Raw genomic sequence first — 72,089 nt, 5'->3', positions numbered from 1 at the left:
TTGTTTGTTTTCAAAAGTGTCAGAACATAATGCCATGCTATGGCATCGTCGTCTTGGTCATGCAAATTCTAAAAACCTTAATCGTCTTACTAAAAATAACTTGGTAGGTGGACTACCCATTAAGGATTTTGTTACTATTGAAAAATGTGTGGCTTATGCTTTGGGTAAACATCATCGAAAATCTCACAAGCCAAAGTTGATCAATACTATTTCATCAGTTTTTCAATTACTTCATATGGACCTTTTTGGGCCTGTCCATGTTTTGAGTTTATCTCGTAGCTCTTATTGTCTTGTTATTACTAATGATTACTCACGTTTTACATGGGTATTTTTATTGTCAAATAAGAGTGAAACTGCAGATCTAATCAAGAAGTTTATTGTGCTCATGGAGAATCAACTGAACCTAAAGCTGAAGGGAATCCGTTGTGATAATGGAACGGAATTCAAGAATGAAAAATTGAATCACTTCTTTTCAGAAAAAGGGGTACTTCGTCAGTACAGCGTCCCACGGACGCCTCAACAAAATGGTGTAGCTGAAAGAAGAAACAAAACTCTTATCGAAGCAGCAAGAACAATGTTGTGTGACTCTAAACTACCACTGTTTTTCTGGGCAGAAGCTATTAATACGGCCTGTTATGTTCAGAATCGGGTAATAATCAACAAATCCAATATGAAGACCCCGTATGAGATTGTTTATGGTCATAAACCCACTGTTGCACATTTCAGAGCTTTTGGGTGTCCGTGCACTTTACTGAATCTTGAAACCACTCTAAAATTTGGGGCCGCAGCCGATGAGTGTTACTTTGTTGGGTATGCGGGAAATATGGATTATAGAGTCTACAACAAGTCAACCAAACAAATTCTAGAGTCCTATGAAGTTCGGTGGTTAGAAGAAAATGAGACTGACGCTCGTGTTGGTCCCGATTGGCTATTCAACTACAACGAACTTTTCAGACCCTTCAATGTGTTTCCAGTCATCAACACTGAACCCTTCTATGGTCCCTCAGTGGAAGCTGCAAAGAATAATTCACAGACAGTGTCTCACATCTCTCCACTAATTAATGATGATGTCGCTGAGTTAAGTAATGATTCACCTGCAACTAGCACTCAGCCCAAGGAAACCTCAGAAACCAATTGTTCACCAAACACGTCTGAATATGCTGTTAATGTTGAGGGGGGAGAGTTCTATTCGTCAGATCTTCGGGAGCACACTTTTTCCCGATGACATTCCAAATGAATATGTCGCCAGCACCTCGTAGTCTCACAGTATGGTGACATCTGGATGGAAGAACCCTCTTGTTGATGATATTGAGAACTTGTCAAATTTACAATCTACTAGTGATGTTTCTGATCAGTTAATTCCATCAAAAATCCAGAAAAATCATCCAATTGAGAATGTCATAGGTCCCATTGAAGCGGGAGTGTTCACCAGAAGTCAGACAAGACACATTAACAGCTGTATGTTCTCCTGTTTCATCTCTCAAATTGAACCAAAGTCAGTAGAAATGGCTCTTCAAGAACCTAGTTGGGTTGATGCTATGCACGAAGAATTAAATCAGTTTGATAAGTTGAAGGTTTGGAGATTGGTTAAGTTACCGGATGGAAAGAAAGCTCTTGACACAAGGTGGGTTTTCCGAAACAAGCAAGATGACACAAGGGTTATTGTTCAAAATAAGGCACGATTGGTAGTTCGTGGTTTTCGTCAAGTTGAGGGACTAGATTACACTGAGGTCTATGCTCCAGTGGCCAGACTTGAGGCCATTAGGATTTTTCTGGCCTACGCATAGTTCATGGGGTTCACAGTGTATCAGATGGATGTTAAGACCGCATTTCTGTATGGTGAAGTTAAGGAAGAGATTTGTGTTGATCAGCCACCGAGTTTTGTTGATCCTAAGAAAACAATTCATGTCTACAAGCTAGACAAAGCATTCTACGGGTTACATCAGGCTCCTCAAGCGTGGTATGCTACATTGACCGTGCATTTTCTTGATCATGGCTACAAACGTGGAACCATCGACCAAACCCTGTTCCAGAAAACTGTCGGAAAAGATTTGATTCTCGTTCAGATCTATGTCGATGATATCATTTTTGGATCCACCAGCGCTGAGTTGTGCACAGAATTTGAAGGTGTAATGAAGAAGAGATTTGAGATGAGTTCGTTGGGTGAAATGACAACATTTCTGGGGCTACAGGTTCGACAAAGCTCGGAAGGAATCTTACTACATCAAGAGAAGTACGTTGAGGATATGCTGGCAAAGTTTGAGCTTCAAGATTCCAAGAGTGCTAACACTCCCATGGCAGAAAGACCACTATTGTCATCTGATCCTGATGGGAGTCCCGTAGATCAAACATACTATCGATCGATGATCGGGTTTCTGATGTACCTCACAGCCAGTGGTCCTGACATCATGTTTGAAGTCTGCCAATGTGCTCGTTTCCAGGCTAATCCTAAACTCTCTCATTTAATTGCTATTAAACGTATTTTTAGATATCTGAAGGGACAACCAAAGTTAGGTCTTTGGTATCCCAAACAATCAGAATTTGATCTTTATGCTTTTGCTGATAGCAATTATGGTGGAGATGCCATTGATAGGAAATCCACGTCAGCTGGTTGCTAGTTCTTAGGAGACCGTCTCATTTCATAGCAGTGTAAGAAACAACAGACGATGTCTACCTCGACCGCCAAAGCGGAGTATGTTGCCGCATCTGCTTGCTGCTCTCAGGTTATCTGGATGCAAAACCAATTGCTGGATTACGGTTTGGAATTTCTTGACACTCCTATTTTTTGTGACAATGATGCGCGACCATTGCAATTGTGAAAAACCTTGTTCAACACTCTAAAACCAAGCACATCGATATTAAAACTCATTTTATTCGTGATTGTTTCGATCGTAAATTAATTCATCTTGAACAAGTCCACACTGACAACAATGTGGCAGACTTATTTACAAAACCGGTCGGAGCATCAAAATTTAATGTGCTTGTGGGTTTTCTTAAAATGCTTCGTTTCGAGGATTGAGTCTTTTTGGGTATAAAATTTGTACATATTTGTTTATCTTGAACAAATTTAGGGGGAGAAAAATCAAAAAGTCAAAAATAGTGAGTGTGCGTTGTTTTTATTATTAAAAAAATTCAAAAAATCAAAAATATTGTGTGTGCGTTGTCTTTTGTTGGGTCTCAAGATTCATTCTCGCTTAAAATTATGTCGGGTGCTCAATTTTGAAGGACATATACTCGTATATGGTTGGTTCGGTGTTCTACTAGTAGTTTCACAGGATAGCCATTTACCCAACGACTAAAAGCACCCGTGGCGATTATGATGTGTTTTGTGTTTTGTGTTCATTCACTTAAAACTATGTCGGTAACTCTGAGCTGGAAGGACATGTATATTCATACATGTTTGGTCTGGTTAACCACTTGTGGTCATACAAGATAGCCATTTACCCAAAAGCTTAACAGTGACCGGGGTGACTGAATTCTTAACACGTGTGTTTTATGTAACTCCCTGGGAAGTGATATTACCATTCAGTTAACAGCTTTTTAGAAGCTTCAAAATATTTTCAAATGAAAATTGATCCAACCTTTGAAAAATGATAGATAAATTGTTTCTGTGTGCCTAACGGGTGAAGTTATTAAGCTTAAAAGGCTCCAGAACAGTAATTGATTTGTATGGTAGCTTTCCATGATGCGTAAAAGTTGAAGTGATATAAACTAAATTTGCTAAACTTATTGTGGAGAGTCATTTTGAAGAAATGTGCATGTCTTCATATACATCTCACCGAAGAATAGGCAGAAAAGCAATTACCCAGTCATACACGAGCCCGTTAGTGTCTTGATCACCAAAAATATTGTATTGTTAAGTTATTATTATTATTATTATTATTATTATTATTATTATTAAGTTGCAAAAAAATATTTACAAAAGATTTATTTGAGTTTATTTTATTCTATTAAAACTATTTTAAAAAGCCTAAAGGGTCAAACTAGAACTATAGAGATGTGGGCACACAAGTAAGTCCTGTCATGTCTCGAATGAAAGGCTTGTCAGTTCACTGGCTTGTAAGTCCAACGTTTAACCTTAAAGCTTAAATTTTTGGCTTATATAAAAATCTTTTGATCAAGCACTAGGGGGTTGGAGTCAATTTGAGGTGATCTAGGGAAATCAAATACGCTTTGAGAAGAGATATAAGGCATCACAGGTCCATGAGTGATGTCCATCTAAGCTTTATGCCAAACTGAACCTAACTCATATCACCAATGCAATGAAAATCATGTTAAGTTTTTTATACCTGCAATCAACCTGTCTCTCTATCTCATAATAACGCTGAACATGAATCCTAGTGACATCCTCTTAAATGATATGATTCCATTTTCGGATTTTTTCATAAAAGGGCGGAGTTTTTACTGAAACTGAAATTTGATCCCGATCTTATAAAATTCAAGGGGGTTCTTTTAATGTTAATTTTCTTTTCCTTTATTCTATTTTTTCCTTTATTCATTTTTTATTTTTTATTCTATTTTATTTCTTTTATGTCGAATCTAATCTCCTCGGAACTTTTGAATTAACTGATCTTGCTTTTAATATGGGTTTTTAGAAGGGTGTTGGGCTGCCCAAATTTTTGTCTTCTTGAATCTGGGCTGATTGAATAATTTTGAGCCAATTGTGGGTTTTCGGCCCATGTGTGTTGGGGTATAAGTAGGTCTTAACCTTGATTATTGTTCATCTTTCATTCAAAACCTTTCATCTTTCTCAAACCCTCTGTCAGCCGAGAACTACACCCTGCATAATCTAATCCCATTAAGCTGCTATTATTATTCGTGTTTGTTGATTTACAGGTAATGAGAAAGCTTTATAAACTGTTTTTCCTTGTGAGATGTATGGATTCAAGCCGCCATTGATTTACGGATGATTGAATAGACGGATCTCTTAGGATTGTATGGGGTTATGGATTGATATGGTTATGGTTATGTTAGCATTAAAAAAAACTGAAGTGTGCTAGGGTTGGTTTTGTTACGAGTATGTTGCAGGTTTAATGGTGTTCTCGGCACTTTTGAGGAAGATGGCTCATGATTCGAGAAGGGAGTTCAAAGGGTTCTCTGTCAGCTGTTATCTAACTAAAAGGATCTCGGTTGACTTTCGTTAACCGAGATCTCTCAGTCTTGACCGAGAACTCTTGTTCTCGGTTGACTTTCGTTGACCGAAAACTGTGGACTTAACCGAAAACTCATGTTTTCGGTTTGATATTGACAGAGAACACATATTATTGACCAAGATCTCTCTTGCTGGGCCTAAAGCTCACTGATTTTGCTTAACCTATATTGTTATTATTCTTAATAGGCCATTTTTGATCTTTGGGATATATGTTAATTTTTGGGCTATATGTTGGCTCCTTTGGGCTAATATTCGTAAATCTTAAAGCCCAAATCAACCAATGATTTTATTTTACTAACTTGATTTGTTTGGTGCAGTAATGGCTAATCAAACTCCATTAAAGTTTGTTGATACGCACAATATAGCTGGACATCTATTTGACCCACCACTGGCTCACAAAGTATTCAAGTCTATGATTGTCGGTCTCAACACGTGCAGGATTTCTCACGCACTACGAGAAAATCCTGTTATATGCAAGAAGATGATCACAGAGTTTTGGAACAACGCTTCAATCAATCTACGAGGACAAGATGGATTCGTGTCGATAGACTCCAAAGTTCAAAAGAAGCCAGTTAGTATCACTGAGGCTATCGTTAGAGAGGTGTTGTTGTTGGTGATCAACCTGATTACCCGACCGAGTACTCCACGACTGATGTTACTGAGATCCTCACCAGAATGGGTTACGAGGGCACCTATCCTACGGCAATCAAGAAGCTATTTCACCCGTATTGGAGATTCTTGATTCACACGTTTTTCACTTGCGTGTCCAGTAGGAAAGGGGGCTCTGATGAGATAAGTCATATTCAAATGTCTGTTGTTATTGCTATGATCATGGATTGGAATTACAATTATTCCAAGTTCGTTTTCAATGAAATGATGAGCAATCTTAAAGGGAAGAAGAAAGAGATGTTCCTTATGTATCCTAGATTCTTGCAAATGATCTTCGATTCTCACTACACCGATCTTGTCAAGTCTATTGATACTTTGGATATGAAGTCAATGGGTCCCAATTCCTCTGGGCTAATGAAACAGTCCAGAAAGGGATCCAAGATTGTATATCAGGGCCTCCATGCTCTGGTAAAGTTTGGTCGATTTGCTGAAATAGAGATTGAACCTATTATAGCTCAGGTTGCTAATGAGCATGTGGCACCAGTTCAACCACGTGCTGCGACCTTTGAAATTTCTGACGATGAAAGTGAAGAAATAGAACATCGTAACTTGGAGACGGTTCCAAGTGCCAAACAGTTAAGAGACTTTGAAATATTTAAAGAAAAACTTCAGTCAACTGCTCTGAAGCCTCCTCATACAGCTACTGAAACCACTGAAGAATATATGATTGAAGATCCAGCCGCCGACCTCGGTCCTCGCAAACGAGGAAAGAAAGATATGAGGCCTGGCGTGCTGGTCAGTGAACATGAAACAACCACAACACCAACCACGGAGGCAACCAATAGTCCAATGCAACAAACTCAACAGCCCGAGACACATGCTTCAAGAACTCAAGATGAACCAAGTGCACCCACCGCTGAGAAATTGATTCAAGATCAGTTGTTTGATGAATTTGCTCGTGATTTTGACTTTGAGTCCGACATTCAACACACTGATGAGGTCAACATGCCATTTAATGCAGCTCCCTCCAGTTCATCAGGCCCAGAAACTCAAGGTCAGTCAAGTTCGAATGTTACTGATAAGATTGCTGAGATTATTGCCATGCAAGAAAAATATATGCAGAACAAGGGAAAGGGAATCGTGTTAGAAGATGCTCCGGTTGACGTGCAAGCTCTCCAATGTCGGGTTTTTGAACTCGAACAAGATTCGGTTGTTAAAGATGTCTGTATTCAAAAGCTAGAAGCAGGTAACTCTGATAAAGATGCCAAGATCAAAGAACTACAATCCAACATGGGAGAATTAACGGTTTTGTATCTTGCCAACAAAAGCTGTTTCAGAAGTTTGGAGATGAGTTTAAAGGAAGTGATAATGTGGCCTCTAAAATGGCCAACGTTGATCAAGGTGGTAGCTCTACTACTCGCCCTGTAGAGAACATTGATGAGTTTAAGACATTAAAACAATATATGGACGCACCACCAATCTCAAAAGAGAAGTCCGATAGAATTCAGAAAAGGTTGCTAGTAATGAAGAACTCAAATCAAAATGTCCAATCATCAGATCATCCAGATAGATTCATTGTCACTTTCCCTAAAGGCTTCTTAGACAAATATGGCGATCATTCGGGAGTTGTGTCATGGGGTTTCGATGCCGATAAGAATATATGGTGGGTGAAAAGGAAGTAGGGGCCACTGAGTATTATAAGAAGATGAAAGATTTTAGATCTTGGATGAAGGTGGATCTTAGTAACCGGATAACTCTCCTTTCACCAACCCAATGAATGATAAACGTGGTATAGACTTTTGGAACTTTCTAAGAAGTCAAGTCGATAGAGACTTCCCAAATATGAAGACTGCAGAGTCTTTTCTGAAGAAGGCTAAGGGAGTCCAGGATCCAAAGACAGGGAAAACGATGGTCAATGTTATATGGCCTGCTACGGACAAGGCCACTCATATTCCTGTACCTGAGGCAATTCCAGATGGCACCTTGGACAACATGCGATTTTGGATGTATGATAGCGTAACTGCCACAGTTGTTATCAAGATGGAGAAAGAAAAAGGTCAGTATAGTTTTGTTGATCCAAGAGACCTACTGAAGTTAGGAGAAAGGGACATCAAGACTCTACGTGCATTTCAGATAATTGTCGATCCGATTTTTGAAACGGCTGCTAAAGAATTCACTGGTATGGTCGCTTCTATTATCAGATGCAAGTTTTGGGCAGGCACGTTGAAAGATGCTGACATTGACTACATGGAGCATGATTGAAGACCAAGCTACAAACCAAGGGAAGATTGTTGGGCCTAGTTTTGGATGGTTTGTACTCAGTCTAAGTATATTTGGGTTTAGTATGTATGTGGGCTTGGGCTACGGTTTAATATGTAAGCCGAGCCAAGATCTCTTTAGAGATCTCGGTGGGCATTTGGTCAGTTTTGGGCTTTGTGCTTGGTTCCCTATATATAGTGTATGCATGGTATAGATTTTGGTTGTTAGTTCATTTTGTGTTTTGGCCGTCTAAGAATTACTAGACGTGCAAGTATTGTAAGTGCTTAAGCACCCGACGTATACTAATAATACGTGTGTTTTGTAGCAATTCCTGTGTTACATTCGTGTGTTTGCTCGTGTTCTTGATTCACCAAGTGTTGGTATTCCGCACCAATACTTGTTTATTGATATCATAATTGTAGTTATCCAGATTCGGGACTTACAAGAGAGGCCGGGAGGCAATTTAGTGTTGTGTCATCTTTGTCTTTTGTGGGTTTGGGTAATAATTGCATGGGGGTGAGTTATCCTAGGTCCCTTAGATTATTGTGATACAAGTGGTGTTTAAGTTAGTTAAAAATACCCTCTTTATATTAATATATATTATATTCGTAGAAACTGGGAGGTGATTTGGATTTTGGGGTACCATAGTATTATTAGGTAAGGTGAGACCGGGAGGTGATCCAAACCTTTAACAATTGAGCTTCACATGTCATTAGAGTTCTAGGGTGTCGTTGGTGAGGCTGAGAGGCGATCTAGCGTATTTTAGTGGTCTCTAGTGTCATAATTTTAAGATATTTTTTTTCAACCAAGTCAAGTTCGTTAACTATTAATTTAATTAGTATGATTCCATTACCTAGGTAGTCGTTTCTCATATTTGTTTTTAAACCCAATTTTTATAAAGTTTTATTTTTAGTTTAATTTTTAATTAGTTAAGTATTATTAGTTTATTAATATAATAAAAATCTAAAAATCAAAAGAAAGTCTAGGTTAGTAATCTTTTAGGTTTAATAATTAGAGTTTACCCATAGTGTCCTAGGTTCGATATCCATTCTTACTTGCTAACTACAATGCGACCGGTACACTTGCCGATTGTGTGTGGTTTTTTAGGTGAATTCGGTAAAACTTGGTTTTTAATATTATATACGTTTTTCACACATCAAGTTTTTGGCGCTTTTGCGGGGGACACTGTCAAATTCTTTGTTTAAACCGAGTTGATTATCTGATCTGTTTATTTGTCTTTTTTTTTTGTTTTTTAGTTGTAATATTTCCTTTAGGTTCCTTTACTTGCTAATTGTGCCTTTTGGTTTAGTTTTTCCTTAAAAAATTAAAAATAAAAATAAAAAAAATTAATTAAATATTTTTTTTGTTTTACTTTATGCATAGTACCCGTCTCAAGGCCCACCTTTATTTTCTACATGAAAAGAACCTGAGAGAGTTTCACGAGTGACTTAAAGAGCTTACAGATAAAGAGAGTGATTCACCCGACATCCAGGTACACGTCTCTACTCCTAGAATAGATATGGGCGACACCGTTCCACCGCCGAGACAAAACGTTCATGCTAGAGCCAACAATGGCATCGTAGGAGACCGATCTACAATTGCCCGACCTACTGCGACTAATAATCAAAACTGGCAAATTCCATCTCATGTCATGAATTCTATCACCAATTCTGCTCAATTCCAGTGCTTGGATGACGAAGATGCTCCAGGACACCTGTCCCGATTCGTGCGGATCTGCGAAACTTTTAATATTAATAATATCTCTTCTGACGTCATTCATCTTAAGTTATTCCCATTCTCACTTTCTGGTCGTGCTGCTACATGGTTTGACTCTCTTCCAAATGCCTCAATCTCCACATGGGCCGACTTGCAATCCAAGTTCCTTAGGAAGTATTTCCCTCCATCAAAGGTCGGGCGTCTACGCGAGCAAATCCGTTCTTTTCATATGGACCCCGATGAGTCCTATTATTCTGCGTGGGAGCGTTTCCAAACTCTTATAAGTCGTTGTACTCAGCATGGCCTAAACGATTGGGTTGTGGTTGAAAAATTCTGTAACGACCTTACTCCCGAAACCCAACAGCGGTTCAATATCACCGCCGGAGGAAACATACTCGATAAACTCACCGTAGAGGAGGCTGAAGAAATGTTCAAGAGCATTGCATTAGGGGATCAGCATACACCGAGTAGAAGGCCTGTCTCGGCTGCCAAGGCCGCAGCCATCTCAGCATCACGTGGAGTGAATCATGTTGATCAGAATACGAGTGTGTCGGCAGATGTGGAGGCACTGAAGAGGGAGATCAAAGAGCTTAAGTTGCAAGCTCATAGGTGCGAGATATGTCGTGGGAATCACGAGACAGCTGATTGTCCCGTTGATTCTTAGGAGGAGGTAGATTTTCTTGCTAATAAAAAATGTTCCTTCAATTCAGGGTGGCGAAACAATAATTCTAACTCTAATTGGAGTGCAGGTAACTCCGGTTATCAGCAACGCTAGAATCTGTTCCAAGAACCCGCCCCCGAACCTGCTCCTGTACCAAATAGTACTTCCTAGATCGAGGAGATGTTGGCTAACCAATCTCAATTGTTAAATCAACTCTTACAAAATGATGCCAACACCAAATCCACTCTATTGCAACATGAGACGTTTATGAAGGGACAACAGGTCGCATTTCAGAATCTCGAGGCTAAGTTTGGTGAGTTGTCCGCAAATATTGATCAACGATCCTCGGGGAGTCTTCCAAGTAACACCGCCCCTAATCCTGGTCCCACCAATTGTAAACCATTTCAAAATGCTCATGCCAAGGCAGTGACCACCCGAAGTGGGAGAGGTGTCGTTAGAGATACACCAAGTGAGGAGGAAGTTGACGATGAGTTGGAGTTAGAGACACCGCCTGACAAGGTGAACCAGAGGCGAGGCCCAACAAGTACCTCATGGTCAGGCGGTGCGTTAGTTGAGAAGGAGAAGCTGTTTGAGCGGGAACCGGTGCGCGTCTATAAGCCAAAACCGCCATATCCCGGTCGTCTGGTGAAGAAAAATGATTCGGAGCAGTACTCTAGGTTTCTTGATATGCTTAAGAATCTCCATGTGAACATTCCATTTATTGAAGCACTCACGAACATGCCAAAACACGCCAAGTTTCTTAAAGATTTGCTCACTAATAAAAAGAAACTTGAAGAGTTTTCGACTGTTACTCTTAGTGAGGAGTGTTCTGCCGCTGTACAGAACAAGCTTCCTAGGAAGATGACATATCCGGGCAGCTTTACCATTCCTTGTTTGATTGGTAATATTCATGTTAGCAATGCTTTGGCCGACCTCGGTGCAAGCATTAACCTCATGCCCTATTCTATGTTTGCCAAACTTAACGTGGGAGAGCTGCCTCCCACCTGAATGAGTATCCAGCTGGCAGTCTGATCAGTGAAGTTCTCAAGGGACATTGTGGAGAGCATGTTGGTGCATGTGGACAAATTCATCTTCCCGGTCGACTTTGTCATCCTTGATATGGATGAGGACTCGAATGTTCCGCTCATCCTCGGTCGTCCTTTCTTGGCCACCGCACATACTCTCATCAATGTTTCCGATGGAAAATTGACTCTTCGAGTTCATGATGACACGGTCACATTCGACGTGCAGGAATCCATGAGGCATACTCAGCATCATGATGACACTCTCTACTTCATCAACACTTTCATGATGCATGTAGGCTACTATCTTATGAAGGTCTGCGAAAGAGATACATCCGACACTCAGATCATCGATCTGGAAAATCAGTCATTCGAGATGACAGAATTTGATTTTGAGTTACAGGAGAAGGAGGAGCAGTAGTTACCTGAGGCAGGAGGACACGAGCCGATCATGAGTTCCCAAATATATTCTAATGTCCTTGCGGTTGAAGAGCGAGAGTTTCCAATCGAAAAACCATCTATTGAGAACCTGTAAGGCCCCGTTACCGGTGCCCCACTTTGGACGTTGGATTTACTCATAAACACACTTCATAATATCAGAGTTATTAAAATCATTCGCGGAATATTAAAACGTTCAAACCATTATATTACATAACCATCCATTCTTGTCTTAACGGGCATTCAAAACATTTAATCATAAAGTATTGTATTTAAAATAACATAACATTTCTTGAGATGCCAGCTTCTTCAAGTTCATGCCATGTGCTTCCCCTTATGCAAGCTGCCTCAATCTACTCACCTGCGTACATACTAAAAGTCAGCTACGCTGAGTGAGTTCTAGTTAATCATACGACATACAATCTGTTCACATACTTGCACACGTGCCCGAAGGTGTGTACATTATTCATACTTTATTTTACTTGCATTACTATCCATACTATATAAAGAGCCTTCCGCCCTATAACCTCACATATATTATAAGGGTCTGGTCCCCAACATCACAGATATTATTAAGGTCCGGTCCCAACCCTCACAAATATTATTAGGGTCTGGTCCCTATCTTCACAGATATTATTAGGGTCTGGTCCCTATCCTCACAGATATTATTAGGGTCTGGTCCCTATCCTCACAGTTATTATTAGGGCCTGGTCCTTATCCTCACAGATATTATTAGGGTCCGGTCCCTTTGTTTCGTGCCACCGTACCATACATGTCTTTACATACTATCCTTGACGATACGTGCAATATCCGAAGATTGTTCACGTACTGTCAACATATCTTACATACATCATTCGTACATCATATATATATATATATATATATATATATATCATACATACGTCATTCATAAATCATACATACATCATACATACGTCATTCATACATCATATATATCAATCATATCTTTAACTACTACCTGGCGGTATATGCAATATCTGAAGATCGTTCACGCACCGTCAAGCAATCATCATACATAAATTATACGAGGCGTAGACTTACCACTTAAGGTAAGTGTATTAACTATCACATCGAGTATGCACACAGCCCCGAAAACATAACAAGGAAGTGGGGATAGAAACTCACCTAAATTCGATTACGTTCACTAATTTTACCAAGTATATATAGCATTTATAAAGTTCAAGGTTCAAAGAGTAAGTATAATATAAATTCAGTTTTAATAAAGATTAAAAGTTTAGGGGCCATTTTGTAAATTATTCAAATTATTATAATAAAATAATAAAATAAATCACACCTTGCCCTTCCCCATCACCTTGCCACGTTTTTCCGGCAAGGCTCGCCGCCGGCGACCCAGAAACTTTTCCGGCGACCATTTTAACACCATAAAAACTCGTTCTTTGACCCATATATCTCATTTAAAGCGTTTCTTCACTAATTAGGACCCGTAATCAAGTTAAATAACGTGTCACAACAACCTTTAATGTCCGAATTAAATCCTATAACCGGCCGGAAATAATCAAGACACCATTAACTATCAATTAATCTCAATCGCTCTGATTAACACTATAAATAGAACCCTCACATTCGTATAAACTCGCACCAACCTTCATATTCATCTATAACACTCTCTAAAACCTCTAAAATTTCCTGCGAAAACCGAACTCTGGCGAGCTTATTCTTCGTCATTCTGGCACCAAAATTGGTAAGTAAAATATGTTTTTGAATTCTTAAAACCCGTCTAATAAAACCCCCAACCTAAATCAATCAAACAGGGAATGGATCTGGAGAATTGAAAACCTAGGATTTATGTGAAGAAGATGAAGTTGGGTTTGTTATTTATAATTATCAGTTTCCAACTTTTAACAACTATACTGAATTGGTCTAGTGGTTGTATATGTGTTGTGTGGTAATGGAGACCCGGGTTCGAACCTGGGTCACAGCAAACCCATATTATATATTTTTTTAAAACCATTTTTTATTAATTATAATAAATCATATATATTTATAAATCATTTCGAAATCAATAAAATTATTTTTATGGTTAAATAAAAGTTGTTTTAAATTTCGTTAGCAATTTTGTTCAAGAATCAACTTTTACAAACCCGACAATACTCGTTACAACTCGTAGAATAATTATATAAATAAAATATTTAATAACGATGTAATTTTATAAATCCTAAAATAAACCAACAAACATTCATACTAAAATAAAACAAAAACGACAACGCTAAAATTCCGTAAATATTATTATAATCAATATTCACCTTATAAATAACATTATAATATCCAACTCCATAATAAAATGTACATTCAACACCTCTAAATCCCGACAACCCGATTTATCTACTTTTATAAGACGTTAGTTAATATTAATTTTGTACTTTTAATTCTAGTTCGTGACGTTCAATTTCTTCGGTTTCATTTATGCACTTTCGGTTTTATTTCAAGTTTGTCTTCAACTTCAAGGTGAGTTTCTCACACCCCCTTTTTACTCTTTTACTATTTTTGGGTGTAGCATATATATCCTATCCAAATTACAATTTCATTTATTCATTATTTACAAACTACAATTCACTACATGGACTTGTGTGTTTATTTTCTTACTTGCTCAATGATTACGTGCTCATGGTTTCCTCATTAAGTATGATCATACGCTCCCCTATGCACTCAAGACCTCGATGTTATGAGTGGAATAGGAACCCCGATCCGAGTACATTGGTTGTTACAAACGGAAAGGACACTTACTTACGCTATTATCCGAGTACATTGGTGCACAATCCCAACTGGAAAGGACCTTACTTGCTCATTTACACTTGTTCATGGAATTGTAGATTTTTATGTATTTATGTCAAAACTTGTGTGAACTCACCAACTATTCATTTAGTTGACATTATTTTATATATATGCTACAGGTACCTTATTTAGAGGATGCTTCCGAGACAAAGTCATTAGTACTTAGGATATTCAACTTAAATGGACGAATTGCTTAAATGTGTATTTCCTTGTATTTTTCTTACTTCCAAACTTGTGTACTTTTTGTTTTAAATATATTAATGATAATATCGTCACTTAATAGTGTCACATGTATTTTGAGCAATCTGTACGCCACACTCGGGCATATTCCACTTTAGCCGGGGTGTTACAGATTGGTATTAGAGCCGTGACTATAAGATAGGACATTAGACGTAGTGTTCTAGTTGGTTATAGCTTATTTTTATTTGTTTAGGGTTGCATGATTAGAAATTATGTGGGCCTATTTGATTGTTCAATGCACATTATTTGATTATTATTGATTTATTTATGCCTCATGTATACAAATGTTGTTATACTTTTCCTTATATACACAAACACTACACACAAGTCCAAGGTTTATGCCTAACGTAAATATTTCAAGGATTTTCAATAATCAGATTTTCGATTTTCAGTTTTCTATGGTTTATGCGACGTGTGACGTCCGACCCCTCTGTTTTTACAATGTATTTAACTGAAAGTCTATCAAGTCGTGGTGATACACGAATACCCAGCTCTCGGTTTGATTTAATTATGCATTTTGATGCGAGAATAGTTAAGTTTAAAAATTTTCTGACTCGTTTTCCTTATTTATACATCCATTTACGGTTTAAAATTTTAAAAGGTCGAAAGTTAATAACCGAATTTCAATACGATTAATTTAATATTTTATTATTTCGTTTTAGAATTGAAAATCCAAAAAGTCATGGTGATACATGAATGGTCGAATTTCAATTTAATTACCTTATCGCTATATTCATTTACTCCTATGTTTTAGAATTGAAAGTTCGAAAGTCATGGTGGTACATGAACACTCGATTTTTAATTCGATTTCACTATTTATTGTTAAGTTTAATAATTTTTCCGAATGGTTATTCAAATATTTATGAGATTTTCGTTTATTGAAATGTGAAAACTTATGACGTCTCATGGGAATTCCAATTTTGATTTATGGAAATGTAATTCCCACCACTTTACTTCCCTGAAACGTTGATATACTTCAATTTGTGGTAGATTCAATTACCGCTTGTTGCTAAACCCTACCCAAATTCAACGCCATTCACCCATTTGCGAGACATGTACCTAACCATTTGTCTCAGTCACATACACGACCTCATGCTTCAAGCCTACTATCATTATGGTGACCCTAGCACACCCGACATACTTTGGAAGGCCTAACTTGTTTCCGCCATGCAATACCCCAACCCCGCGTCCTTTTTCGACCTTACATGATTTTCCGGTTTCAATACTTACATCTTTACAAAATTTATCAAACTCGCCCATATTTTCTTTTGCATATTTTCCTACATTTTATTTCTTTTACTAACACCTCGCGTCTAGTCCCAAATCCTCAGTTATTTTTAACTTTCAGTCAAATGGATTTTTCTTAAAAAAAATTTATTATCTCCATTGCTATTATTATTATTATTATTATTATTATTATTATTATTATTATTATTATTATTATTATCATCATCATCATCATCATCATCACTACTGATATTACTACTACTATTGTTATTAGTACCATCACGTCATCATCATTATTAATATTACGGTAATTATCAATATTATTATTATAGTTAATATTTTTATTATTGTTAATAGTAATATTATTATTATTATTATTATTATTTGTATCATCGTCACAACTATTAATATAATAACATTTAAAGTAAAATATTTGCTTCAAACAAGTTTTGAGCCCTTTTGAAACTATTTTTTATTCAATAAGTCAAGTAATTTGACAATTATTTTTTTTCTATGTCATTGGCCTAAAGAAACATTTGTTTTTACGTTTAAAGTTTCATAAAACATGCAAGTCTTAGCGATAGCTAAAAATATTTTATCCAAAATAAAATAGAATAAATTTTATTTCACCATGAAATTTAAAGGCATCACGATTTACAAACAATTTTCGTAAATTAAAATATATGTTGTATCCCTTCCTTTCCTTTCCTTTCCCTTCGTTAACGCCAATGAGTTTCGGCTATGAAATCATGGCACCATTTCTCACGTCAACTTTCATACCCAAATACACCCACATTCGAGGAGACAAGCGTCGCAAGCTACATTTTCTTTTCTTTAACTTCTTCTTCACGTATTTTTCGGACGTACCCAAAGTGATTTTTTTCCACTTCTTTAGAATATTGGATACGAAGTTTATTTTTATTGTTCATTGATCTTTGATCCATATTCTCTTGTATTTTTTCGAAACGTGAATTCGTACATCGTTCTTATTCGCTTTATTAAATCAGTTTACGTTTGTTATTTCAAATCTCGTGGTCTATCACCCATTTTTCTTAAACGTAACCGTTAAGTGGAAATTGAGACTATGAACATGTATGCATAGCTACCTAATAGAAACCGTATTTTCATTTTATTTCTACATTTTACTATCGGTGACCGGTTCTCTCCAAACGAATTCGTTTACTTAGAACCGGGATTGTGTCCCATGTACATGCCAAGTTTATGTTATGTTATATTTTTACATAAATTGTTTTGTTTACTCGTGTACTTATCTTTCACTCGATGTTTTATTTAAGGCATTATGTTGTTCTTGATTTCACCAATCTGAACTCAATGCTTTATTTTGATTTCGAAATTTCAGTTATTTACTTTGATAAACTCAAGGTTGTAATTGGAACTTTTATTTCACAAACTTAATGGATTTTAATATTGTGATAATAGAATTTCGTTTGTCCGTTTTATTTCAAATTATGAATCTATATGTTGTAATGTTCACTTTATCTCAATGTTACTGTTAATTGCGCTGCAATTCATTCGAAGATTTTCATTTTTTTTAAACATCATGATATTTTGATACTTGAAAGTTTCGTTTATCTAAGCGATTCTCCAACCCAATGCGTTATCAATTTACATGTTCATATTCGTTGGTTAAATGCTACGTTTACTTACCATGTTATTCTCGATCCCATTATTTCAATTACATGTTACGATGTTCATAATTATAACTGTTTTAATCTTTAACTTCATTAACTCGTTTAGTTCATTTTTTTAACATCATTTACTTGGTTTAGACACGATGATTTTATCTACTTGACTTAGTGTTTTTGCGTTGTTCTTGGCCTGAATGGTCTATCAATGTGTTTTGTAATGTTTTTATCCTTTTAATTCATTAATTTTTATTTTCAACGTTCTATATGAGAATTTTATTTATTTATCTAATGTCTATGTCTTAAAATCACACAATAAAGCAAGTTATATGGACCATCCGACGATAGAGGTAATTATGGGTCGACACTTAATTATCAAAGTCCTCGTATGGAAAATATAATAAGTTCGGTTGTGTGAAATAAATCGGAACTTAGAATGATTTTGGGGAACGGGAAAAATACAATATGATAAGGCCATGATGGATACACCGCTGGTACATCCTATATATAAGTGTCCTTGTCATATTCTTTTTATTTGTGGCGTTCTTTCGGGGCATTCAAAGATCGACGTTATTTTATTTGTATTATGTATGTTTAAAATTGTTAAAATTTATAACCACTCGGTATATTAGTTGTTATTTTTAAAAATTTCTATTTTTATTTTAATTTCGTGACGAAATCTCCAAAAGTTGTTCCGGTGAAGCCGTGGTTTTCTGGCGATGGCGCCGGAAAGGCGGCGGGTACGAGGAAGGTTATGTCATAGAATGTTTATGACATTCTCTGACCTAATCCTAATTCTTTAACGGAGAGTTAACGAACTAGAGGAAATTCGTCAGATAATTTGTTAAAAGAAGCTTAACGAACTAGCCTTAGTTCGTATCCAAATTCGTTAAGAAAAAGATAACGAATTAGCCCCAATTTTTTATTACCATTCGTTAAAAGGAGATAACGAACTAGAAGGCTCAATTCGTTACAGAAGGGTCCAATTTGTCAAGGACCAGTTCGTTATAAGACTCACTTCGTCAAGGACCAGTTCGTTATAAGGTTCACTTCGTTAATGAAAATAAATTTTTTCCAAGCTGACCTGGCAGCTTAACCCCAGCCAGCGGCTCTGCCCCTTAGACCCCGCTAGGGGCTGCCGCCCCTAAAACCCCGCTGCCACCGGACCCCCGTTCGTTGAGGGTTATAATTATACTAGAAACGCGATATGAGTAATGATAGTTAATTGATACGTCTAATTGTTATACAATTAGTCGTGCACAGCTCAAGAAAGGAATAACCATAAACGGTTAACGTAATCGTGTTTAGGTGAGTTTCTAGCCCCACTTCCTTGTTATGTTTTCAGGACTGTGTGCATACTCGATGTGATAGTTAATACACTTACCTTAAGTGGTAAGTGTATGCCTCGTATGATTTATGTATGATGATTGCTTGATGTGTAACATCCCAAAAATATCAAGTAATAACAATAATTTATATTATTTCTTATGATAAACGGGTCTCCTTGATTTGGCAAAGAAATAATAAAATATTAAAGGGAAGATAAGTAGGCTAATTAAGGGAATTAATCATGGAGTAAAAAGGAAAGATAAGCCTTAGGTCCATGGGATTAAGGGAGTATAAATACCCATTAAACCCTAAATCTTTCCATTTCCATCCATCTTATCGATCTTATTCTCTCTACACCTTAAAACACACACTTGAGCCAAGAATATCTCCCTAGCCGCCGGCCACCATCCAAAACCCCAAAAACCAAACATCATAACATAGGATATCGATCATACGTGTGTGCTAACAAGTCCAAGATCACATGTCAAGCTAGCCGTGACCTTACAAATGTCTAAAGGTATGTTCTTTACGTTAAAGGTTACGTTTTTGTGAACGGTTTGTCATGAAACTTCACCCTAGAGTAGATCAGGTCTAGATGTTTCATAAAAATGCAAACTTGATGACTAAAATGGACTCATGGTTGGATACGATTCCTAAAAGAAATCCTAGATTTAGCCTAGAACGTTTTAAACCTAAAGATGTAAGATTTATATCTAAAACAGACTTTAAGAGTGATAAAGATTCAAGATTTATGCTAGAAACGGGTTCGGAATTGATAAAGGTTTAAACTTTATATCTAAAATGGGGTTGAATCTCGTCAAGGAAATGCTAACGGGTATAGAATGGTTAGGAGGAGTAGAAAGGGGGTTAAAATTCATGGTATGAACCATAAAACAGTTAACTGAGCTAGGTAAAAGTAATAAAAATAGAAAGATGCGCTGAGCACACCTAACCTGAGGGTTCTCAGCCAGGACTGGGAGTTCTCGGCCAACCCATGTTCTCGGTCAAATATGGGATTTCGGTCAACATGAGATCCTCGGTCAACACGGGATCTCGGTCAAACAGGGATTTCGGTCAAGAATGAGTTCTCGGCTAATATGGTTCTCTACCAAGAGTTCTCGGCCACTTGGTCTTTGTATGGTTTGGGCCTGGGTTCAGTTGGGCCCAGACAGTGGACAGTTGGGCCTAAATTAATTAAGCCCCTATGGTGCTAAGCCCACATTCCAAGTTAAAACAAAGTTAGCCCCTGTATCAGGAACTAAACAAACAAGCCCAACTTAGAAAATACGTTGGTTAACTAAAATACCAACTTAATTGATTATACGGTTAATTAACAAATATATATTTAACAGTTTGCCGTGCTCAATTAAAGAGAGGGATTACGATTAATGGTGAACGCAACAGGATCCAGGTGAGTTTCTAGCCCAATTCCTTGTTATGTTTTCGGGGTTGTGTGCATACTCGATGTGATTAGTTAATGCACTTACCTTAAGTGATAAGTGTATGCCTATTATGATATATGTGTATGTTATAAAATAATGCTTGATGGTACATAAATGATCTTCGTATATTGCATGTACTGTCAGGAGATAGTTTGATGATGTGATTGTTTATATATATGTTGTATGTATGAAGTATGTATATTATAGAATATGAGAATGAAAGAAAGTATGTAAAATATATAAATGAAAAGGAAAGTATGATATGAAGGAATTAATGGTAAAGGGTGGCAGACCCTAATAATATCTGTGAAGAAGGGTGGCAGACCCTAATAATATATGTGAGGTTATAGGGCGAAAGGCTTTTTAAGGGTGGCAGACCCTAATAATATATGTAAGGTTATAGGGCGAAAGGCTCTTTAAAATGTATAAGTATGTATGTAAAGAAATATAAAATATAAAGTATGAAAGAAAGAGAGTATGAAAGTAAGAATGAAAGTATATACTTATGTATGTATGAAAGAAAGTAAAGAATGACAAGTATGTAATATCAGAACGTATTGTATGTTGATTGTATTAACTAGAACTCACTCAGCGTAGCTGACTTTTAGTATGCACGCAGGTGAGTAGAATGAGGCAGTTTGCTTGAGGGAGACACATGCCAGAGTTGGACGAAGCTGGCACCTGAGGATTTTGCTATGATGTTTATTTATATAATTTAAGTTATGTTTTAAAAGACAAAATATAGATGTTTGTAACGAATGGTTTAAGTTTTATTATTTCCGTGAAAGTTTTAACTAACTCTGATATTTAGAACTGCGTTTATGAGTAAATCCCACGTCCAAATATGAGGCGTTGATAACGGGGCCTTACAAGTTGGTATCAGAGCAAAGTTCGAGAGACTTAAGTATCCTACATGCTTAGACTCGAACGGAGAATGAGATTTAAGTAAGAAAAGGAAGAAGATGCCAGTTCAAGAATGCCATGTGTCACTTAAGCAAGCCCAATAAAGGTAAAGGTATGATTGGATAATTGTATAATATTAGAGATAGGATTAACTGATTTCCTTGATTGATTAACTGTTTAAAGTAGAACCAGCACAAATAGACTCAAAAAAGGAAGTGTATAGGACATGGAAAGTAACGTGATCATCTAATCACAACTGGCCACTGTTATTACCTGTTAGCCTTTCTATCCTTGTACTAAACAGTTCCTTGAGTGATGACGTTTGTGTTTTCCCCTTTTAGAATACGATGGCTGGAACGGAAGGAAATGCGGGAACTGGAGGAATTGTGAGAGCTGGAGGTCGCACTGGACGTCGTGGCAGGCCTCATCGTGTCCAACAACCTTCGGTTGAGACAGCTTCCAACACCGGAGATGAGGGAAGGGCAGCTGGAATAGACCCGAACAACAACGAAGGGGTTCAACTGGATCCCGCAATTCAAGCAGCTATTGTTCAAGCTGTAGCCACTGCTGTGAAGAATATGACTCCTTGAGGGTCTGCTGAAGCCGTGAAAGGACTGTTGAAGGATCAGGAGGTGATGGTAGGAGAGATGAGGAAGAAGAGAGGGAGGCCTCGAGTAGGGTTAAGTTTGTGAAAGCCGGTGATAGGAAAAGAGGCCGAGGTGGGTGAAACTATAAGTCCTTTAACGGACGTGACCCGCTGAAGCTGACTGGTCTGGTAGACGTAATCGCTACTCTTCAATGGATAACCGCTATGGATAAAATTATTCGAATCAGCGAGTGTCGTCCTGACCAAGCTGTCGGTTATGCCACTCAATCATTTGGTGATGAGTGTATTGGTGGGAATCCATTGAGCAGAGAAAGAGTCCAGAGGAGATCAAGGCGATGAAGTGGGAGGATCTGAAAGAACTGATTATGAAGAGGTTATGTGCTGACGCCGAGGTTGAAAGGGCGGAGATGAAGTTCCTAAACTTGAAGGCGGGAGCGATGACACATCGTGAGTACACCACCGAGTTCAACCGAAAGTCTAGGTTGGTACCTGAGATTGTTAACACCGAAGCTAAGAGAATCAAGTGCTATCTGAGGGGGTTTCCACAGAAAGTCCGCATATTAGTCAGGGCGAGTAAACCTGCTACTTTCGACTCTGTTGTCGAACTCGCAGAGATGGTTTATGCAGACCTGGCTACGGATGATGTAGTGGTGGAAGACGAGAAGAAGGAGAAGAAATGGGTTATTCCTGCTAAATGACCCGATACTCAGTTGTGGAAATCCAAGGATAAGAAACAGAAGGTGTGGGAAAGGAAGTCATGTAAGACTTGTGGTAAGATGGACGGTGGTGAGTGCAAGTGGGGTACTGGTTCTGATGTGTGCCATAAGTATGGTAAATCTCATGGTGGAGAGTGCAGGCTGGGGTCAAATGCCTGTTACAAATGTGGAAAGGTGGGGCATTACGCTCATGAATGCAACGCCAAACCCACATGTTACAAGTGCGGGAAGAAGGGTCATATGGCCAGGGAATGTACTGAAGCAGGTAGTGGTGGAAAGAAAGATGTTGAGCCGTTAAGGCCGAAGACCAGAGCCTATATGATGACTCAAGAACAAGTTAAGCATATTCTAGATGTCGTCACAGGTGCGTTTTTAGTAAATGGAATTTCTGCTTCGGTATTATTTGATTCGGGTGCTAATAGAAGTTTCGTAGCTACACCACTAGCGACACTTCAGTTAAAATAATGGTTAAGGGTTGTAAGATAGAGTCAGTGGGACATGGGTTCCCTGTTACCTTGTATGTCATGACCTTAGGGGGATTCGATGTGCTTTTGGGAATGGATTGGTTGTCTGTGTATGAAGCTCAGATATTGTGTAAGAGTAGGATAATAAGGTTAAAGTCCTTGGATGGTAGTGCGGTGACGGTTTATGGTGATGAGGAGAGTTCTGGGCTTAATGTCATTTCGATGATAAAAGCCGAAGGTTTGTTAAGACGAGGGTACGGTGCCTACCTGGCGTATGTTCTCAACCGCTACGCCCGAGACGAAAGAAATGAAAGATGTTCCTATCGTGCGCGACTACCCAGAAGTTTTCCCACGGGATCTTCCGGGGTTGCCACCGGAGCGAGAGATAGAATTCCAGATAGATTTAGTAGCAGGAGCCCAAACCGTCGTGAATGCGCCTTACCGTCTAGCGTCGTCTGAGTTGAAAGAATTGATATCCCAACTGCAAGAACTCCTCGACAAGGGTTTCATTAGACCAAGTGTTTCCCCGTGGGGCGCACCAGTGCTTTTGTGAAGAAGAAGGATGGATGTATGAGAATGTGCATAGACTATCGCGAGTTGAATAAGCTTACGGTAAAGAATAGATATCCTTTGCCAAGAATTGATGATCTGTTTGACCAACTGCAAGGTTCATGTAGGTTCCCAGCCGGATCTACACAGGAATATCTCGTAACACGAAGGTGCGGAATCCCCACGTATACCATACGAGTGTCGAGATGATTAATACGTTGAATATAAGCAAACACACAAGAACATAAGGTAATACTTGATATATTGCTAACACGTGATTCAGAGAATCACAAATAAACCAATCGTTCAAACACAAAACTTAACCAACTCAGCCGAAGTTATGAGTTTATAATACTAGAAAACTTCGCCTAACACACTAGGCGAAGTTGTCATAACTTCACTGTCCTTCAAGTTCGCCCAACACATGGCGAACATATAACAAACAATATTCAACACAAAACAAATAATCTAAATGATTACAGACACAAACAAACACAAGATACTGAACTACTGACATTATGCACCAACAGACTCCCCCTTGGCAGTAGCTTCGTATCTCTATCTTCTTTCTCGTGTCTGGTAATCCAAAAATCTCGTACCACCCGTCTTAAAGCATGAATGCCTTGTCTTACACAGACAGAGACCACCCTCTGGTACTTCTTAGCTTCATCTTTCCACGCAGGAATGTAGAAAATCTTCTTATCATTGAGTACCTGCAAATCAGCTTGAGACAAATTAACCAAGTGCATAGGATCATACACTCTCAGAATCTCCTATTCATCCTCATCTTCCATAACAGCTTTAGCAGTCTTGCAGTCAACATACCACCACTTAAGATCCTTCAGCATATCCTTGGGCATCATCTTCATCGGCACCTCTTTCAAACAACGAATCGGCTTATACTTCATCACCATCCAAGGTTAACCATCAGTCCTCATGCCTCTTTCCTTGTCTTCGACTAACTTCCCTTTCTGTGGCTTTAACATTTCAAACTTTTTCTCTTTCACACTTTCCTTCCAAACGATCTTTCCAACCCAATCCGCAAAGTTATCACCACTTCTATTTATCAATCTTATGATATTGCGAACCTGTTAACCAAGACGAAAGCAGATTATAATGAAGTTTGATTCAAGTGGATAAGTTCGCCGAGAGTTAAAAGAAAAGGGTATGAACAATGTTTTGACTATGTTTGACCACCCATTCACTTTATATATTATTTGAGAAAAAGAAAGCCAGAGGCGAAGTTAGTTTTAACTTCGCCCAAAAACAACTTCGCCGGTTTTGTTAAGTTCGCCTTAAACAACACCCAAAACTATTAAAGATAACGATCAAAGAACCAAATAACCCAAAGTTTAACAGCTTAAGCCAAAACGAAATACATAACGAAAATTTTAATACAAGAATAAACGGGATCAAATTTCAGTCTTGACGAGAACCTGCATGTTTTAGAAAAGATCCGAACAGGAATCATACTAATTAATTGGTTGTCCCACAGATCCATGTTCGGCGGTATTATGACATAGAGAAACAGGTTGTAGGCAGGTATAAAACTTAGTATGGTTTTCATCGCTTCTGTGATACAGATTAGGTTCAATTAAGCTAAAAATTTAGATGGACATCACATGAGAGATTGTGATGCCTCCTATCTATTCTCAAAGCATATTTGGCTTTCCCCAAGTCACCACGAGTTGACTTCGACCCGTAGTGTCTGATTAATCAATGAGCACACGTAGAACTTCTGAGTCGTCTTCCCGATCTTTCTTATACTTAGAAAATATTCTTTCTTGCCTTTTTCTTGATATTTGTAACGAGACTAGCTCCAAAGGCTCAACTTTAATAACTATAGATTTTTTTTTTGATAATAATATAACTTCAAGTCTAATATAACTGCAAGTCCCGAATCTGGATCACTACAGATTACATAACGCTATCTTCGCGGGAATTAGAACACTCAAGGGCTCGTGTATGACTGGGTAATCACTTTTCTGCCTATCATTCGGAAAGATGTATATGGAGACATGCACAACTCAGAATGATTCTCCACATTTAATCGAGAAGATTTAGTTTGTATCACTTCTACTTTTACGCACCATAGAAAGCTACCATATCACACAATGACTGTTCTAGAGTCTTTTAGGCCTAATTACTTCACCAGTTAAGCACACAAAATCAATTTATCTATCACTTTCCAAGGTTGGATCAATTTTCATTTAACACCATTAAAGAAACTTCTTGCGAAGTTAAAGACTGGAAAAGTTATATCATCTCCCTTAAAAATAATTTTAAATACAAACGCCCCGATCAAGTCAAAGTCTTTAGGTAAATGGCTATCCTGAAGATCCAGTGAATCAGCCGAACCAACCACATACAAGTATGTGTCCTTCTGACTAAGTATGAACGACTAATTTTCAGCAAAAGAATAAAACCATCATACACCGCCCCAGTCGCTTTCAGTCATCTGGCTAATGGCTATCCTTACAATCTACAAGTAGATGCAAGGACCAAACATATTCATGGAATATGTCCTTCAGACTTAAGCAACCGACATAGTTTTAAGCGATAGTGATTTTTTCTTTTTTTTTTCTTTTTTTTTTAAGATAAAACAAGGTTACTCGGGATTGATCATCCCATTAAGCTCAACAATATTTTGAAAACGGGATCGGTCAAACGCTTTAGTAAAAAGATCGGCAAAATTATCCAGTGAATCAACCTTTTCAAGCACAATTAATTTCTTCTCAACACAATCCCGTATAAAATGATGACGAATGTCAATATGTTTAGTTTTACTGTGTTTAACGGGATTGTTAGTTACTGAGATAGCAGCAGTGTTATCAATGCAAATAGGAGTTTGAGTGAAATTCAGACCATAATCGCGCATTTGTTGTTGTATCCATAAAACATGGGAGCAGCAGTTCGATGCTGACATGTATTATGCTTCACAGGTGGAAATGGCTACAGAGGTCTGCTTCTTGCACTACCACGACACCAATCTTCCTTCGATAAATTGACATCCACCGGTTGTTGACTTCATGTTCTGATTGCAACCTCCATAGTCAGAATCGGTGTAAGCAACCAAATCCAGTTCTCCCCCTTTCGAGTACCATAGTCCCAACTTAGGCTTTCCTTTAAGATACCGCAAGATTCTTTTCACTCCCTTCATGTGTGATTCCTTTGGGTTTGCCTGAAAACGAGCACAAAAACAAACTGCAAACATAATGTCAGGTCTAGATGCAGTTAGATACATTAAAGAACCTATGATTGCTCGATATTAAGTGGGATCCACATCTTCATCACTGTCGAAATCATCAGCACCCAGTTTGTGGTTGACGCATATTGGAGTGTCAAATGGGGTACTATCATCCATCTTGAAGCGTTTAAGCACATCATGAACATACTTCGTTTGATGAATAAACATGCCGTCTTTCTTCTGATCTACCTGCAATCCCAAAAAGAAAGTTAATTCGCCCATGGTGCTCATCTCAAACCTTTTCTTCATGACCGCTTCAAAATCCTGACACATTGTAACTCTTGAGGCAGCAAAGATGATATCGTCCACATAAACTTGAAAGAGTAGAAAATCACCCCCTTTCCGTTTGAAAAACAAGGTACTGTCGATCTTCCCTCTCTCAAACCCATTCTCTAACAAGTAATCTGACAAAGTTGCGTACCAGGCACGAGGAGCCTGATGTAGCCCATATAATGCTTTGCTCAGTTTATATACATGATCAGGAAAATCTGGGTCAGGAAAACCAGGAGGTTGTTCTACGTATACCACTTCATCGACATTTCTGTTAAGAAACGCACTCTTCACATCCGACTGGAAAACTTTCATCTCTTTGTGTGCGGCAAATGCCAAAAACAGTCGAATTGCCTCCAGTCTGGCCACAGGAGCAAACACTTCGTTGTAATCAATTCCTTCCTGTTGATTAAACCCTTTAACTACCAATCTTGCCTTGTTGCGAATGATTATCCCCTTCTCATCTCTCTTACATTTGAAAACCTACTTTGTACCGATAGCGTTCACTTCTTGCGGTTTTTCAACTAACTGTCATACTTCCATCTTCTCAAACTGTGCCAGTTCTTCCTGCATGGCCTCAACCCATGAGCTATCCTTCAGTGCTATTTGATAATTCTTTGGTTCAATCTGGCTGATGAAGCAAGTGTACAAGCACTCGTTTATAATACCCGTGTCTTTGATGCTTGCATACACACATGTGTGTTCATCCAAACTTCTTCTAGTACGTACACCATCAGAAGGATTACCAATCACATTTTCCAAATGATGGTTCTTGTGAATTTTGGTGGTCTGTACCGGACCGACTTCCAGATCATTCTCAAGATTTGGAGAGAGTTCATCAGGATGAGGCTGAGTGTGAAATGGATTGTAGAATTCATCTTCATTCGAGACAGCTGGAGTTTCAACTGCATTAGATGAGCTTGATTGATTTTCACTGTATTACGGCCTTTGCACAATGTCCTCCTCTTCATCATACAACATCTGTGAGGCTATTTTCTCATCAATGTCTGCAAAATCCAAGTAAGGCACATTAAAATATTTGAATAACTTATCATAGTCGAAAGCCTCTGCCGGTCCCATGCTAGGCCTTGGTGATTTGTATCTAGTAATGTCCGTGTTACAGACCACCTCAACCTTGCTGTTCGATAGATTAAAGATTCTTCTGTTGGGTGTCCCAACAACATAGCCAACTAAGATACCTTCGTCAGATTTCTCACCAAATTTAGAGTTAGTCTTTAATATCGAACATGGGGACCCGAAGGGTTCAAGACCCTTTAAATTTGGCTTTCTACCATGCATAAGTTCATAACAGGTTTTATTTAATCTTTTAACAGTTAAAACATGATTAAGGATATAACAGGCTGTAGCAACAGCTTCAGCCCAGAACACCACGGGAAGTTTAGCATCCGCCAGCATGGTCCTGGCGCCTTCAATCAGAGTTCTATTCTTTCTCTCAGCTACTCCATTTTGTTGCTGAGTATATGGGGCGCTGTACTGATGCTCTATCCCTTTCTGTAAGCAGAACATCTCCATCTGATAGTTCTTGAACTCTGTACCATTATCACTCCTGATGTACTTAACCTTCCTCCCAATAATATTTTCCACTTTGGTAATCAAGTTAATTACCAACTGAACTGTCTCATCTTTCTCCTTCAGAAAATAGACCCAAGAGTATCGTGAGTAATCATCGGTTATCACCAAACAGTATGAAGTTCCTCCTAGACTCTTTACATTCACAGGACCAAAGAGATCCATGTGAAGTAGGTCTAGGATACTGACAATTGAGTTAACCTTCTTGGAGTGACGAGGTTTTTTGTGTTGTTTTCCTTTCTTGCAAGACACACATTGATCTTCAAAATTGAAATTCTTCAAGGAAACCCCAAGTACCAGTCCATTCTTGACAATATAGTTCATCTTGTGAAGATGAATATGACCCATTCTTTGGTGCCACAACTCTGATTCAGATTCTGTTGCTATTGACAGAAGGCATGACTCTTCTGCTGCCGTCTCGGTCGATCTCATATCCATTACATACGTGTTCTTTTCTCTTGGAGCCTTCATCACAACCCAGGTTTCTGGTATCTTGAAACCGGGATAGAGTACGAGTGCCTCATCTTTAGTAAAATGAACAGTGTATTCTTTGTCACAAATCTGAGAGACACTCAACAGATTATGCTTCAACTCTTCAACAAAATTTGTTGGTACATGATGTCAGTAGTTCAGTGTCTAGTGTCTGTAATCGAGTTAGTTGGATTTGTATTTTGTATTAAGCAAAGTTAGCACACAAGTTCACTTATATAGGCGAACTTGTGGAACAAGCGAAGTTAGTGACAACTTCGCCTAAACATGTTAGGCGAAGTTGTCGTCTGTTATATACGGCTAGGATACGGCTGAATTAGATGAATCAGTTTATGAGTTGTTCAGAGTTTGTGTAATCGGTGATCAGTGAATCACGTGTTTCCAGTTGCAATACAATGTGTCTTTGTTTATTGTAACGTGTGTTTGATTGTGTTAACGTGTATCGTCTTCTACGCTCGTATCGTCTTACGTAGGGATTCCGCACCTACGTAGAACGAGATATTCCGTGTAGATCCGGCTGGGAACCTACAATTGGTATCAGAGCTTTTGCTCGTGATTGTGTGGTTCGGGATTATCACGCGGGTGTAGAAATCGTTCCGTTCGACTATTCGCGGGACGAGTTTACCGAATTTTTGTGTCCTACTCACCTCCCACCATCATAAACAACCCATTACACCTTCGCATACCTCGCAAAACGTCAAAATCAAACCTGCAAAATCATCGTGTTCATTAGGCGAAGTTGCCGCTACTGTTTGTAGGGTTTAGGCGAAGATATAAGATTAAGCGAAGTTATCCACAACTTCGCCTACCTCACAAGTTCACTTATCTCAAGCGAAGTTATCCACAACTTCGCCTACCTCACAAGTTCGCTTAACTTAATCAGGCGAAGTTGAGAAATCAAGCGAAGATAAGACTTAAGCGAAGTTAACTTTAACTTCGCCTACAGTACTGTTCAGAATAAAATTTTTATTTTTTCGGGTTTCTTTGTGTTTTCGTTTCGTGAAAGATGACTTCCATAAATATTACGGAACTGGTAAAAATGGAGGTGGAAGCGGGTTCAGCTACTAAGGCACCGAAAATGCTTAAGGGTACCGATTTCATGGCGTGGAAAGATCGGTTTGAGCAGTATGTTAAATATCAAGATGCTAAGATGTGGGTGTGCATTCAAGATGGATACATTCCACCAACTGCTTTGTATGAAGGTCGTGAACAAATTAAGAAATACAACAAGATGGAAGAGGAAGAAAAGAAGATTTATGAGGCTGAAAGCAAAGCTCATGCTGCGATAACAATGGCTCTTCCACAAGAGATTCTTCACACATTCAGGAAGTATAAAACCGCTAGAGAGTTATGGGAAGCACTTGAAAATCGATTTGAAGGTAATGTGGGGATACGTGCATCCAAGATTAAACTACTCAAAACCCAATTCTCGGTGTTCAAGTATTTGAAGAATGAATCACTTGATGATATCATCACGAGATATTATCACCTGATGACCGAACTCAGCAATTATTCCATTGCTTACAAAGAAGAGGAGATTGTAGAAAAACTTCTTGATGCTCTCCCACCGAAATGGGAGATGTACACTATCTTGATGAGAGAAGATAAAGAGTTTGCCGACTATGACTTGGAAACAGCAGTCAACAAACTACGAACTTTTGAACTTAACATGGTTCGAAAAGAGACACCAACTGATCAGGTTCAGGATCGGGGAATGTATGGTGCGAAAGTTAATTCAAGTTCAAGTTCGAAGTCAGAATCATCTGCTTACTACTCAAAGGGAGACTCGAGCTCTAACTCAACTCATGATTGTCATGTTTCTCTCAACATGGACGGTGATGTGTGTTTCGTAGCTGGTGGAACAAATTCTTCTAAACCTCAAACAACAAAGGGTAGTTTTTCTTCAAGTGTTCCGAACATCAACTACTCTCAGATGCCCATGAGTGTTAAATCTGCTGAACAGCAGTTTGCTCTCTATGCATCTTTCATTGCTTCTTACAAAAATTACATTAAAGGTAAAATCGTTGATCCTGCAACTTTAGACGAAGACTATGATCAGATCGATGCTGATGATCTGGAGGAGATGGATCTGCAGTGGCAGATGGCAATGATTGTAAGAAGAGTTAAAAGGTTTATGAAGAAAACTGGTAGAAAATTCGTTGGTGAAAGACCAGGTTTTGACAAGTCAAAGGTTCGGTGTTATAACTGTCAACAGAATGGCCACTTTGCTAAAGAATGCACAAATGACAGAGTAGAACGCAGTCAAAACAGGTCTACACAACAGAGTGGTGGTGGTAGTAAGAATAGGGCGATGATATCCAGACAGAACGGGGAATACAACTGGAATCTGCAAGTTGAGGAAGTGTTCGAACAGGCCAACTTGGTTAACATCGAAACTGAAGAAAAACCCAGAGAGGCAAAAGAAAATCAAGCCTACATGGCAGAAGTGAACGATCAGCTTTCTGAGGTAAGTCCTAAACTCCCTTGTACGAAATGTGAAAATCTGTCTGAACAGTTGAAAACAATAACTGATCAGTTTGTTAGTTTGGATGCTCAATTCAGAACATTAAAAGAAGATCATTATTACACTAAAACTAGAGAAAACAGTTACAAGGTAAAAATAAAAGCTAGTGAGAAAGATATCAGAAGTCTTAAAGCAAGTCTAGCTGAAAAAATACAAGTAATTGATCTTAGCTATGAAGTGTTAGAAGAGAAAACCAAACTAATTGCTGAAAGGGATAAACAGATAGCTGATCACCAGGTGAAAATGGTGGAACTAAACAGAAAGCTTGAGCAATTTAGAAATTCCTCCGCAATACTTGATCACCTCGTAAGTGATCAACGTTCCCCAATTAAAAGGGGAGGAATTGGATATAATGAAGTTCCACCACCTTATAATCATAACTATACTTTTGATCCTAGTAATCAGAAATCTGTTGATGTTGAAATTGGTCAGACAGTTCCTGTTAAGGTTACGATTAAAGATCCAGAAGTTAGTAAAGGCAAAACGAGTAAGCCTGTTTCGAATGTTAAGATTTCTGTTCCTAGTTCTGTCTCATCAAATTCGGACAAGACATCCGAGTCTAGTGAGACAGAAGAAGAGGAAGTGTTACTAAAACGTGGAGAGGAACATAAACCAACTGAAAAGAATTCTCCACTAAACCCGTATGTCCCACCATATGTTAGACAAACGGGCAGTAATTCAGCCTCATCATCTAATACAACTATTGAGACGAAAGTTGAACACAGGAGTTGTTTCAGATGCAATCAAATAGGACACCTGATTGCTGATTGCCCTCTGAAGCAGAGGTTCAGAGGTATGAGGCCTTCGAAAACTGAGAATAGAACTAACAGTAATTTCTATAATGGTAAAAATGAAAACTCATCAAAGTTCAGATGTTGGACTAATCCAGGTTTTCAAAGAAGTCGACCTCAGTTTTTCCCAGTTAACAACCAAACCATTAGTAATAATTCATTTAACTCATGAAGGTTTGGATGGCCTCATAGTCAATCTACTAGAAGGTATCCTTTTGGGACTTACAGAAATCAGTCTAATACTAACTTTGGACAGCCAAAGTACGGGATGCATTTTAACAGATTTAATCGACCCAAGACCAATAGGTCTTGGGTCCCCAGATTTTAATCCTTTGCTTTGATCGTGCAGGAACAGTTGAACAGGGCTGTAAACAATCTATGGGTTGTGGATAGCGGCTGTTCCCGGCACATGACGGGTAACAAGAATTTGTTACACGAGTGGAAACCTGTTCAGGGAGGAAGAGTTAGTTTTGCTGGAGAGAGCGGTGGAAGGATTACTGGAATTGGGACAGTGACTAATGGCAAAATGAAGTTAGAGAAGGTGAATTTCGTTGAAGAACTAAAGCATAATCTGCTGAGTGTATCTCAGATCTGTGACAAAGAGTACACTGTGCACTTTACCAAAGATGAAGCGATCGTACTATATCCTGGTTTCAAGATACCAGAGGAATGGATAGTAATGAAGGCTCCAAGGGAAAAGAATACATATATTATGGACATGAGGTCGACTGAGATGGAAACAGAAGAATCGTGTCTTCTGTCAAAAGCAACTGAATCGGAGTCCGAGTTATGGCATCGAAGAATGGGGCATATTCATCTTCGGAAAATGAACTACATTGTCAAGAATGGGCTGGTGCTGGGTGTTCCCTTGAAAAATTTCAACTTTGAAGACCAATGCTTATCGTGCAAAAAGGGAAAGCAACACAAGAAATCTCATCACACCAAGAAGGTTAATTCAATAGTCAGTACCCTAGACCTACTTCACATGGATCTCTTCGCTCCCGTGAATGTAAAAAGCCTAGGTGGAACATCATACTGCTTGGTGATAACTGATGATTTCTCTCGATATTCTTGGGTATATTTCCTGAAGACAAAGGATGAAACGGTGCAGTTGGTAATAAATTTGATTACCAAGGTTGAGAATATTATGGGGAAGAAGGTTAAATACATCAGGACTGACAATGGGACAGAGTTCAAAAACTATCAGATGGAGATATTCTGCTTACAGAAAGGGATAGACCACCAGTACAGCGCTCCGTATACTCCGCAACAAAATGGGGTGGCTGAGAGGAAGAACAGAACACTAATTGAAGGAGCCAGAACCATGCTGGCTGATTCTAAACTTCCTGTGGTTTTCTGGGCTGAAGCTGTTGCAATAACCTGTTATATCCTTAATAGAGTTTTAACTGTTAAAAGATTGAATAAAACATGTTATGAACTTATGCATGGGAGAAAGCCTAACTTGAGTGGTCTCGAACCATTCGGGTCCCCGTGTTCGATATTAAAGACGAACTCAAAATTTGGTGAAATAGCCGACGAAGGTATTCTAGTCGGATATGTTGTTGGGACTCCCAACATACGAGTCTTTAATCTATCGACCAGCAGGGTTTAGGTGGTGTGTAACACTGATATCACTAGTTACAAATCACCAATACCAAGCATGGGACCCGCTGGGGCTTTCGACTATGATAGGCTTTTTAAATCTTTTAATTTGCCTTACCTGGATTGTGCAGAAGTTGATGAGAGAATAGCTACGAAGATGCTTTATGATGAGGAAGAAACTCTTGTGCAACGACCGCAGTACGATGAATGTCAACCTTCCTCGTCAAATGCTATCGATACCCCTGCTGCCTCTACAGAAGAGGAATTCTTCAATCCGTTTCACTCTCAACAACAATCACCCATTGATGAGCTATCTTCGAACCTGGAAGACAATCTGCAAGTCAGTTCGGTTCCGACTACGAGTGTTCACAAAAATCACCCTTTGGAGAACGTGATAGGTGATCTGTCCGACGGTGTACAAACAAGACGAAGCTTGAATGAGCACACTTGTGTTTACACAAGCATTAAAGATACAGGCATCATTAACGAATGCTTGTACACCTGCTTCATAAGCCAGATTGAACCAAAGAACTATCAAATGGCTGTCAAGGACAGCTCGTGGGTTGAAGCCATGCAAGAAGAGTTAGCCCAGTTCAAAAAGATGGAGGTTTGGAATTTTGTTGCAAAACAGAAAATTGTGCATGCGATTGGCACAAAATGGGTTTTCAAATGCAAGAGAGATGAAAAAGGGATAATTATCAGGAACAAGGCAAGGCTGGTTGTAAAAGGTTTTAATCAGCAAGAGGGGATCAACTACAATGAAGTGTTTGCTCATGTGGCGAGATTGGAAGCGATTCGATTGTTTTTGGCATTTGCGGCACACAAGTAGATGAAGGTGTTCCAGTTAGACGTGAAAAGTGCGTTTCTTAACGGTAAAGTCGATGAGGTTGTGTACGTTGAGCAACCTCCGGGTTTTCCTGACCCAGACTTTCCTGATCACGTGTTCAAGCTAAGTAAAGCGCTATATGGGCTACATCAGGCCCCTCGAGCCTGGTACTCAACTCTATCCGATTACTTGCTTGAGAATGAATTTGAAAGGGGAAAGATCGATAGCACACTGTTCGTTAAGAGAAATGGAAGAGACTTTCTTCTGGTTCAAGTCTACGTGGACGACATCATCTTTGCTGCATCAAAAGTCGCCATGTGTCAGGAATTTGAAGCCGTCATGAAAAAGAGGTTTGAAATGAGTGCTATGGGTGAACTAACTTTCTTTTTAGGACTGCAGGTTGATCAGAAGAAAGATGGGATGTTCATTCATCAGACTAAATATGTCCAAGACGTTCTCAAACGCTTCAAGATGGAGGACAGCACACCATTTGATACTCCAGTTTGCGTCAACCATAAACTGGGTGCTGATTCAGACAGTGATACAGACATGGACCCCACCCAATATCGGGCAATCATAGGTTCTTTAATGTACTTAACTGCATCTAGACCTGATATTATGTTTGCAGTTTGTCTTTGTGCTCGCTTTCAGGCAAACCCAAAGGATTCTCACATGAAGGGTGTGAAGAGGATATTGCGATATCTCAAAGGCAAGCCTACGCTAGGGTTGTGGTACACGAAAGGAGGAGACTTGGAGTTAGTCGCCTACACAGATTCTGATTATGGAGGATGCAATCAGAATCGGAAGTCAACAACAGGTGGATGTCAGTTTCTTGGAGGCAGATTAGTGTCATGGCAGTGCAAGAAGCGGACCTCAGTCGCCATTTCTACCTGTGAAGCAGAATACATGGCAGCATCGAACAGCTGCTCCCAGGTTCTTTGGATACAACAGCAATTGCGCGATTATGGTCTGAATTTCACTCATACTCCTATTTGCATAGATAACACTGCTGCTATCTCAGTAACTAACAATCCCGTAAAGCATAGCAAAACTAAACACATTGACATCCGTCATCATTTTATACGGGATTGTGCTGAGAAGAAATTGATTGTGCTCGAAAAGGTTGATTCGTTAGATAATTTCGCTGATTTGTTTACTAAAGCGTTTGACAAAACTCGTTTTCAAAACCTTGTTGAGCTAAATGGGATGATCAATCCCGAGTAACCGTGTTTTTCGTTTTTGAGTATTTGTAAAAAAAAAAAACGTCACTATCGCTTAGAATTATGTCGGTTGCTTCAGTTTGAAGGACATATCTTCGGATATATTTGGTCCTCATTTATACCTGTAGAGTATGAGGATAGCCATTAACCAGATGACTGAAAGTGACCGAGGCGGTTTATGATGTGTTTTTATTCTTTCGCTGAAAATTAGTCGTTCATACTTAGTTAGAAGGACACATACTCGTATGTGGTCGGTCCAACTGCTCCATTGGATCTTCAGGATAGCCATTTACCTGAAGACTTCGAATTGATCGGGGCGATAGAAGTTAAATTTTTTTTAGGGAGATGAAATTATTTTTCAAGTCTACTACTTCGTAAGAAGTTTCTTTACTATGTTTAAAAGAAAATTGATCCAACCTTGGAAAGTGATAGACAAACTGATTCTGTGTGCTTAATTAGTGAAGTTATTAGGCCTAAAAGACTTTAGAACAGTCATTGTATGTCATGGTAGCTTTTTATGGTGCGTAAAAGTAGAAGTGATACAAACTAAATCTCCTCGATTTTACGTGGAAACTCCTTAAGAGTTGTGCATGTCTCCATATATATCTTTCCGAATGATAGGCAGAAAAGCGATTACCCAGTCATACACGAGCCCGTGAGTGTTCTGATTTCCGTGAAAATAGCGTGTCAAGAAACTGCAGTGATCCAGATTCGGGACTTGCAGTTGTTTACGTCTCTGAAACTGTCTAAATCTTGTTATTAAAAAAAAAAAAACTAAAAAAACTGAGACATTCTAGAGCTTATAATGTTAATACTTCTCAATCAAGATGCAAGAAAGAGAACGAGAAGAAGAGTCTAAAGATCGAAGAGAACTTACTATTTAATCAGACACTACGGGTCGAGGTCAACTCGGGGTGACTTGGGGAAAGCCAAATACGCTTTGAGAATAGATAGGAGACATCACAATCTCTGATGTGTTGCCCATTTAAATTTTGAGCTTAATTGAACCTAACCCGTATCACAGAAGCGATGAAAACCATTTTAAGTTATTTACCTGCTTACAACCTGTCTCTTTATGTCATAATACAGCTGAACATGGATCTATGTGACAGTCACGTAATTAGTATGATTCCTGTTCGGATCTTTTCTAAAACGTGGTAGTCCCTGTCGAGACTGAAATTTGATCTCGTGTACCTTATTTCTAAGTTTTATCCTACTTATGTAGTTGTATGATTTTATACCTGGTTACTTGGTCTTGATCGTATCATTTAACTCTTTAAAGGATGTTTTAAAACTTAATTGCAAATTGTTCAAATTATAGGGGTTTGTTTTGTAAATTTTAACATCGGCGAAGTTATCCCAACTTCGCCTGCAATAGGCGAAGTTATCCATAACTTCGCCTGTATAACCTTGACCCTATATAAAGAAGTTTTTGGTCAAATGCTCAGTATTGTTTTTCAAAATCCGGCGAACTTATTCCCAGTAACCCTAAGCGAAGTTATATCTCGATCAATCTGTGTTATTTTTTCTCGAGTTCATTCTGTGTTAAAGGTGTGTAGGGTTGTTGCATCTTTTAATCTATGTCATTGGCGTTAATCAAAGGTCGTTTCGACCCGTTTAGTGACCTCGTTCTTTCAAACATCCAACACCCGATTTTCAAACTTATTTTCACGTGGTCGTAATCATATTGATCGTCTAGATCTCCATAAAAACATGTGTTTAACAGTCCGCAATCTCCAAATTGACCAAATCAATTCGTTTGAACAACTAAACTGTTGCCGATTCATATTCAGGCGAACTTACAGTTTAGGCGAAGTTATCCTTAACTTCGCCTGAGGGTTAACTTCGCCTGATAATTAATTATGTAACAGTACATGAGGCGAAGTTGTGGTTAGGCGAAGTTATCATTAACTTCGCCTGGCCCTTTTTACTTAACATTGATCAGGCGAAGTTCAAGTTGAGGCGAAGTTGTTCCCAACTTCGCCCCACCTCTAACTTCGCCTATACAGAATGAATCATAACTTCGCTCATGGTAACAGGCGAACTTGTGATTTGCCACGACGATTCTCTAACTTAGTCTGTTTTTGTTGCAGAAATGGCAGCTGTAGCTGGAGCAGGTGGTGCAGGTGGTGACGAAGGAGGAGATAACCATCGACAGTTTTTCCCGGGGCATAACATGTACATCACATTGGACCCGGATGCGAGCGGTGTTGATGATTTCCGCGAGATCATCACATTTCTACTCCGCTCGCGTATCTTCCACGCTATTACTACAACACTGCCTATCTCATTGCCAAACATAGAAGATTTCTGGCAGACAGTGGAATATGACTGTCGAGTCGAGCCCCCGGTTATGCGTGCAACGGTTAACAATCAGATAGTACAGCTCTCGTCTGAACAGATCAGGGTGGCTTTACAGTTTAGGGATGAAACGAGAGACGATCCTACAGACTTCGTAGCTCCATTCAGAGATGGTGCTTTTCTGAGGATGGGATATTCTGGTCCATTGGGAGATACTCAAAGACGAAAGAGATTCTTGTTAGACCAATGGCGATTTCTTATGCACGTGATGATCATGTGTATGTCAGGGAGAAAGGCTGGTACGGATGGAATGGGTGCGACCATGCAGTCGGCGATGACTGCACTGACTTACAATAAGCGTTATAGCTTTAGTCAGATGGTATTCTACGATATAGACCGTCAAAGAAGAGCGGTGGCGCGTGAGAGATTTCTGATGTATCCAAGATTCCTTCAAATGATCTTGAATCATGTTGCTCCCACGTTACCTCAGCGCCGCCCGATTAGATATGTGGAGAGTATAAGCAAGAGGATCTTCGCTCAGTGTAGATCATCAAGTGCAAGAAGCAAGCCTGAGCTCCGTCCTCGACATACTCCATTATTTGGGTACTTGATCAACCCAGAGTATGTTCCAACTCGTGGGGACGAGTTTCGGGATCCGGCACCACAACAGGCTGGAGCACCTCAACCACCACCTGAGGTACAACAAGCTTTACCTGCTGCTCCTGTTGTGGCACCGGAGGAAAATGTAGACCTTGAAGCTGCGTTTGGCGGTCAAGGATTTTTTGATATGGATCGTGTTGACCCTGAGGAAGAGGTACAGGTCTCGGTAGCCCGGGTTACTAGTGTGGATGTTGCTAGGGCAGCTACGACTGAGGCTGATTCTGATTCTTCAGATGATGATGTGGCTGAAGCTAGATGGATTTTGGTTACACAATAAAGGATTCATGGGAAGAGGAAGAGAGACAATGATGACAGTGAGTCGGATTTTGAGGAAGATTTACATCAGTTGGTCCATAGATCAAGAAGGGAACGGTCAGGTGCAGGTTCGGGAGCTGGTGAGAGCTCAAGGGTGGTTCGTTTCACTCCACCCGCACTGTCTGGTATGACTATAGTCCCTACACCATTGCAAGTTACAGGGCCAATCGCCACGGATATTCCCGTGGTGACTACCTCATCTTCCTTCGGCATCCCACCCACTACATTCCAGCTCTCGGCTCCGGAGATTGTGTCCCTGCCACCTCCAACTCTTACTCCAACGGAGGTTGTAGCAAGGTTTGTTGAGTCGACAGTTGTTGCTACTGCAGGGTTGTCAGACCTGTGTCTGAGGTGCCGGTTACATTGGGAATCCCTCCTCCGTACGCTCAAGACATATCATATATGAGGTTTGATTTCGATGCAACCTTATCCGATTCGGAAAGAATAGCAGCGCTAGAAAGGGTCGTGGCAGAACAATCAATGGTAAATCGTATCCAGACTCATGCTATTCAGCGCCTCGTTGCGGAGAATCAGATTCAGTCGTCCCTCCTGATCGAGCATGGTAAAATACTTGATGCCTTGAAACAGTTCTTGGCATCTCAGGGGGAGACGGGATGTAAGGGTGATGAGCTGAGGACGAAGAAGCGTAATGATCGAGACGATGATCCCAATGCATCGAAAGGTGCAGGTGGAGAGTTGCCAAGAACTGAACAAGCTCTTGGGACTTCCACATCTCAGGGGGAGTCAACAAATGCAGCTGGCGGTTCAGGGGGTGATGATGTGGTGGTTGTGGATGCTGAGGAGGTGTTAGATGATGTTATAGGTGATGAGGATGTGTTACCGATGGAGGAGATAGAGAAGATAGGGGCTGAGATTGTCATTGATAGTGAGATTGAAGAAGGAGAGATTGTGGAGGAGAACGTTGAGCACAAGATTCCGGAAGTTGATAAGGCAGATATGGGTCAAGATATGGGAAGCGATGAAACGGAATGGGAGGAGCAGCCAAGATGGAAAGAAGGCTACGCTCAGTGGTTCGTAAAGACTAAGAAACCGGCGGTCCCTACTATGTTCAAGAAAAGTTACAACATCAGGGGTTATGCTGAATCGAAAAAGGGGATTATATGCTGGTTATATGATGAGCAGTTGAGGCTTTTTGTGATTAAAAGGTATGATGGGGTTCAGTATTTCAAGAGGCTGTTGAGATCGTTGAATACGTTGCCTGAGTGTGAAGTGAAGGACTTAGCCAGGTTGGGGTTGATAAACAGGAGTGATGATAACATGGCTAGGGTCATTGGGAAGATAGTCTGGAAGGAAAGCATAAAGGAGAAAAAGTTCGAGCTGTTGAAACCACAGAAAGGAAAGCTTGTTGAAGACAAAGACAGAGGAATGAGAGCAGATGGCAAGCCTTGGATGATCATGAAGTATAAGCCGATCCGGTGTTTAAAAGAAGTGCCGATGAAACAAATGCCCAAGGATGTGCTCAAAGATCTGAAGTGGTGGTATGTGGATTGTGAAACAGCTGAAGCAGTAATGGAGGATGAAGATGAACAAGAGCTGATGAGAGTTTATGATCATATGCATCTAGTGAATCTGTCTCAAGCTGATCTGCAGGTGCTGAACGAGAAAAAGATATTTTATATTCCTGCTTGGAAAGAAGAAGCAAAGAAGTATCAAAGAGTTGTTTCGGTTTGTGTACAAGAAGGCGTTCATGCTTGAAGATGAAAGATACAAGATCTTTGGGATTACAAGACACGTGTTTGAAGATAGAGATATGAAGCTACTGCCAAGGGGGAGTCTGTTGGTACATGATGTCAGTAGTTCAGTGTCTAGTGTCTGTAATCGAGTTAGTTGGATTTGTATTTTGTATTAAGCGAAGTTAGCTCACAAGTTCGCTTATATAGGCGAACTTGTGGAACAAGCGAAGTTAGTGACAACTTCGCCTAAACATGTTAGGCGAAGTTGTCGTCTGTTATATACGGCTAGGTTACGGCTGAATTAGATGAATCAGTTTATGATTTGTTCAGAGTTTGTGTAATCGGTGATCAGTGAAACACGTGTTTCCAGTTGCAAAACAACGTGTCTTTGTTTATTGTAACGTGTGTTTGATTGTGTTAACGTGTATCGTCTTCTACGCTCGTATCGTCTTACGTAGGGATTCCGCACCTACGTAGAACGAGATATTCTGTGTAGATCCGGAAGGGAACCTACAAAATTCACCTTTTCCAACTTTATTCTTTCATTCGTCACAGTCCCAATACCACTAATTCTTCCTCCACTTTGTTTTTAGTTATAGCAAGATTTTATAAAACAAACCATTAACAAACTAACTAAACATAAACAATAAAAATTATAAAATTTATATGTTAGGTTGGTTATTACAAATAAAATATTATAAATAAATATAAAACAATCTTTAACTAACGAACATAAACAAACAACGTAAACTGACATGAATAAACACATTACTGAGCATTTATGAACACAAATGAACGAACACTGGTTTCTATCCAACCATCAGCACCACCTTGGTACATCTTAGCAATAATCGGGTTGCAAACCCCTTCCAACTCCTTCATCTTGTCCTCAAACTCTTCAGCCTCCGCCAACTGGTTTCCATCCAACCACTTAATCGCCTCCTCCACAGCGTCCTCAACCTTCTTCTTGTCATCAGCCGACAACTTCGACCCGATCTTCTCATCCTTGATAGTATTCCTCATATTGTACGCGTAATTCTCCAACGCGTTCTAGGCCTCCACCTTCTTCTTATGCTCCTCATCCTCGGCCTTGTATTTCTCCGCCTCCTACACCATCTTCTCAATCTCCTCCTTCGACAACCTTCCTTTATCGTTTGTAATCGTGATCTTGTTCTTCTGCCCAGTGGTTTTATCCTCAGCAGACACGTTCAAGATCCCGTTAGCATCAATGTCAAAACACACTGTGATTTTCGGAACTCCACGAGGAGCCGGTGGGATCCCGGACAGCTCAAACTTCCCCAACAAGTTGTTATCCTTGGTTCGTGTTCTTTCACCCTCGTAAACCTGGATCAAAACCCCAGGTTGGTTATCTGAATAGGTGGAGAACACCTGCTCTTTCTTGGTGGGAATGGTTGTATTCCTCGGAATCAACACCGTCATCACACCACCGGCGGTCTCCAGACCCAAAGACGGAGGCGTCACGTCCAACAGAAGCAAGTCTTGAACCTTCTGGTTACCTTCACCACTCAAAATCGCCGCTTGAACCGCAGCCCCGTAGGCCACCGCCTCATCCGGATTAATACTCTTACACAGCTCCTTCCCGTTGAAGAAATCCTGCAACAACAGTTGCACTTTCGGGATACCAGTGGACCCAGTTGCACTTTCAGGATACGAGTGGACCCACCGACAAGAACCACATCATGAACATTGCTCTTATCCATCTTAGCATCTCTCAAACACTTCACCACCGGCTCCATACACTTCCTGAACAAATCCATGTTCAATTCTTCAAACCTCGCACGTGTAATAGTCGAGTAGAAATCGATCCCTTCGTATAAGGAATCGATCTCAATGGTGGTTTGAGCGGTCGAAGAAAGCGTTCTCTTGGCTCTTTCACACGCGGTTCTCAACCGCCTCAACGCTCGTGGATTCCCACTAATATCCTTCTTATTCTTCCTCTTAAACTCCTGAACAAAGTGATTCACCATCCTGTTATCAAAATCTTCACCTCCCAAATGCGTGTCACCCGCAGTCGACTTCACTTCAAAGATACCTTCCTCAATAGTAAGCAACGATACATCAAAGGTACCACCACCCAAATCGAAAATCAAGACATTCTTCTCACCAACACTGGAAGCCTTCTTATCCAGCCCATAAGCGATAGAGGCCGCAGTCGGCTCGTTAATAATTCTCATAACATTAAGCCCCGAGATGACGCCAGCGTCCTTGGTGGCTTGACGCTGTGAGTCATTGAAGTAAGCAGGCACCGTCACCACCGCGTTTTTTATGGTGGTCCCCAGGAAGGCTTCAGCGATCTCCTTCATCTTAACCAAAACCATGGATGAGATCTCTTCAGCGGAGAACTGTTTGTCTTCGCCTTTGTACGACACCACAATCATCGGCTTGTCACCGGCACCGGGGACCACTTTAAACGGCCAGTGCTTCATGTCACTCTGCACCGACGGATCGGAGAATCTTCTTCCAATTAATCGCTTAGCATCTGCAGCATAACATATAACGAACGAATTAGTAATTAGCTATTAATTAATTAGCTTCAACCAGAATAATAATAATAATAATATAAGTAGAATTAAGGCTTACCGAAAACAGTGTTAACTGGATTCATGGCGACTTGATTCTTGGCAGCATCTCCGATCAGACGCTCGGTATCCGTAAACGCAACATAGGACGGTGTGGTTCTGTTGCCCTGATCATTAGCGATGATTTCAACACGGTCGTGTTGCCAGACGCCCACACAGGAATAAGTGGTTCCCAGATCAATACCAATAGCCGGTCCTTCACCTTTGCCGGACATCTTTCCGATTACTCAATGAATAACAGACGAACTTAAGACAGAAAGTTTTGCAGGAATTAGAAAGTGTAAAGAATGTATGTGTTGCTTTGATTATGTTTCGATGAGGAGAATGATGGGAAGTAGAATGGTTATATAATGGTGAATGATTGATATCCAGAGTGTTCTTCGATGACAGCCAAGTTTCAAATTTCACGGGATGATGGTTTGAGAAGGTTCTGGATTTTCTATTTTCTTTGGCGCCTGATTGGTTCGAGAGTCTTCTACCGCTAAATTGGCTTTTTAATATTTTTATTTGTTTTTTTTTTCATTCTCAAAGTGGACTTTTAAAACTAGTTGGGTTGGACCAATTCACTAGTTGGATTAATGAAGGCCCAAAACAATCTTGAATTTAAGGCCCCAAAAGTAACGTTGGCCGTTTAAAAAACTCATGGCTCGCTTGATAAAAGCTCGAATAAAACTAGCTAAAAAACTTGATTTGAAACAAGTTAAGCTAAGTTGGCCTATTTTTGTAACCAAGATAAGCCCATTCCAAGCTCGGCTCAGGTCATGGCTCGGCTATTTGGCTTGATCTTTGGTTGTATTCCTCGGAATCAACACCGTCATCACACCACCGGCGGTCTCCAGACCCAAAGACGGAGGCGTCACGTCCAACAGAAGCAAGTCTTGAACCTTCTGGTTACCTTCACCACTCAAAATCGCCGCTTGAACCGCAGCCCCGTAGGCCACCGCCTCATCCGGATTAATACTCTTACACAGCTCCTTCCCGTTGAAGAAATCCTGCAACAACAGTTGCACTTTCGGGATACGAGTGGACCCAGTTGCACTTTCGGGATACGAGTGGACCCACCGACAAGAACCACATCATGAACATTGCTCTTATCCATCTTAGCATCTCTCAAACACTTCACCACCGGCTCCATACACTTCCTGAACAAATCCATGTTCAATTCTTCAAGCCTCGCACGTGTAATAGTCGAGTAGAAATCGATCCCTTCGTATAAGGAATCGATCTCAATGGTGGTTTGAGCGGTCGAAGAAAGCGTTCTCTTGGCTCTTTCACACGCAGTTCTCAACCGCCTCAACGCTCGTGGATTCCCACTAATATCCTTCTTATTCTTCCTCTTAAACTCCTGAACAAAGTGATTCACCATCCTGTTATCAAAATCTTCACCTCCCAAATGCGTGTCACCCGCAGTCGACTTCACTTCAAAGATACCTTCCTCAATAGTAAGCAACGATACATCAAAGGTACCACCACCCAAATCGAAAATCAAGACATTCTTCTCACCAACACTGGAAGCCTTCTTATCCAGCCCATAAGCGATAGCGGCCGCAGTCGGCTCGTTAATAATTCTCATAACATTAAGCCCCGAGATGACGCCAGCGTCCTTGGTGGCTTGACGCTGTGAGTCATTGAAGTAAGCAGGCACCGTCACCACCGCGTTTTTTATGGTGGTCCCCAGGAAGGCTTCAGCGATCTCCTTCATCTTAACCAAAACCATGGATGAGATCTCTTCAGCGGAGAACTGTTTGTCTTCGCCTTTGTACGACACCACAATCATCGGCTTGTCACCGGCACCGGGGACCACTTTAAACGGCCAGTGCTTCATGTCACTCTGCACCGACGGATCGGAGAATCTTCTTCCAATTAATCGCTTAGCATCTGCAGCATAACATATAACGAACGAATTAGTAATTAGCTATTAATTAATTAGCTTCGACCAGAATAATAATAATAATAATATAAGTAGAATTAAGGCTTACCTAAAACAGTGTTAACTGGATTCATGGCGCCTTGATTCTTGGCAGCATCTCCGATCAGACGCTCGGTATCCGTAAACGCAACATAGGACGGTGTGGTTCTGTTGCCCTGATCATTAGCGATGATTTCAACACGGTCGTGTTGCCAGACGCCCACACAGGAATAAGTGGTTCCCAGATCAATACCAATAGCCGGTCCTTCACCTTTGCCGGACATCTTTCCGATTACTCAATGAATAACAGACGAACTTAAGACAGAAAGTTTTGCAGGAATTAGAAAGTGTAAAGAATGTATGTGTTGCTTTGATTATGTTTCGATGAGGAGAATGATGGGAAGTAGAATGGTTATATAATGGTGAATGATTGATATCCAGAGTGTTCTTCGATGACGGCCAAGTTTCAAATTTCACGGGATGATGGTTTGAGAAGGTTCTGGATTTTCTATTTTCTTTGGCGCCTGATTGGTTCGAGAGTCTTCTACCGCTAAATTGGCTTTTTAATATTTTTATTTGTTTTTTTTTTTCATTCTCAAAGTGGACTTTTAAAACTAGTTGGGTTGGACCAATTCACTAGTTGGATTAATGAAGGCCCAAAACAATCTTGAATTTAAGGCCCCAAAAGTAACGTTGGCCGTTTAAAAAACTCATGGCTCGCTTGATAAAAGCTCGAATAAAACTAGCTAAAAAACTTGATTTGAAACAAGTTAAGCTAAGTTGGCCTATTTTTGTAACCAAGATAAGCCCATTCCAAGCTCGGCTCAGGTCATGGCTCGGCTCTTTGGCTTGATCTTTGGTTGTATTCCTCGGAATCAACACTGTCATCACACCACCGGCGGTCTCCAGACCCAAAGACGGAGGCGTCACGTCCAACAGAAGCAAGTCTTGAACCTTCTGGTTACCTTCACCACTCAAAATCGCCGCTTGAACCGCAGCCCCGTAGGCCACCGCCTCATCCGGATTAATACTCTTACACAGCTCCTTCCCGTTGAAGAAATCCTACAACAACAGGTGCACTTTCGGGATACGAGTGGACCCAGTTGCACTTTCGGGATACGAGTGGACCCACCGACAAGAACCACATCATGAACATTGCTCTTATCCATCTTAGCATCTCTCAAACACTTCACCACCGGCTCCATACACTTCCTGAACAAATCCATGTTCAATTCTTCAAACCTCGCACGTGTAATAGTCGAGTAGAAATCGATCCCTTCGTATAAGGAATCGATCTCAATGGTGGTTTGAGCGGTCGAAGAAAGCGTTCTCTTGGCTCTTTCACACGCGGTTCTCAACCGCCTCAACGCTCGTGGATTCCCACTAATATCCTTCTTATTCTTCCTCTTAAACTCCTGAACAAAGTGATTCACCATCCTGTTATCAAAATCTTCACCTCCCAAATGCGTGTCACCCGCAGTCGACTTCACTTCAAAGATACCTTCCTCAATAGTAAGCAACGATACATCAAAGGTACCACCACCCAAATCGAAAATCAAGACATTCTTCTCACCAACACTGGAAGCCTTCTTATCCAGCCCATAAGCGATAGAGGCCGCAGTCGGCTCGTTAATAATTCTCATAACATTAAGCCCCGAGATGACGCCAGCGTCCTTGGTGGCTTGACGCTGTGAGTCATTGAAGTAAGCAGGCACCGTCACCACCGCGTTTTTTATGGTGGTCCCCAGGAAGGCTTCAGCGATCTCCTTCATCTTAACCAAAACCATGGATGAGATCTCTTCAGCGGAGAACTGTTTGTCTTCGCCTTTGTACGACACCACAATCATCGGCTTGTCACCGGCACCGGGGACCACTTTAAACGGCCAGTGCTTCATGTCACTCTGCACCGACGGATCGGAGAATCTTCTTCCAATTAATCGCTTAGCATCTGCAGCATAACATATAACGAACGAATTAGTAATTAGCTATTAATTAATTAGCTTCAACCAGAATAATAATAATAATAATATAAGTAGAATTAAGGCTTACCGAAAACAGTGTTAACTGGATTCATGGCGACTTGATTCTTGGCAGCATCTCCGATCAGACGCTCGGTATCCGTAAACGCAACATAGGACGGTGTGGTTCTGTTGCCCTGATCATTAGCGATGATTTCAACACGGTCGTGTTGCCAGACGCCCACACAGGAATAAGTGGTTCCCAGATCAATACCAATAGCCGGTCCTTCACCTTTGCCGGACATCTTTCCGATTACTCAATGAATAACAGACGAACTTAAGACAGAAAGTTTTGCAGGAATTAGAAAGTGTAAAGAATGTATGTGTTGCTTTGATTATGTTTCGATGAGGAGAATGATGGGAAGTAGAATGGTTATATAATGGTGAATGATTGATATCCAGAGTGTTCTTCGATGACGGCCAAGTTTCAAATTTCACGGGATGATGGTTTGAGAAGGTTCTGGATTTTCTATTTTCTTTGGCGCCTGATTGGTTCGAGAGTCTTCTACCGCTAAATTGGCTTTTTAATATTTTTATTTGTTTTTTTTTTCATTCTCAAAGTGGACTTTTAAAACTAGTTGAGTTGGACCAATTCACTAGTTGGATTAATGAAGGCCCAAAACAATCTTGAATTTAAGGCCCCAAAAGTAACGTTGGCCGTTTAAAAAACTCATGGCTCGCTTGATAAAAGCTCGAATAAAACTAGCTAAAAAACTTGATTTGAAACAAGTTAAGCTAAGTTGGCCTATTTTTGTAACCAAGATAAGCCCATTCCAAGCTCGGCTCAGGTCATGGCTCGGCTCTTTGGCTTGATCTTAGGCCCATTTAACTTCAAAATCGAGCTAGAGCCTAGCTAAGCTGCCTCATTTAATTTCAAGATTGAACGCACCCTAGCTTGACTCATGAATAGCCATGCGCTGCATTAGTTAAATTATTTTAAAAGACTTTAACTATCCATTAATTGCAACAAAATCATGTTAACTATTCTGGTAATTGTTACCTCCGCTATTCGTAGCTTTTCTAAATTACAACAAAAACAATCATACCCAGTAAAATTCTACTCATATCAAAGCTATTGATAGGGTTTCAGAATGGTAAGATGTAGACAAACCATACCTCTACAGTGTCATGTGAAGATTAACGGTTTAGCTTTTTTGTCGATTAAAAAGGCCTTTTTACCGACATTGATTGTGATCTTTCATTAAACAAATTGCATCAATAAATCCTATAAATATAAATCTTACCAAAGCATGTTTTTATATCTACACACGGGCAACATATAACTTAAAAAAAAGATTTAACTCCACCAAGTATAAAATTTTTACTTTATAATTGTATGTTCCTAGCACGGAAAAAGGAGGGGGGAGGGGGTTATACAAATGCAAACATATTTGCATAAACTATAGTCCATTTTGACTGGTGTAGACAGTTTGTTAGGTCATGCATATCAAATCTAGAATTGTTTTTGATAGTGTCGTGTCTCAATTCTGATTTACAGTCTAACGTTAGGGTTTCGAAGGATTTGACCATAAATCACCATAGCATGCCCACATGATGCAGCTTATTTTATTATAAAACCGAGAAGTAGTTATTACAATAAAACAAAAGTCAAGCAAGCAACGCCGCTATCCCTTTTTCATTAGTTTCCATAATTCGTACTTTCGTCTATATTCCCCTTTTTCTAATTTACATTGTTATCTTCACTAATCATGTTACGGCTAAGTGTATTACTATTAATCTTTTAAAGTTTGTCTATAACTAAATATAGTGCCATGTGAAAATCTGCGGTTCACCATTTTTCGATATGTCTGAGGAGGGAACTCAATACATATAAAAAAAAATTCAAAAACTATGAGGGATGAGCTCAAATTTTTGGACGAAAACAGGTAAATCTACACTATTGGGCCAAAAAACGCGGGGGGGCGGGGGGTTGAGTGTATTGATATGTTTCATTGTTTACGGGAGCTACATTTGGTTACTCTGCCTTGAACGATTTCCTGCTTCAAATACGGGTAGGACATAGTTGTAGTGTTTTTGTTGAATTCTTTTAAATAAAATGTCGTATAAAAACGTCAAAATTTATAACAAAAATATCAAACTCAACAAGCCACATGTTACCGTTAATCAAATACGAGTTAAGCATCCATATGGGAATTAAATTCATAATATAGCATGGATGTATGAATTTTATGCATTTTTGTCGTGGATATTAAATCATATGATAATGCGTTTTACGCAAGAAATTATTTAAAATCCTCACTTCACTATCAACCAGATTGCTTGATGCGTTCTCATATTCCGTCGCGTATTGTCGGGCTCTGCCGCAACGCATGGGTTCCGCGCTATAATAATCATTATAACCAATAGACATAAGTATTTAGACTCAATTGTATATTTTTTATGCAACTCAAGTATTTAACTAACCAATTTGTTTTGAACACATAACAAGTATACTTTATGGGGTTCATTATAGCGAGTGTATCGAAACCGAAAGAATCCCCACCCATTACAACGCGCACACGAGTTTTACACAACTAGTTCATATTAGTTTAACGCATTCCAATAGATGTTAGGGTTAACTAATAATACCAAACACTTTAAAGTTGTAGAAAAGTCATAATCTAAGCACATGAAAGAATCATGGTGTGCTAAATGAAAACACGAAATTAATTAATAGGGAGGTTGAAGTAAAATTTGATAGCCAAGTGTCCCATTGACGTGGATGGTTTCACTTACAGACAGCTTGAAACAAACAAATTATAGCACACGAAAATCACTCAGATCACACTATACTATACGGTTACTTCATCTCTTCATTACCAATCTCAGATTCCATGAATGATTCCACCTATTCAGCTCTTCTTCCAGGTGACAATTTCATACATCTTCTCGTTATTGCTTATTTGATCGGATGTTATTGATTTGGATTTAATTAATATATATATATATGTTGGCATGATTATGTGCGATTTGCATAACTTTAGGGTTTGCTGTATTATTTCGCCTCTGAAGGTGAATTTTGAGCTTTGAAGATTTGTTGTTTAATTATTTAAATTGAATATGTAGCAGATCTAGTTTTCATTTCACATATCAATCTAAAATTCTGTTTCAGCATAACGTTGTTTTTGAGGTCACACATTTTACTTACTGAACAGTGAATGTTGTAGAACTCGCTAGGCGCTATTAGAGCGGCAGAATAGGGATTAACTGGATTGTAATTTAATATTTTATATAGTAATTTTTCAAATATACACATATATATACCAAATTTTATATATAAGTTTTTTAAGACCAAAAAGCTATTAACCGGCGACCAGTCGGTGATTAATTGGTGCCTAGGCTCGATTTTCACAGCCATAGTGAACACAGAGTTGTTCCAAGTTTAAGTGAATATGTTCTAACTTAAATAGTTAATGATGCAAGAATTATTGTGATGAATCAAGATAGTGATTAATAGGTTCTTTATTTTTTAATTTTCACTTTTTTTCTATGTATACGCATTTGCATATGTATATTTCTGGTGTTGATTGTTTATTAGAATGGAGCGCAAATAAGGATGCATGTTCAGTCCAATACCGGTACACAGGTGAATGTGTTTTAATTATTCGTGTGATTGACCCCTAACGACCTTGGAAGAAGTCCAGCTGGCCATGTGGCTAGAAATGTGTTGAATTGAGATAGCATACTTATATTACTAATAAAAGCAGTGAACGTATTCTAGTTTATTAGTTTATTTGACTTCTTACCTTTACTTAGTCATGTTAAATTGGGTTCATGGAATGGTAGCATAATATTTAATTGATTGCTTCTAGTAGGAATAAGTCTAGACCACTAAGTCACCCCTCCGGTTAGGAATGTGTTGTCTTTGCTAGGATATGAATCAGAAACCATGAATATCTTTAGTTTTTTTAACTTCAATATGCTAAATCGTTGTTCAGGTTGTTAGGCATAGTTTATATTATGAAATTTATCAATTTTACCGTCAAAATAACTGAATTAATAGTTGAAATTCTGAACGCATTATGTCTAACATCTAAAAGTCCAATCTGAACACTTTTTGGAGACAAGGTTAGTACCAAGAAATCCATCATATGAACTAAAGTTGCATGAGATTAACTATTAAGAGTATAAACGTAAAGTTGCAACTTGCAAACTGAAGGGACAAAGAAATGAAATGGATTTGAATGTATGTATGTGTTTTTCCTCATTTGTTAGCTCTCTGTAGTTTCTGCCTTATCTTTTCCATTTCAGCTGATTTTCTACCCCATATTAAACCGGTTTACATTCAAATTGTAGCAGGTGTACATCTGTATATTGTGAAAAATATGTGTTTGGTCACATATATTATTCTCTGAGTTACAAGATCACTAAATCAGTTTTCTTCATAATGGGAGACTCGTTTCAAAATCATGTTCCAGCTACAAGCTTTAAAGCAGCAAGTTCAATGACCAGCAAAAAAGATTCCAAGTTAACTGTAGATGCCTCTAGCTCTAAATTTCTTTCCCACACATCTTTAAAGAAAATACCTTTATTTTTAAATAATGGGAAAATGGGAAAATCGGCTGCAATTGACGTGGCAATATTTTTACTGAAAGTTGGTGCTTTGGAGACCATAAGGAGATTATCAAAGGCCAGGTATCCTTTTGTATGGTCCAGTCTGCAGGCTTTACAAGTTTTATGCTATCCACCACTTAAATGGCTCCAAAGGTGGGACCCGTTCAGGAATTTGATTAAAGGGGTACAGGTATGTGTTTATCTCACTTTATGTCTCATATAGGCCTGTAAAACGAACCGAACAACCACGAACGGAGCATGTTTGTGTTCGTTTGGTTTAACTTTAACCGAACAAACGGTCGAACATGAGCAATTAAATGAACGATGTTTTCTTGTTAGTTCGTGAACAGTATAAATAACGGTTTATGAACATAAACAAACTAACATAGCTTAGTTAAAACCAATTCAAAGTAAACATGACCAACAATGTCTTGGACCTAAAAAGTTTTTAAAAATAGACTAAATTGTGATGGGCCTAAAAGGTTTAAATAAACATGTTAACGAAGGTAAACGAACAAACGTAAACTAACATAAACAAATTTAAATGAACGAACATTCACGAACATAAATTAACGGACGAGACATGTGTTCATCTTCGTTCGTCTATTAAATAAACGAAATTCCCGCCGAACGGTTCACTGAGCGTTTGGTTCATTTACAGGCCTAGTATCATGTGCCTTCATCATGATCAATAATGAATAGATGTCACATATAAGTTGCATACCCCCTCTCCGTAGTTGATAACAGAAAGATCACTTGGATGTCTTTTTTAGTGTTGTCTAGTTATTAAATAATTATCTCGGTTTTAGATGTTGTCAAGGCCATTGCTAGTGCTCTCTATTGCAACAACTTTCTCTAGTCAGTCGGAACAAATCGGTTCAAATTCAAATGATATAGAAAGTTCAGATAGAAGTGATCTTAATGCTGTTCCGGAATCACATCCTGTGTTGCCTCCTACACTGGCTGATATTAAAGTGACGTATGTGAAGAAGTATAATCGTTTATATATTTTTTATAAACAGTCAAACATCATCTGTTGATGTTTGTTTGACATGTGACACATGTCCTTTGCAGGGACAATGGTAACGATCAGTCACATCAAACATCTTCAAATTGGCTGATTGATCTTTACAGAGAGCTGGACAAACAAGGTCTTCGTATACCAGAAAGGTTATTTAATGCAATTTTGATTTTCTTTGAAAATTCTGTTTGTTTTTGCCAAAAAAAAAAAAAAAACTTGACAGAAGGATGTTTACGCAGAATAAACGAGGATGAGCTTCGTAGATTCCATACTACTGCGAATGGTGATTTTTCATGTCTGCTTGTGTTAGTAAAAAAGTCAATATGTTGGAGAGAGACGTACAGAATTCTCTCAGAAGAAGAACTTGAGATGTGGTCAAATATGGTGTTTTGGCATGGATCTGATGTTAATAACCGCCCATGTCTTATCATTCGTCTCGTTGCTTGCATCAGCTTGCCACCTGGCGACAGACCTCGCTTTGCACAAGCAATAGGTATATTGTTGTTACATTTAGATAAACTTACTCTTAATAACAACAATAATAATATCTGTCATCACAGTATCGCAGGTTGAACACGGAATATTACATTTAGTTGATGCTGAAAATCCTCAAATCACAGTATTGGTGGATTGTGAAGGGTTATCTCTAAGATTCCCAATGCAACTACTTAGATCCTGTTCAGTTACTCTGCAAGAAAACTATCCAAATCGTCTCGGCTGTTTGTTTGTTATTCGGCTTCCGCCAGTTGGCAGAGTGATTGCACAAACCTTCATTCAAGTAAGCTTATAAATCTTTAATTTAAATGAACAACATTATTGTGTTATGATATTCTTACTTGCTAAGTTGTTTTTTTAGGTTCTGAGACCTGCAACTCGACAAAAGCTTAAAATAGTAGGGAAAGTGTACAAAAATACCCTCTCAGAGTACCTGCAGACGTTCCCGTCATATCTTGGTGGAGGATGTGCGTGTTCAAGATGTTCAAAACTTAGCAATGCTCATATGCAGCTTCCTCAATTTGACGAATTTACAAGCAACCGGCAGTTAAATGCAGATGGTGTGGGATTTGAGAGATTTGGTCCAGATCATGAGTTTAATGACGTGAATGAAGGGTGTGAGCGGGTGTTAAGAGCTGCGGTTGTTGGGATTCTTATGGTATGGGTGTTGATTGCACTTATTGCTGGAATAGTTGATCCTGAAAGTCGTCCTGAGTTTAGAAGGTATAGTATGAGTAAATAATGCAATATGATAACTTAGTTATCATGCAATAATATATTTTCTTATGTCACTGTATGATCCGGTGTTTAAATAAGAACCCAAGTTTAGGAGACCAGAGTTCGAATATATGGAAGTATGCTTACTTGTAGACGTGTTGTAAATAAAATCACTTGTCTAGTTGTCTCTTCTTTCTCATCTACTATAAATCAACGAACATATGTTGGATTTAATATTGAAACGGGTTTTGCTTGACCCAGGCCTAAAAGGGGCGGTTCATCAACCGAACAATCTACATTCTCAAATAATTAAAGAGCTTAATTGTTCGTTATAAAATCTAACTGAAATGTCATATTTACGTTTGGTTTTGGTCTTTTGGTGTCCAAGTATATGCGATAATGACAGTGGCAAAACAAAAAAAAACTCTACGAACCCGCTTTCTATTGTAAGAGACATGATTTTATCTTTTTAAGTTAATAAATTGTTGATATTTTAGATTGATGATACAAAATATTTTGAGATACATTTAAACAGATGAATCCCAAAGGAGATTATATTTAGGGTCTTGTGACACTTTTAAAGCCTCAATATTAATCTGTAGTGCAAAGGGAGAGTGGAAAGGTTAAGGTGAGTTGTCTTTAATTTTGAAAGTTATGGTGGATCTATGTATAGACATGATCATTCGGTGGACACATAAGCTGTAACTTACAGAAAAATAAAAAATTAAAAACTTGTGTGTGGCTGCTGGGATTCGAGCCCAGGTCTCCATGGCCAGAAAAATAAAAAATTAAAAACTTGTGTGTGGCTGCTGGGACTGGAGCCCAGGTCTCCACGGCCACAACATGGAATTCTTACCAGTAAACTACAGCCACAAGATGGTAATTATGTTCATAGTAATACTAATGATTGAATCTCTATTACAAAGTGTTAGACAATCAACCTTTATGAAAAAAAATCATTATTTATTTATTATTATTTTTAGAAACTCATGATTGACTCGTTTCTACTTTCTAGTTACATCATGTTGTTGTTGTTGTTGTCGTTGTTGTGGTGGTGGTGGTGGTGGTTGTTGTGGTTGTGGTTGTGGTGGTGGTGGTTTGTGGTTGTGGTTGTGGTGGTTGTGGTGGTTGTGGTTGTGGTTGTTGTTGTTGTTGGTTGTGGTTGTTGTTGTTGTTGTGGTGGTGGTGGTGGTGGTGGTGGTGGTTGTTGTTGTGGTTGTGGTGGTGGTGGTTGTGGTTGTGGTTGTTGTGGTTGTTGTTGGTTGTGGTTGTTGTTGTTGTTATCATCATCATCATCGGTAGATATCAATAACTTGTGTTATTCAAGACCGTGATTCAAACTCATTGTGGGTGTTCAATGGACGTTTTATGACATCTTATATGAATCCTACATTATTGATCATTATAGTGAAACATAGCTTTAGGGATGATATGTCCATAATAAGGGAGTGTTTGTAAACTTTCATCAAGTTATGGTTCAAACTTGTTTATTAAATAAGGTTCATTTTATGCTTAAATTTGTATTAATTTGGTTCGGGCTTTTAGTGAGCCATTTTACAATGACTCACCAACGGTTTGGCTTTGATGCAAGTTTCACGAAATGAATTAGGTAAAGTTTATTAGATAGTATGTATAAATAATCTTTCAAATAGAAAGTTATATTATTAGTGACTACATAAATCAAATCAATTTATGTTACAAGTATATAGTCTATTCAATAAAGAGGAAGAAAAAAACAAATGTCATTTCCTAAGAAGTAAAAACGTTACATTATATCAGTTAACGAAAAACATATCTATTTTTATTTCAAAATAATATAATAGATCATGTCATTAGTTGCCGACAAGGGTGTAGCTTGTACTGTGGACCAGTGGCCACTTCGTTTCTTTGCTCGGAAGTGTAAATTCACGCATTCTCATTCGAAATATTTTTATGATTAATGTAAATTTACCTGTTTTCGTTTGAAATTGTTGAGCCCAGCCACCCTGGTTTATAAATATTATTATACATATTGAGTTCGGTCACCCGACGTTTTCTTCCGAGCTTCGCCACTTGTTGCGGACCATTCATTACCCATTTAAAGTGTGTTTGAGATTGTTCATTAGAGCAATTATAGGGTTTTAAATATTTAATTTTGATAAATCACTTTGTCTGACATTGATTATTATTATTTTTTCCTTCCCTTCACATCATGTGATGATGTTCGTTTGACTATAAAGAGCTTTTGGCTTTGTTTTGATTATCCGAGTGGAACCTTTCAGAATATCACGTTTTTTTATCACTCCACACGATTACTTCTAATTTTAACTATAGGAACTCTCATTCACAACACCCACTTTAATGGTTCTTTAGGTCAAATGTTACTATTGACCTCAAAATCTCTCATATTCATGTCTAGTGTGAGATTAGTTTAGGATGTTACAAACACTCTCTTATAGACTCATCTTGCACAATAAAGTTTGTCTCATTATCGTAATTGTTGAAACCTTAATTGAGCCGGATATGATTGTGTGAGAGTTCGATGATGGGTTTTGTTGAAACCCTAATTGAACCGGATATGATTGTGTGAGAGTTCGATGATGGGTTTTAGTGAGAATGATGATCAAGCAAGTAAGAAGATAAGAATGGCCATTTTTTTATTATTGAAGGTTCTTAGTTGATTGTGTCATGGGATCATAGTGAGAATGAAGTATGGTGTTTTATTCATCTTGTGCATACATATTACACAAAAGATGTACACATATATAGGGTCCGGGGGAATCTTTCCCTGGACCATTACTCCTAGGGTTCCATCTATTGTCCACTAGTTTTTCCTCTTCCTCCTGACTTTGACAGAGGGTTGGCTATTATCCGCTGTACACTTTCTTTGCTCCAGGGGTACGTCAGCTTCAGTTCTGTGCAACGCCCAAATTAATAGGGACAGGTCAGTCGTTGACCTAGGCTCTTGTCTGGAGTGCACTGTATACCATTGGGGTGGGCTTTACATTTCTTTATCCTTTGGTTTCTTCTATTCCCCACTGGGGCTGCAGCTGGCCTCCTTTTATTCGCTGGATATTGTCTCGCCTCCAGGAGCATGCGTGCCTTGGGACCTCCCCCAAGTCAGGTGCACAGTAACTTCTAACCCCTTTGACTTGGTCTTTTATTTTATTATACCCTTTGTCCTTGGGCCTCTTTTCTTGGGCTAGGTATCATGTTCTTCACTTAATGGGTTGTGACCCAGCTCCAAGAGCCAATTCCCAGGTAGGCTCTTCAAGTCTCCCCATTCCATTGTGCTCGTTATTTATGACGAGTATAATGGACTCAAAACAAGTCTCTATTCTACCTCTTGTGTGATCCACCTTAACTTCCGATCGACTAAATGGTTGTGAGTATTTATTCTTTCATGTGGGAATGAGTGAGTACAAATGGAAGATCCCCACTTTTTATATAGCCATGGGGGCATCTTTCATATAAAAAGAATATCCATAGAACTATTACATGCTGGTTATTGACCTAGTAGCTTTCTCCTGGGCCATTGTTCTTTTTGACTTAGGCTTCATCCATTCCCACAACATGGCATGTCACATGTGCTATTCTAACCCTTTCTTTTGGGTTGATTCTATTAACTTATTCAGATCAATATGATAAGTCCTTAACCCTCCTTAGAACCTTTTATTTCATTTATTTTATTTGGGAGATCTTTTAAATATTCTCTTTTAGGCTTCCTTACTTTAGCCACCCTTAATTTGTGCTCGTGTTTGCTACTGGGCCTATTTATCTTATCATCTGGAGGACCCATTTCAAATGTAACCTCTTCAAGTCTCCCCAGTTCATTGTGCTAGTTATTTATGACGAGCGTAATGAACTTATATTAGTTCGCGCTACATTTTTTATTCATCTTTCACGACGCTTTCTTTATTCTCTAGAGGTGTTCGTTGATGTTGTTTTCTCTATTGGCCCGATTTTCGTGTTATCTCAGACAGCTCAACACTTTTTTTTATATACCTTTTAAAGACCTTTGTCCATCTTTGAACTTTCTTCACAAGGTTAGTGCCCGTATCCTTTGTCGGTATCATCATTATCTCAGCGATTGCTAGGGTGAGAATGTTATTCTTAGGCTCGTTTCCAAGGTAGATTCCTCAGTCTTCCCCGTCTATTATCCTTATAACTCATGATAAAGGTAATGGACCAAACCCCGCCCCGGCTCATCCTTACATTTCTTTGTTTTATATTATCTAATCTCATTTTATCTTTTCAGCCCATTACTGGCCCACACTTAAACCGACAACATTTTTGAAAATGCCTCTCCTGCTTCCTGCAAGATGTCGTGATACCTTTCGAATCGTCTTCTTTTCTCTTAACTGTTGGCTTCCTTTTCCCACTTTCAGATTTACATTTCTTATCTTTTTCTTATCTGGTTGGTAGGATGTTTGGTTGGAGTAACTAGTACTTTCCAAGTATCTTGGTTTCTCCTGGGATTTCCTGACTTGGTCTTTATCATGGGACGGAGACCCATTTTCATAGAATTATTTACAAGACCCCTAGTCCTTATACTTTATGATAAGCACAAGAGACTAATGTAGTATTGACCATCTTCTTATCACATACAGGATATGCTCATTCCTTTTATTCCTTTTAGACCCATTCCTTGGACCAGTTTCGGATGAGGTTCTCTTTTTATATTTTGTTGAGATAGATGATATTTAGTTTCCAAAACTCTTCTTGAACTGATTCTTTTGACAATTTAAATCTACCACGATAGAAATACGCGGTCCTTTTTTTGTTTTAACTTATCAAATTTGGACCCAATAAGGTTGAGACAGCTAAGTCATGGGATGAAATAAAGATCAAGCATATCTAAATTCATCACCATATAATGGGCCCAGTCCTAGGACTATCTCTTCAAGTCCCCAGTCCCTTATGCTAATTATTTATGATTGGAATAAGGGACTTTAGGCCCCAGTTTCTTTAACATAGCCAAGACAATGTTAACTTTAGTTTCCAGGGTAACTATGTTGGATGTATGTAATCTCTTTTTACTTATTGAATAATCCTACAAAGGTTGTTAGTAGCCAATTAACAAGCTCTAACAATGATCATGTTGTTTTTGCTTTATTAGTATTGAACATAGAAACGATGATATAAACAATTTCAGCGTGATAACATCTGTTGAAAATATATCAAGACCCTGACATTAAGTATGATGATTCAAATTCTTTCTATATGTTTCCTCTGCAAGGTTTTGCCGGTTAATATAAAAAATCAAGTTAAAGATGTTGGGAGGGGTATATGTATGGTGTCCCCTTTAGTGGGAAATATATAAGTCGTGAGCCATCTATTAGGGGTCATATCCCACTCAGGGGAAAGTAAATTCTGAGCCTTTTAGAATGAGCTATTTTCCTCTAGGGAAATTATAAGTATTGAGCCTCATGGATTGGGCTATTTTTGTATCTGGATCCAAGCCCCTCAGCCGGGTCTTCCTTTCACACTTGTGAAGGAGAATTGATGTCATTTACCCGTCTGGGGGAGTTTTAAGAGTTGTGCCTCTTAAAGAGGGCTTTATCCCATCTGGGGGAGTTATAAGTATTGTGCCTCTTAGAGAGGGCTTTATCCCATCTGGGGGAGTTATAAGTATTGTGGCCCTTAAAGAGGGTTTTATCCAATCTGGGGGAATTACAAGTAATGTGTCACACCCCGACCAAAGGCGGCGGAACATGTCGGGGTGCAACGATTGCCCAAAACACAAGACACTATTAAAGTGACAATATTTAATCAACTCATTTATTTCATAAATCAATAACCAATCACATAACTTGTTCATACAAAACAAATTGAATACAAGTAAACAAATATATATATATATATATATTGTTCGTTTTGCTAATATCCTAATAGTCTTGATAACGGTTTTCGTCAAGTTCTCGAGTCAACCAAAGTCAAACCTGTAACATTTCATAAAATAAAGTTTATCAACACAAAGGTTGGTGAGCAATTCATGAGTTCGAGCATATAAGTATAGTAAGAAAAAGTCACATAACTCGTATACGAAACAATAAATAAAAGCAATAATTTGGATAAAATCGCTAATAGAATTACGTTAGCGACACCTAGCTATTAGGGGATGCCAAATAGTCTAGGATTTTATATTTATCGTTAATTGCATTACGTTAACGACACCTTGCTATAAGGGGTTGCCAAATAGACTAGGATTTTATGGTTCCACCAACCAAAATCGATAAACACATAGGCATATAATCATAGAACACCAAATCTAGCAATCATTTAAGTAAAGTATACAATAACGTTTGTGGTTTAAGACTCAAGTATAAAACATTTAGTTTGAATAAATATGAAATGTCACCCCCAAAACAAAAAATGGAAAACGGGGTATGAAAGTACTCACATTCAAGTTATAAACTTGATCGGTAAAATAACGAGTAACCGGAAGGATGGGGTTTAACGGGCAAGGTTTAGGTGAAAGGAAGTCTTGTATTTGAAAGGTTGTCTTGAAAGTCTTCAAATAAAATAAATGTTGAGAAATGTAAACAATTAAAGTTCAAGGTTTAAAATGTAACTATTTAAGAATTTATAATAATAACCCTTTAAAATGTAAGTTTGCATGAAACCGGGTTAAAGTATCTAACCTTAATATTTACTCAACCTATGTTAAGTAATAAGGTGGGTAAAATGCAAGAATAAAAGTTCATTTGGAATAAAGATACTAAAACGGGTTTTAACGAATGTTTCGGGTTGTTGGTTCGGGTCTTGATAATTGGACAAACCCAAGTCAACTTTCCAAAATAATGAATGTTATGAGATAACTCAATAAAACTTAATAAGACTTAACCAAGTATGTAGTTCTATTGTTTTAGAACTAACAACGCACGTTAAGCGAGTGTTCGGTTTTGTCGGTCCAAACTTTGTTATGAGATCAAGTTGGATCCAACATTTCTAAGTACTTAAGAAAATATTTAAAATCAGTTTGTAAACAATTTTTAAAGAAATATACAAGTCTTGATAGCTAAAAACACACTTGTGTGTCTTAAGCGAGTAAAAATCGGTTTAGTTCGGTTTGGTTCAGTTTCCATCTCACAATAAGTTCATAGATGGTTTCCACATACCAAATATCAAAGAACTTATATAATATATAAATGATGATACTTAAGTTTTATAACCAATAAGTTAACAATAAAGTCTTTAAATGAAAGTTCGGTTTTCGGTTCGGATCTAGTTTCGGGTTAAGACCGAGGTTAGAATCTACAAACTCATAACCATAGAACTTATATAAATGATTTTTGAAATTTAAATCTAACAATAAGCATGTTTAAACAATTATTTAACGAAGCTAGTAAACAAAGTTCGGTTTACGGTTTGGAGCTATTTACGGTTAAACCGAGGCTAGACTCTTCAAACCCATAACCATGGAACTTGTAAATATGACAAACAAACTAAAATGAGCAGAAGTTAAGCATGTTAGTATGTATAAACAAATTATATAAGTATATATATATATATATCAAGAACACAAAGTCCTCCATGAAGCCTTGCCTTACGAGGTGTGAAACCTCACCGGTCGAGACCGGTGAAGTAACTACCAAAGGTAACAAGGGTTGTATATTATATATATGTTGTACAACCATATTCAAGTATTATTAAGACTATATAAGCAAATTAGAATGAAAGATTAAACTCAGTTTGACTTTTGGAAGTCAAATCTTCAAGAACACTAAGAAAACAACCTTAAGATCTTTGTATTTGAGAGATATTTTGGAGTTGTATCAGGGGGAAAATGAAGGAAAATGGTGGTGTATATGTAGGTAGGGTAATGTTGGTGGTCAAATATGGGTGTAAATAACAAGAGATTGCATGAAAAATGATCAAAACAAAACACAAAACAACAAAATTCGGGGTGCTGCACCTGATGGGTGTTGCGCCATGCGATGGCAGGTGGTCTCCCCCATCGCGTATCGCGATGGGGTGATGGCTGGTGATTTCAAAACTTTCAAAAATGACAGTTTTAGCCCATGAAGTTCGTTTTAAGTGATTTTAACGCGTTTTAAGGACCGAAAAAAGATGTTTTTAAGACCCAACAAGTGTAAAACAATATTGTAACATAAAAACCACCATTTTGATTATCTCGAGGGTTTAGGTTTAAAAAACAGGTCGGTTTATAAGAAAACGAATATAATAACGGAAACGAAGCGGACCCAAAATTGACGAATGTCACATAATGATCGACCAATTATATTTGTTATTCATAAATATAGAGGCATCAGTTTACCACATGTTAGAAGTTTTACACATGAAGGATGATGGAAAGGGCTAATAGAAGGGACACCCCCTTCTTATATATGGAAGCTTTTTCACCATGGGAAACTCTTGGAAGGTAAAGTGTTGCTACATGAGGTTGTTTCCTTCCCCAGAGACTTTGTCATTCTTTGGAAAGGAATTCTTCTTCTTCAAAATGAAACTCTAGAAACATGATATATGTTGTAGAAGGCTCTCCTTCCTCATGGAAGGAACTTCTCAAATACTTCCTTCATCGGAAGGGGATTATTCTTCTCGAAAAAAAAATCTGGAGGAGGGTCTTTTCCTTTGCCAAGAACTCCTGCCCAAATGATATTTTTCCTTCCGGGGGGGGGGGGGGGGGGGGGGATTTTCAAACAGCCAGTTAAATAACTTGAGGAGGTTTTATTTTGAAAAAGATTCTTGTAATATGGAATGGGCTTCAGTATGAATTTTCTGGGGGAAGTGTTTGTGATGAGGGATTGTTTTGGATGAAGCATCATTATGAGAAGATGGTCCCGTTAGGGACCTTTTTCTGGGGAAATTATTTTGTAAGGGGTTTTGTTCTAGAGAGAATTTTTAGTAACAGACTTCATTCTGAGAAGATGGTCACGTAAGGGACCTCGTTCTGGAGGAATTCTTTTGTAATGGGGTTGGTTTCGGAGCAATTGTTCAATAAGGGGCTTTTGAAATGTAAAGTGTTGCTAGGCTCTTCCTCTCTTTATGGAATGGACCTTTCTTAACCACCCTATCCCCCGGAAGGAGCTTCTTCTTCTTTGGATAAGCTCTTGCGATGTGATATTTTCGAAGCTTGTTTCTTTAAAATCTTACGGTTATGGAACTAATAAAATAACACTTTTTGAAGTTACTTTCCATATCTGAAACCTCCTTCATTGCTTATGGGTCTTATATTATGCCAAATAATATGGTTCTTGTCTTGTTTACCCAAGTTGGTCAACGAAGAATAATGATACGGCTTCCCTCTTCAGGGAAGGGACTTTCCATATCCCTTGTCGTTTAGATGGGATTTATTCCCAACCTTAGAAGAAAAATCGCGGTCCCTCATGAGGGATTCTTCCTTCTTGAAAAAATACATTCGAATCTGTATAGGTTGTTTCTCAAATTCGTCTCAAGATTTTCTGGGCAACAAACTCAAGAATTGTCTCCTGTATGGGGGGTTTGAGTATGAAATATAAGTCATATAGCATGCAAAAGTCGGTACGACTATTTTTCATAACTTTTAAACAGAAAATAATTATTAATTCGACAATTGTTTCTAATATTTTGTATCATTAACTTGTATTATTTTAATATCCAAATATATAATATTTTTCCTTTAGCACCAACATTTTTATCTATTTATTTACCCTTTCTTTTAAGAAATGGTTATAAATAAAAAATGTTAAAAACTTGTAATGTAAAGTGGGCACTAGGGGTTTGACCCTAATTTTATTCCTATGAGTTGTCATGTCACTTTTCTTACTTTCTGAATACCCTTGTGGTCATGCTTTTCAACCTTTTTTATTATTATCATCTTTTTCCTATTTTACCATACATACTTTTATAGTGCCACAATAGATAATAATATAATATTAAGAATTTTAAAACTTCCGTAACGGATGTTTGAACATTGAGTCTAACACCCAAAAACCTAATTTTATGAAAAAAGAACTTATAAAAAGCTTTACCTAGGTTTTAACGTTACTTTCGCATATTTATATGCACTATTAATAATAACATAAAAATATGCTATAGGATACTTGAAGCTCTTTGTAGAGCCCCGGGTAGACACTCATATTTTCTCTTTTGTTAAAATATTTTTCTTATCACTTATCAATATTTTATCATCACTTAAATTTTTTCCTTTGTTTGTAAAGAAACATGGATGAAGTTTGCTTCCTTTCATATTTCCCTTTTGACTTATTTTGACTCTTTAAAAGAAAAAGATTTTGATGTGGATTAAGTTCAAAGCCTCAATGGTGACTTTGAACAGTTCTTATTACTCATATAATATATTAAAGTAAAACAAATATTGTTATAACAAGTATGTGAGTAGCATAATACGCTTTAAATATTTAGGGTATTTTAAACCTGAACATGTGTAGATCCAAAGCTCGTGTAGATTACACGAAGAGAAACAAATTTGAGTGTTTGCAATTTTCTTCCCGCTTTTGCTCTTTGGTGCACGCTCTCCGTGCGTCTTCATGTGTTCGTTTGAATTTCGGGGTTAACTTTTCAAGACTCGCCGGATAATATTTCAAGATTCTTGAAAGAATATTCCGAAGAGCTGGAAAAATATTCTGGTGATGGAGATAACATCAGTTAATGCTTGTCTACTGAAACCATGGGCTGACAGTTTCTTGAAACTTTTTCCCAAAAAACAGAGGCGGAGGTGTCTTCAAAATTTGACGATTGTCGGCCATTATTTAGAGTCTGGGGCTGGAAACCTTTCGCCGGAGCTTAAGGTCCCACGGATGGCGCCAATGTTGAAACCCTAATTGAACCGGGTATGATTGTGTGAGAGTTTGATGATGGGTTTTAGTGAGAATGATGATCAAGCAAGTAAGAAGATAAGAATGGCCATTTTTTATTATTGAAGGTTCTTAGTTGATTGTGTCATGGGATCACAGTGAGAATGAAGTATGGTGTTTTATTCATCTTGTGCATACATATTACACAAAAGATGTACACATATATAGGGTCCGGAGGAATCTTTCCCTGGACCATTACTCCTAGGGTTCCATCTATTGTCCACTGGTTTTTCCTCTTCCTCCTGACTTTGGCAGAGAGCTGGCTATTATCCGCTGGACACTTTCTTTGCTCCAGGGGTACGCTAGCTTCAGTTCTATGCAACGCCCAGATTAATAGGAACATGTCAGTCGTTGACCTAGGCTCTTGTCTGGAGTGCACTGTATACTGACGTGAGGTCGAAGACTCACTCAAAAATAAACGATTACAACTATTAGATAGCAATAAGCGGGTATCGAACACAGGGAGTTTGTAGAAAATGTATTACTAAGTAGCTTTATGTTTAAACTATATTAAACTAAGTGCAAAAGTAAATTCAAAGAGTTGGTTGTTTGGTTTTGATTAACAAAAATAACTAAAACAATAAACGAGTTTTAAACAATATAAGAAAGAATGCTCTCTCCCGATTTCAGGTTTCCAATGTTGATAAAGTTAATGTTTACTTGTGAGATGAACTACACAATTATAGTTCGTGAAAATGCGATTGGATGTGATAAGAGAAGACTAAGTACTTGGATTACAAAAACGCAAGGTTGTCACTCAAATATCAGTATAGTATTGTTAACCCTAATTCTCTTCTACTAAATCTCGATTGCCTATGGCACCAAGAACGGATAGTCAAGAACACGAATTTATACCATACTAAAAATTACAAAACAAACACACAATCACCATAGCAAAATAATCATATGATCAAAATACTATCTCACCAACAACATAAACGATTAACCAATATCCAATTAGAAAACTGATGTTCTAAAAACAGTCAATTAAATATTAACTAAACTAAACAAGTAATAAAAACTAGACTTAAGACTCAACTACACAAAACACCGGCAAGTGAACTGGTCAATTGTACTAAAGCTAAGTAAGTCCAGAATATCGAACCCACTGGACTCTATAAATTAAGTTAATTAACTAATTAGACTCGACTTACGACACGACTATTTATTATTAATGTTTAAAGGGGGGGGGGGTTTAAACTAAGATTAAACTAAGAAAGACAATAAACAATTAAACAAGAAGCAAGCAATTAATCACAAGATCGAAATCAAATAGAGAAGGAATCTACCTACGTAAGAATCCCATGTATCAACAATCATCAAGCAATGGACAAATAACATGATATGGAAACTGATTTCTAAATGTATTCATCTAACAAACCCTAAAGAACCCTTGATTAGTTTGAACGATGTTGTTTATGACGTATGACGAAATCTGCCACGAGTTGGGATTGTTGATTGCGGGAACGATGATGCATGACTGGTTCCTGGTTAAGCCATCGAAGGCTTGAGCAGCAATTGTCCTATCTTCGGCCATCTAAACGTCTAGTTGACTTCTCGGACTTTCAGGCGGTGAACTGGGCGGTGACGAATTTGATGTTCTAACGGTTGTTTCTCTGCTGACGAGCTAGCCTCGGTCTTCAACGGAGAAAGATCCAGATTCTCAGGCGGTGGTCCTTGCGAACGAAGATGTGGCATAAACCTTAAAGACGCAAAGGACTAAATGAGTAGACTAAAAATAAAAACTAAAACTAAGTTAAACTAAAATTTAATGAGACTACTATGACTCAAACGAAAATAAAACAGTTAACACGTATATAGCAAATAAGTCTAATTAAAACTAAATAACGCAATTGCCAAGAGTCCCCAGCAACGGCGCCAAAAACTTGATTTGCAAAAAACAGTCAATTAATATTAATTAAACTAAACAAGTAATAAAAACTAGACTTAAGACTTAACTACACAAAACACCGGCAAGTGAACCGGTCAATTGTACTAATGCTAAGTAAGTCCGGAATATTGAACCCACATGACTCTATAAATTACGTTAATTAACTAATTAGACTCGACTTACGACACGATTATTTATTATTAATGTTTAAAGGGGGTTTTTAAACTAAGATTAAACTAAGAAAGCAAATAAACAATTAAACAAGAAGCAAGCAATTAATCACAAGATCGAAATCAAATAGAGAAGGAATCTACCTACGTAAGAATCCATGTATCAACAATCATCAAGCAATGGACAAATAACATGATATGGAAACTGATTTCTAAATGTATTCATCTAACAAACCCTAAAGAAACCTTGATCGCATCAAGTAAAATCCTAAAGAATAATTATTAGATTATTAAGCAATCAGTTATATTGATTTCCTCACAGTTATCAAATAGGGTTAATTAGTAGTATCTTAGGCAAGCAATCTCACGAAACACTAAACCCTAGATAACTTGATAAGCTAAACACGACATCATGAACAAGGATCAACACAATAAGCAAGAATATTGTCACTAATCTATCCTAGCATGCGATTGACCAAGAAACATGAACAATTCCTCACCTTACAGCTATTGAAATTTAGCAGAACATTTAAAACCCTAACCAACTATTAACTAGCTTCTATGATCTAATAGGCCTATTCAACCATAATAATCAAAACACCAAGTAATGATTAAACATAAACCCTAAATCTAAAGAACACAATCAAAAGATTAAAGATCTATGTGAAGCAATAGTTAATAATCAACCAAGATAATAAACATTCATATGCATCATGAAAGCAAAATCAAGTCTTTTACTATTAAAATAACAAAACCATAATCAAATCAATTGTCCAAAGCAAGAATCAAATCAACACATGTTCATCAAACCTAGGTAGACATGAAGTCTAGCCTAGAATAGTCATAATCAAAGATAAATAACTAAAACCAAGTAAACAAAAGAGAATCATGATAGAAATTGAACAAAGATAATGAAAAAGAACGAAAGAACCCTTCTTAATCGACCCTTGAACAATCGTGTGAAAGCTGTGTTCAACCTTCAAAACATTTGTCTTCAACCTCCAAAAACCTTCAAAACCTTTGTCTTCTATCTCCAAAAACGGCGGCTATATGTTGTTTTCTCGTTTAGGTTTATAACCCTCTTTATATATAAACGAGCTAGGCCTTAAATTGAAAATATGGATGATCAAGATGCCTAGGCGCCCCGCGACCGGCCTAGCCTTTCCCGTCGCGCGGCGCGGCGCCCATTAGGAGGAGATTTTTCTTCTTTTTTTATTTTATTAAATATCTTGTAAAATCTTGATAAATCTTCTTCCTTGAACTCCCAGTAACGCTTAGAACCTTCTAGACCTTCTTTTCCTTGACTTTCAAACCACCATCTACATGCAAACAAATCAAAACACTAAGTGGAATAATCATGTAATCCATTAACGAGCAAAACGAACTTAAACTTCTTATGAGATGATAGAAAGAATTAGATTTAACGTTCAAGACACCAAACGATATAAAACATGATAACTATAAATAACTTGACTCAAAACCTTAAATAATAAAAGACTAACAAAACACGAACTAAACCAAACTCAAAACATTAAATAAACATAACTTTACAAGAGATTCGAGAAGTATAAATAGACGTATATCAAATATCCCCACACTTACTCTTTTTTCGTCCCCGAAAAAGTCTTATGCAGTTGAATCAGAATCGAAAAATTACAGTCTAACAAACATATAGGTTAATTTTTAAAGCTTAGAAAACGCAAAAACCGCGATCACCGATATTGTTGTCCACTTAAACCCATGCCTTAATCTTTACCTGGACAAATAAGATCCGACAATAATATTACTTAGTGGTTTACACAATTAAGACCCGCTTATTTTCAGCTTTTACCGGACCAGACCACCCCAAATTGACTTAAACCTCAAAATTAGCAAATTTAAAACTTTTGTTGCTCTATTTTTCATGAATAGTTAAGACGATCAAGGGCATTGTTTATCCACCTAAGCTTAAGCATCAAAGTCTACCAAGCAGCCATTAGATACGATTAAGGTTGAATTAATTAATAGCTAGTGCTCCCCACAACATGACATACCCCCGTTATAAAGCATTACCACGAAACCATCACCATAGGTGAGCATGCAAAATTTCATCTATAGGGCTTACATGTAGCATGTCCCTTGTGGTCCGTTTCTTAATGGTAATGAGACGCGAGCAAGGGGACCCCACATGGCTAACAGCGTGGATGATAAAGTCTGTAGTGTATTTGTACTTTTGTACTTTTGTGATCATGTTTAAAGACTTATAAGTGTTTGCTCTTTTTGGCTTTATTTTAAATATCCACAACCCCACTTAGGAATTGTGAATACCCAGATGAATAGATTGCATACAGACCCATGGTCTCCGGACCCGAAGCATCCCATCAATACAAGATTTAAGGTTATAAAACCATACGCCAATGAGGTGTAAAACACTAAACTAACAGTTTAAGATTTATATCACAGGCTACACGGCATACTCTAACGTTAAACCTACCCAAGCATCATATGATAACGTATTCAGATTTTTTAATTCTATAATATTTCCACATTTCATACCAAAATTTGAGGCTTGAGTATGGCCCGACCTTTCATTACTTATCTTCCACGGACAAACGCTTTACCCACAAAAGATTTCCGTTTTAACCATTTTATCGAATTTGCCCTTTCATTTTCAAGGCTGAGCCTACCGACACATCCCAAGTTAAGTGCGCTTTCTTTTATTTATCTCATATTATTAGTAGTTTGAAAAACCGATTTCCGATAAATACCATCATCTCCTACTTTAACACAAAAAACTAACTTCAAGGGACATTTTTAAAACATTTTTCAAATTTTTTTTCAAAATTTTAAATTTTTTTAATTTTTGTTCTTTTATTTTTTTAGTTTTTTTTTCTTTTTTATATTTAAACTCAATTTAAACTACGACTCAAATTTCCTATCCCCACACTTACATTTTGCATTGTCCTCAATGCGAGGATAAGGACGACTTAAAACAAAAAATAAAATAAATTCGGACTACAAAAACTAAAACTCTAAAATTATAAAAACAAAATAAAAAGTTAATATGCTAAATAATGGAAAAGACTTAGCTGGTAATATACGCATGAAACATGATGCAATTCCAACTACGAACGTGCTCAGCAAATGGTAAATCCTTCTCTTACACACGAACGTAAGCGTCAAAACTAAACAAACATATCTAAAAATGTATCTTATCATAACGATAGATATTATGCAATTAAAGTGTTTCACAACCCAACAAATAAATCATGAATAATTAGCAGCAAATAAATAAATAAAAAGTATACGGCTCGGCTGCTCCATCCCCACACTTGTCTTTTTCAATAAATTCTTCCTTGTGGATCGTCTCTCTAGCTCATACAATCTCTCTTTTACCTAGCAAAACACAAAACAAAGAAGAACTACAAAAAACTATGTTAGTGACTCAAAGAAAATAAAAATAAAATGAAAGAAATTGTACAAACTCTACACTTGAGTTTTCACTCAAGAACCCATGCTATTCAAATCACGTGGCAGACCGAGTGGAGCTTCCTCTACCTCGGTAGAACTCCAATGCTCTTAAAGATACCGAATCACGATCTGACCATTCATCAATCTTGGTCTTCTTCTTTCTAACTCCACGAACCCTATCAATATTTCGCTTACCACCACCTATTTATCCAACGCACTTCACCATTTCCCAATAACTCGAAACCTCTGGTTCCTTCCCCACACTTAAACTCACAGAACGGGAACAATCAAGACTAGGATCCATGCCCGAGATAAATGATTCTATCGAGTAAACTGGGTGACATGGATCAATGACACCGTCTTGACCACTCGGATGTCTCATGGACTTAGCCAAATAGGTAGCACTATCATCACCGGCTCTAAGAGTGATCTTACCTTCAAACACGTCAATGACCGCCCTAGCAGTACGTAAGAATGGACGACCTAAAATAATAGGAACTCTCTCGTCGACCTCCATATCCAAAACAACAAAATCTGCGGGGAAAACCAAATTATCTACCTTAACGAGCAAATTCTCTACGACGCCCCTCAGATACTTAACGGAACGATCGACTAAAGACAACGTCATACGAGTAGGGGTGAGCTCTCCTGGGTCTAGATTTTCATACAAAGAATATGGCATAAGGTTTATACTAGCTCCTAGATCGGCTAATGCTTGACACGTCCTATCACTTCCTAAAAGGCATGGAATGGTAAAAACACCGGGGTCGGGTAATTTCTCCAGTACTTTATTTGCAGAACACTCTCCATTTAGGGAAACAGTCGAAAGCTCCTCCAAATTATCCTTTCTTTTAAGAAGGTCTTTCAAAAATTTGGCGTACTTAGGCATATGTTGAAGGACTTCTACGAATGGAAGGTTGACATTCAATTGGCTAAATATAATAAGAAAATGCTCGTAATCTTTCGAATACTTTTGATTCTTTAGACGAGAGGGATACGGGACATAGGCTAGGTCAATGGTGTGTGGTGGTGGCCGGACTCTAACCGGCTTCTTCTCGGTGTTTTTCTTAACTTGCGGCTTTATGATTGGTGTTATATTTTGTGACTTACCTGGAGCCTCTACCTCTATCCCCTCATCTATCAAC

The 72,089-nt window shown here is 38.4% G+C and overlaps 1 protein-coding gene and 3 pseudogenes across 3 annotated transcripts; 1 reads left to right on the top strand and 3 right to left on the bottom strand.

Annotated features, from left to right (window-relative positions):
* Positions 1-42,091: 42,091 nt before the first annotated feature.
* LOC143634497 (heat shock cognate 70 kDa protein 2-like) lies at positions 42,092-44,256 on the bottom strand (annotated as a pseudogene). The gene is made up of 2 exons (XR_013153867.1): positions 43,925-44,256; positions 42,092-43,823 (listed from the first exon to the last, which is right to left on the bottom strand). The product of XR_013153867.1 is annotated as a heat shock cognate 70 kDa protein 2-like (transcript).
* A 437-nt stretch (positions 44,257-44,693) lies between these two features.
* Positions 44,694-46,311, bottom strand: LOC143634496 (heat shock cognate 70 kDa protein 2-like; annotated as a pseudogene). Its single transcript, XR_013153865.1, has 2 exons — positions 45,903-46,311; positions 44,694-45,801 (listed from the first exon to the last, which is right to left on the bottom strand). The product of XR_013153865.1 is annotated as a heat shock cognate 70 kDa protein 2-like (transcript).
* A 166-nt stretch (positions 46,312-46,477) lies between these two features.
* LOC143634495 (heat shock cognate 70 kDa protein 2-like) lies at positions 46,478-48,263 on the bottom strand (annotated as a pseudogene).
* Positions 48,264-50,636: 2,373 nt separating this feature from the next.
* Positions 50,637-54,807, top strand: LOC143634524 (uncharacterized). The gene is made up of 7 exons (XM_077102578.1): positions 50,637-50,718; positions 52,150-52,594; positions 53,214-53,383; positions 53,479-53,574; positions 53,665-53,918; positions 53,986-54,203; positions 54,282-54,807. The coding sequence occupies exons 2-7, from the start codon at positions 52,238-52,240 to the stop codon at positions 54,660-54,662; spliced, it is 1,476 nt and encodes a 491-aa protein (XP_076958693.1). The 5' UTR covers positions 50,637-50,718; positions 52,150-52,237; the 3' UTR covers positions 54,663-54,807.
* Positions 54,808-72,089: the final 17,282 nt, after the last annotated feature.

This window comes from Bidens hawaiensis, unplaced genomic scaffold (genome assembly GCF_021521415.1).
Source record: "Bidens hawaiensis isolate Kalapana, Puna unplaced genomic scaffold, B.hawaiensis_p1.1 tig00007072_1, whole genome shotgun sequence".
NCBI classification, from domain to species: Eukaryota; Viridiplantae; Streptophyta; class Magnoliopsida; order Asterales; family Asteraceae; genus Bidens; species Bidens hawaiensis.
This window is presented reverse-complemented; position numbering and strand designations above follow the sequence as displayed.

What these genes read in the sequence shown, in the direction of transcription:
- LOC143634524 (XM_077102578.1), top strand. Translation starts at nt 52,238, where the DNA reads ATGGGAGACTCGTTTCAAAATCATGTTCCAGCTACAAGCTTTAAAGCA. An exon ending in ATTTGATTAAAGGGGTACAG is followed by an intron (nt 52,595 to 53,213) that starts GTATGTGTTTAT and finishes TCTCGGTTTTAG; the next exon opens with ATGTTGTCAAGGCCATTGCT. An exon ending in GGTCTTCGTATACCAGAAAG is followed by an intron (nt 53,575 to 53,664) that starts GTTATTTAATGC and finishes ATGTTTACGCAG; the next exon opens with AATAAACGAGGATGAGCTTC.